We start from the raw sequence: 64,322 nt of genomic DNA, 5'->3' as shown, positions 1-64,322 counted from the left end.
TTCAAGACCAGCCTGACCAACATGGTGAAACCCTGTCTCTACTAAAAATACAAAAATTAGCCGGGCCTGGTGACACTCGCCTGCAATCCCAGCTACTCAGGAGGCTGAGGCAAGAGAATCACGTGAACCAGGGAGGCAGAGGTTGCGGTGAGCTGAAATTGTGCCATTGCACTCTAGGGTGGGTGACAGAGTGAGACTCCATCTCAAAAAAAACAAAAAACAAAAAACAAAAAACAAAAACTGAGTCTCAATTTGTCGCCCAGCCTAGGGTGATGCAGTGGTGAGATCATAGCTTACTACAGCCTTGAACTCTGGGGCTCAAGTGATCCTCCCGCCTCAGCCTCCCAAAGTACTGTGATTAGAGGTGGGAGCCATTGTGCCTGGCAGACTAATTTCAATAAGAACACGTGCCATGGTGGAACTGTGGCACATCCAATAAATGAGTGTTAGAAAGGACTTAGGATCTGAGCTTACATTTGGTGATTTGGGGAAGAGGTCAAGGAAGTGAGGCTTTTCTCAGGATTGGATGCTGGTCAGAAAGTGAGGTATCCAGGAGGCAGAGGCTGCAGTAAGCTGAGATCATGCCACTGCACTGTAGCCTGGGCAACAGAGCGAGACTCCAACTCAAGAAAAAAAAAAAGAAAGGAAAAGAAAGTGGAGTATCAATAAATCTTCTGTCCTGTACAAGGTGGGAGGAATGAAGCAAGGCTAAGTGTGGTAAAGAAGCAGCCTGGGCTCGGCCGGGCGCGGTGGCTCAAGCCTGTAATCCCAGCACTTTGGGAGGCCGAGATGGGCGGATCACGAGGTCAGGAGATCAAGACCATCCTGGCTAACATGGTGAAACCCCGTCTCTACTAAAAATACAAAAACTAGCCGGGCGAGGTGGCGGGCACCTGTAGTCCCAGCTACTCGGGAGGCTGAGGCAGGAGAATGGCGTAAACCCGGGAGGCGGAGCTTGCAGTGAGCTGAGATCTGGCCACTGCACTCCAGTCCGGGCGACAGAGCGAGACTCCGCCTCAAAAAAAAAAAAAAAAAAAAAAAAAAGAAGCAGCCTGGGCTCATGTTAGCTTGGATGCATGGATGGTTGGTTATTCTTGTGGTTTGGACAATGTTCTTGTTTCTGTCTTTGTTCAGATATGATTACTGAGAGATCTTGTTTCTATCTGGATCTCTTGAGGTCGGTCACAGTGTGGCCTTGCCTAATGTTGGTATTCTGTGAAATGCTTAAGAGAAAACCAAAGCATTGCTGAGAGTGCCAGGCAAGTTCCTGACTGGCGGGAGCTGCTTTCTCCTTCTCAGCTCCTCTTCTGCTCCTCTTCCTGGGAGCTGGGCATTGTTACATAAGTGGTGAGAGAGCTAAAGGAAAAACAAAAAGAAAGAGAATTTTCCAGGAAAACTTTCTGGAAAAAGTAGCACTGAGCTATGAGGCAAAGCAAGAATAGAATGCTGAGATTTGGGCCAGAGTACAGGGAATGTTCTAGGAGAATGGGGTGGCTTGGAAGCAGGAGGAGGCCTGGGGAAGAGGACCAGTGCATGTGTGTGTATGCATGTGTGAATAGGAGGAGAAAAAACAAAACAAGCCACCTGAGCTGGACTAAGAATGAGGAGGGAGGCTGGGCACAGTGACTCACACCTGTATTCCCAGCACTTTGCGAGGCCAAGACGGGCAGATCACCTGAGGTCAGAAGTTTAAAACCTGGCCAACACGGAAAAACCCTGTCTCTACTAAAAATACAAAAATTAGCCGGGTGTGGTGTGTGAGCCTGTAATCCCAGCTGCCCCAGAGGATGAGGCAGGACAATCCCTTGAACCCAGGAGGCAGAGGTTGCAGTGAGCTGAGATCGCACCACGGCACTCCAGACTGGGCAACAGAGTGAGACTCTGTTTCAGAAGAAGAAGAAGAAGAAGAGGAAGAAGAAGATGAAGAAGAAGAAGAAGGAGGAGGCGGAGGAGGAGGAGGAGGAGGGAAGACTGGAGCCTTCTCAAACTAAAAAAAAGAGAGAGAGAATCAGGAGGGAGGTACAGAGGTGGCCAAGGATGGGGCCAGAGTGAAAATAGAGGAAGGGGCCAGGTGCAGTGGCTCACGCCTGTAATCCCAACACTTTGGGAGGCCAAGGCAGGAGGGTCACTTGAACCCAGGAGCTGGAAACCAGCCTGATCAACCTAGTAAGACCCGTCTCTACAAAATTAAAAAATGAAAACCTAGCCGAGCATGGTGGTGCATGCACCTGTAGTCCCAGCTACTCAGGAGGCTGAGGTGGGAGGATCACTTGGGCCCAAGAGATCGAGGCTGCAGTGAGCTGTGATAGAACCACTGCACTACAACCTGGGTGACAGAGCAAGACCCTGTCTCAAAAAATAAAATTAAATTAAACAACAACAACAACAAAAAAAAAAAAACAGAAGAAGGCGGTGAAGATAGTGGTGGTGAAGAAGCCTGTATTCTGTCTGGTTCCGGCTGAGTTGGGGGTAGGGAATGGAAGCACAGAGAGGAGCAGAGGGCAGCTGAAGGGAGCTCAGAGTAGCCACACTTGGAGTCAGGAGACCGGAGACCACACATGCAGGCCTTCCTGCCATCTCTTGCCACTACCCCAGGGCTTGGCCAAGACTAAGGTGAACACTTGCTGGGTGAATGAGAGACAGTAATTCCAAGGCATGAAAGGACCTCAGGAGCACAGGAGTGAGTTAGGAAACGATGTGGACCCTGAGCCAGGCCTACTTCCTCTCCAGTTCCCTCCTCCTCATCCTCCCAGGTAGCACCAATTCCCTCAGCCTGTTTTACCCTCTTTTTTTTTTTTTCTTCAGACGGTCTCGCTCTGTCGCCCAGGCTGGAGTGCAGTGGCACAATCTTGGCTCACTGCAACCTCCACCTCCCGGGTTCAAGTGATTCTCCTGTCTCAGCCTCCCCAGTAGCTGGGATTACAGGCAGGCGCCACTACACCCAGCTAATTTTTGTATTTTTAGTAGAGATGGGGTTTCCCCATGTTGGCCAGACTGGTCTTGAACTCCTGACCTCAGGTGATCCACCTGCCTTGGCCTCCCAAAGTGCTGGGATTACAGGTGTGAGCCATCGTGCTCGGCCTGTTTTACCTTCTTTTTTTTTTTTTTTTTTTTTTTAAAGCCAGAGTTTCACTCTTTTTGCCCAGCCTGGAGTGCAATGGCACAATCTCGGCTCACCGCAACCTCCACCTCCCGGGTTCAAGCGATTCTCTTGCCTCAGCCTCCTGAGTAGCTGGGATTACAGGCATGCACCACCACACCGGCTAATTTTGTATTTTTAGTGGAGACAGGGTTTCTCCATGTTGGTCAGGCTGGTCTTGAACTCCCGACCTCAGGTAATCCACCCGCCTTGGCCTCCCAAAGTGCTGGGATTACAGGCGTGAGCCACCACGTCCAGCTTCTGTTTTACTCTCTTTTGATCCTTCTCCTTCTCATCCCCCGTGACAGCCTTCCTGGGGATGTTCTTGCATCTACTCTCCTGGGCCCCTCTGGGAGGTCTTTCTTGATCTGGCAAGGTGGACATAAGTCTAAGCCTCCCCTGCCCATCCCTGGATTTTTTGCCTGCAAAAGTGAGGTAAACCAGTTATGATAGGAAAATGACTATAAGGAGACATAGTTTCTCTATTTCTAAATGGCTAGGTTAAAAACAAACACAAGAGGCTGGGCGCGGTGGCTCATGCCTGTAATCCCAGCTAAACCCCTACTAAAAATAAAAAAATTAGCTGGGCATGGTGGCACGTGCCTGTTATCCCAGCTATTCCGGAGGCTGAGGCAGGAGAATCACTTGTACCTGGGGTGACAGAGCAAGACTCTGTCTCAAACAAACAAACAAACAAACAAAGCACAAGAAACTACATAGATAATGTTCATCCTCTGCTTAGTCTTCCTGTGGTGTCAACTTTTTTTTTTCAGACAGTCTCACTCTGTCACCTAGGCTGCAGTGCAGTGGCTTGATTACGGCTCACTGCAGCCTCCACCTCCTGAGTTCAAGCAATCCTCCCACCTCAGCTTCCCAAGCAGCTGGGACCGCAGACGTGCACCAGCAAACCTGGCTAATTTTTGTATTTTTTGTAGAGATGGGGTCTCACTATGTTGCCCAGGCTAGTCTTGAACTCCTGGGCTCAAGGGATCTCCCACCTTGGCCTCCCAAATTGCTGGGATTACAGGCCTAAACCACTTTGCCTGGCTTTTTTTTTTTTTTGATTGAGACAGGGTCTCACTCTATCATCCAGGCTTGAGTCCAGTGGTGTGATCATGGCTCATTGAAGCCTCAACTTCCTGGGTTCAATCAATCTGCCTACCTCAGCTTCCTGAGTAGCTGGGACTTAAAGGCATGAGCCACCATGACTGGCTCATTTTTTAATGTATTTTTTGTAGAGACAGAGGTCTCCCTATGTTGCCCAGACTGGTCTTGAACTCCTGGGCTCAAGCAATCTGCCCACCTCAGCCACCAAAAATGCTGGGATTACAGGCGTGAGCCACCAAGCCCAGCCATCAAGTCCATTTGAACAAAATCCAGCTTCTTATCCTGGTTCCTAGAGCCCTACATGACCTATGCTTGCCCCTTGGCTGACTTCATCTCCTACAGTTCTTCTCTCTCCAACCACATTGAACTTTTTAAAATTCCTCCAATAATGGCTTTAAAACTTTTCTGTTCACAAGCCACAGTCAGAAATTCATGTTATATCACAAACCAAAACATACACTCATGTTATATTTACAGATATAGATATATCAATATATATCATGCATCATGCTATATGTATCTCTGCATGCATATATATATCTGCATGCATATATATACACACACACATATATATATCTCCTAAAGTTTCCTCAAACATTTACCTTTACAATGCACTCTGATATTTTCTTTTCTACTTTTTTCTTTTTTTCTTTTTTAAGACGGAGTCTTGTTCTATCACCAGGCTGGAGTGCAGTGGCACGATCTTGGCTGACTGCAACCTCTCAAGTAGCTGGGACTCCAGGAGTGCGCCACCACACCCAGCTAAATTTCGTATTTTTGGTAGAGATGGGGTTTTACCATTTTGGCTTGGATGGTCTTGATCTCCTGACCTCGTGATCTGCCTGCCTCAGCCTCCCAAAGTGCTGGGATTACAGGTGTGAGCCACTGCGCCCAGCTACTTCATTTTTTGAATGCTTGTCAGTACTCACTAAATCGATTTCACTATCCACTGTGCTCACACACCAAGCTTATACTCAGGGCCTTTTCACTGGCTGTTCCCTCTATCAACAATGCCCTTCCCCCTGACTACCCCCACTGGCACCTTTTCATCCTTTAGATCTCAGGTTAAGCGTCTCCTGCCCAGAGAAGGCACCCAGCCTGAAGTAGCCACCTGATCCTTCTCTTTCATCTTCTCAGTATGGTCTTTATCACTCTGATATTTTTCTAGTTTATGTTTTTTGTTGACCTATTTTTTTGTTGATTGTCTTTCTCCCTCACTATGATAAGGTGGACTCTGTAGGTGCAGTGACCTTCTCACTTTGGTGTAATAACTAGAACAGTGCCTGGAAACAGCAGGTACTCAGTATTATTAGTAGACTGTGGGAATGGGCCTAGTCAAGACTCTTGCACTATTTGGGCCTCGGCATTCTCCTCTATACAGTGTGAGGTCGGAGCCACTCCCCAAGAGCCCCTCCAGCTCTATCAATCCAGTTTTCCAAGAAACACCAGAGGATGTGCTCCAGAAACCCAGGGTTGGGCCAGTAGGTGGGACAGAGATGGCCAAGCAGTTAACTGAGGCCAGACACTGAGAGGGGGCCTTGCTTCCAGGCTGCTGAAGGCCAAGGATATAAACCCAGGCACAAAACAAAGAATGGAAAGGCAGAACTGGAGCCAGCCAGACATCATGAAGACAACGGTGTTGATGTACTTCCCGTGTGCTCTGCCTGCATCGTCTCATTCAATGCTTGGTCCTCTGAGGGTGGAAGAGGTGGTACCGAACATCATGATGCATTCTGGCTCCGGAGTCAGCCAGATCAGATTCAAACCCTGACTACAACACTTGCACAGGTGGAGAATGCAGGCTTGGGCCACAATGCCTGGGTTTGAATCCTAGCCCTGCCAGTTACTACTTACATGACTTTGAGTAAATCACTCAGCCTCTCACCGTCCTTTTTTTTTTTGAGACTGAGTCTCACCCTGTTGCCCAGGCTGGAGTGCAATGGTGCAATCTCAGCTCACTGCAACCTCCGTCTCCTGGGTTCAAGCTATTTTCCTGCCTCGGCCTGCCGAGTAGCTGGGATTACAGGCTCATGCCACCACGCTCAGCTAATTTTTTGTATGTTTAGTAGAGATGGTGTTTCACCACATTGGCCAGGCTGGTCTTGAATTCCTGACCTCGTGATCCACCCGCCTTGGCCTCCCAAAGTGCTGGGATTACAGGCGTGAGCCCCCGCGCCCGGCCCTGACTATGCTTTCTTATGTCTTTTTTCTTTTTTTCTTTTTTATTTTATTTACTTTTTTTTTTGAGATGGAGTCTCACTCACTCTGTCACCCAGGCTGGAGTGCAGTGGTGCGATCTCAGCTCACTGCAACCTCCACCTTCCAGGTTCAAGCAATTCTCATGCCTCAGCCTCCCAAGTAGCTGGGACTATAGGTGAGCGCTACCACGCCCAGCTAATTTTTGTATTTTTAGTAGAGATGGGGTTTCGCCATGTTGGCCAGACTGGCCTCGAACTCCTGACCTCAAGTGATCTGCCCACCTCAGCCACCCAGAGTGCTGGGATTACAGGCGTGAGCCACAACACCCAGCCTGAGCTTTCTTTTGTCTTAATGGGGGTGCATTCATTGCATTTTGCATTAACTCATTCTCTTTCCGGCACATTTCTGGAAAGCTTTCCTGGGGATTAGTAATGCTAAACAAACTTAGAATCTCCCATTGGCTTCCAACCCGTGGGCTGCTGGCCTCTGAGTACAGTTTGCCGATTGGAAGGCTCAAAGCTGAGGTCTGAGTCCAGAGTTCAGCACTTAACTAACTTGTGACCTTAGATAAGCCACAACTTCTGGGAACCTCAGTTTTCTCACAAGGACTTAGGATTTCCTGAGCCAGGGTTTTATCCATAGCTGGAATGTTCTGACAGCCAGCCTCAGTCTCCCCTACCTCAACATTTTCTCTTCCCTGAAGGAGAGAAAACAGAATTGCCACAAAGAGCCCTAACTCTGTTATCACTAAGAATCTTGGCCAGGAGTGGTGGCTTGGCCAAGATTCTTAATTCCAACACTTTGAGAGGCTGAGGCGGGTGGATGGCTCGAGCCCAGGAGTTTGTGACCAGCCTGGGCAACATATGGAGACTTTGTCTCTACAAAAAATAAAATAATTAGCCGGGCATGATGGTGAGCACCTGTGGTCCCAGTTACTCAGGAGGCTGAGGCAGGGGGATCACTTGAGCCCAGGAGGTTGAGAGTGCAGTGAGCCATGATGGCACCATTGTACTCCAGCCTGGGTGACAGAGTGAGACCCTGTCTTCAAAAAAAAAAAAAATCTGCTGGGCTTGGTGGCTCATCCCTATAATCTCAGCACTTTGGGAGGCAGAGGTGGGTGGATCACCTGAGGGAAGGAGTTCAAAACCAGCTTGGCCAACATGGTGAAACCCCATCTCTACTCTCTACTAAAAAAACAAAAATTAGCCAAGCATGGTGGCAGACGCCTGTAATCCCAGCTACTTGGGAGACTGAGACAGGAGAATCACTTGAACTGGGGAGGTGGAGGTTGCAGAGAGCCAAGATCGTGCCATTGCACTCCAGCCTGGGAGACAAGAGTGCAACTCTGTCTCAAAAAAAAAAAAAATCTTTTTTTTTCCTCTTCCAACTTTCTCCAGGTTGAATAATGAAAACCCTTTCTTTTTTTTCTTTTTCTTTCTTTCTTCTTTTTTTTTTTTTTTTTTTTTGAGACAGAGTTTCACTCTTGTTGCGCAGGCTGAAGTGCAATGGTACAATCTCGGCTCAGGTTCAAGTGATTCTCCTCCCTCAGCCTCCCAAGTAGCTGGAATTACAGGTGTTTGCCACCACGCCTGGCTAATTTTTGTATTTTTAGTAGAGATGGGGTTTCACCATGTTGACCAGGTTGGTCTTGAACTCCTGACTTCAGATGATCCTCCCGCCTTGGCTTCCCAAAGTGCTGGGATTGCAGGCGTGAGCCACTGCGTCCAGCCAAAAAATCCCTCTCTTGCTCTCACAAATCTAATTCTCTCAGTCCCTTCCCACATCTGTCCTTTGCCACCTCCCTGTATCACCTGTGTCTTCTGACACTGACAACACCAAGTCCAGCTTCACCCCTTTGGCTGGGATTTGAACTGAATTGAGCAAGAGGGCTGAGAAATAACCCTGTGTCCCTCAGACCTCTCAGCTCCAGGGAATGAACGGCTCCATTCCTGAGGTCATCGCCACTTGGAAGGCACTGTGCTAAGTGCTGTTGGGGCTCAGAAACCAATATCCCAAAATACAGTGCTTTGTCATGCTGAACTGAAGAATCTTCAAGGTGTCTCTGACCCTTTCCCCACCCACTGTCTCCCAAAGTGAACTTCCTTTATCTGCCTAAGATCCAGAACCACCAAAAGGAACAACTGTTTTTTCTTCCCCTTTCTGTAAGAACAAGAATGTAAGTAACCACACCTGAACAGACCCTTTTGCAAGATAATGTACGGGTTAGTTTCTGTTTCCTGGATGCATTCCTTCTCCCTAGAAATCTCCTCAACAGAATTCCTCTTCTCCTGCCTCCCATCCTCTTTTGCCAGGATGGTATACAAGCTCCTGAATCCCATCAGGGAGTGGGCAATCACCATGATTCTCCTCATGTACATGTGTTAAATACATTTGTATACTTTTCCTCCAATTAATCTGCCTTTTGTGATTTGATTTTTCAGTGAACCCTTAGAGGAAGAAGAGAAAAGTTTCTCGTAGCCCCTACAGTGCCCTCGTTGCATGATCTCATGTAAACCTTTCTGCAACTCTACTAAATATAATACTATTGTATTAATGATGAAACCTAAACATAATTGGTGGGGTACAGGGTTCTGGGTTCATCTGACTCTGTTAGGGAAACAGCATAGGAGAACCAGGGTGACACCATTTTAAAATCAACTCCATATTAAAACTAGCCAGGCATGGACCAGGCGCGGTGGCTCACGCCTGTAATCCCAGTACCTTAGGAAGTCAAGGGTGGCAGATCATTTGAGGTCAGAGGTTAGAGACCAACGTAGCCAACATGGTGAAACCTCGTCTCCACAAAAATACAAAAATGAGCCGGGCGTGGTGGCAGGTGCCTGTAATCCCAGCTACTTGGAAGGCTGAGGCAGGAGAATCGCTTGAACCCAGGAGGCAGAGGCTGCAGTGTGCTAAAATCACGCCATTGCACTCCAGCCTGAATGACAGAACGGACCCTGTCTCAATAAATAAATAAATAAACAAAAATAAAACTATTAAGGCACATTCCTTGCCAGTCACAACCCGTGGTCATAAGATGTTTATGACTAAGGAAGCAGCTTAATAATGCCTGCAAGGACAAACTCCTATCACAACAGAATATCTGGATACCCTGAGACTGCATAACAATTATGCTTGTAAGATAGTCATAGTTATGCTTTTATGTACTTATGCCCTAAAAAGGTAATAATAATAAGGATAGTTTTCTTTAAATCAACAGAATAACACATTTTGCCATGCTATCAGCCCACCCATATGTAGACATAGCTTAGTTTTTACATGGATAAGACCCCTATATAAGAAGAGTCCGCCGGGCGTGGTGCCTCATGCCTGTAATCCCAGCACTTTGGGACGCTGAGGCAGGCGGATCACTTGAGGTAGGGATTCAAGACCAGCCTGGCCAACATGGTGAAACCCTGTCTCTACAAAAAATACGGAAAAAATTAGCTGGGCGTGGTGATGCACACTTGTAATCTCAGCTACTTGTGGGGCTGAGACAGGAGAATCACTTGAACCTGGGAGGTGGAGGTTGCAGTGAGCCGAGATCATACCACTGCACTCCAGCCTGGGTGACAAGAGTGAAACTCGGTCTCAAAAAAAAAAAAAAAGAAGAAGAGTGGGCACATTCCTCCTCCTCTTTGTTTCTTTCTTTCTTTCTTTCTTTCTTTTTTTTTAATTTTTTGTTATTTCTTTGATTGAGAGGGAGTCTCGCTCTGTCGCCCAGGCTGGAGTGCAGTGGCACGATCTCGGCTCGCTGCAAGCTCCGCCTCCCGGGTTCACGCCATTCCCCTGCCTCAGCCTCCTAAGTAACTGGGACTACAGGCGCCCGCCACCACGCCCGGCTAATTTTTTTGTATTTTTAGTAGAGACGGGATTTGACCGTGTTAGCCAGGATGATCTCGATCTCCTGACCTCGTGATCCTCCCACCTCGGCCTCCCAAAGTGCTGGGATTGCCTCCTCCTCTTGCTTTGTAAGGATGCCCTACTCTGTAACTGAGTAGCTTTCAATCAATTATCTCTTCTCACTGCGCCCTGTGGCTTGCCTTGAATTCCTTCCTGCAGGAAATCCAAGAATCCACTCTTGTGGTTTGGATGAGGACCCCTTTTTCCGGCAACAACTTCACAGCTCGTTTGAAACAGGGTGCTACTGCAGTGGGACAAGCCAGAACCGCAGGGATAGAGTTGCCTTTTCTGAAACAGGGGGAAAATGTCACAGTGAAAAAGGAGGAGGAATTTCTAGAAGGGAAACAAGATAAAAAGGATAAGGGGCCGGGCGCGGTGGCTCACGCCTGTAATCCCAGCACTTTGGGAGGCCGAGACGGGCGGATCAGGAGGTCAGGAGATGGAGACCATCCTGGCTAACACACGGTGAAACTCCGTCTCTACTAAAATACAAAAAAAATTAGCCGGGCGAGGTGGCGGGCGCCTGTAGTCCCAGCTACTTGGGAGGCTGAGGCAGGAGAATGGCGTGAACCCGGGAGGCGGAGCTTGCAGTGAGCCGAGATCGCGCCACTGCACTCCAGCCTGGGCGACAGAACAAGACTCCGTCTCAAAAAAAAAAAAAAAAAAAAAAAAAAAAAGGATAAGGAACCCAGAGACTCAGAATTGTGTCATAACCTGCATATATCAGTCCAGCCTAGGTAGGGATATACTCAGTACTGAGGGGACTGGAGAGACAGAGAGATGGGAGGAGGTGGGGTAAGTCCGGGAATTCTCAACAGAAGGTAAGGATGTGTGCTGGAGGGTGGAAGTCTGGGAACAGGAGACAGGGTTGAAGAAAGGTCAGGGGAAGAAGTGGCCCCACCCCCATGCCTGCGGAGAACTGAAAGATCGGGAAGGTGCTAGCATGTGAAATGTGTTTATTTTTTCCAAAGACTAAAAATACAGTGAAAAGGAAACACACACACACAAACTAACCTAACCAGAAATGGGGAAGAGTGGTCACAGCCACAGCTGAGAAATCTGAGACAAGAATTTCAGGAACTGGGATAACTCAGTGACCTGAGCTTGGAAATTCCACCGCATGACCAGTCTCTGGAGAGCGACTGCTTCCCATCAGCGTCTGGAGCTCTTTCCAGCAGCCTGAGGTGGAGCAGAGAGGGAATAAGGGAAGGAGTCAGGAGGAGGTGAATGCACCCGATTGAGAGGGCAGACCTGTCACCTCCAGGGAATATAGGTATAGGATGGATAAGGCGGGGACCCTCTATTTAGCCCACACTCAGGGTAATCATAACTATCTTAACAACAACCTCTTACTAAGATGCCAACAGTCTTGCGAAGTAGTACCATCTCCACTTTATAGATGAGGACACAGAGACACAGAGAGGTTAAGCAATTGGACTGAGGTCTCACAGCCAGCAAATGGCTGGCTATGCCTTTCTGATATCACAGAGCCCTTTCCTGAGGATCTAATGAAAGCTATGGACCCAGTACCTATGAAAAAGCCTTATAATGAACTTACACATATTACATTCAATTTCAGGGAGATCAAAGAGCCCCAAAGCCCATTCCATGGCAAAGAAATTGGACAGTAGGCCAGCTTTGAATGATCTCCCACCCTTATCCCTGACCCCACAGTCCAGTAAACAAAGCAACAGTGCATATGGGGGGCGCTTACAGCAATTGCACACCATCCCTTCCTTGAAACCTCTACTGGCCTGGGACGTGGGTTTTGCCCTAGCTGATTTGAAAGGCCTCCCCAGCCTGCTCTGGCATGAGATGGTGATCGGGGTGGCAGCTGGGAGGGGCTGGGCTGGGAAAGCCATAACAGACTTTGTGGGGAAGCCGGAATTGTGCTATATTGGAGGACAACACCTCTTCCTCACCCCCTCAGGGTATCCTTTTTCGGGTTGAGATTTGGAACTGCCCAGCCTGGAAGGGATGAAGGCCTCCTCCCTTAATTAAATGCCCAGGGGTTGCTATGGAAACCAGAGCTTCCAAATCCTGGCCAGACAATGGGGAGAGGAGCTGTCTCCAGCCTAGAGGAGTGAAGCTTCAGGGGCCTTTCTGGGGACAGGAATGGGACCAGAGGGTGAGAAAAAAGGGGGTGCCAACTGAGGAGCTCAGCTTCCTCTCTCCTGGAGCTGTGGGAAGGGGCCTGTCAGAGCCAAAGGGTCTGAGACAGGGGCAACCTTCCTGGAAAGGAGAGATGATGGGGGCGGGGAGCTGGAGCCAGGCACTGCCCGGAACTGAACACCTCCTTTGTTTCCAGAGGAGAAAGCCAGCCAAGTTGGTAAACAAAGGGAAGAGGCCAGAGGGCAGACAGCTAAGTGATAAGGTCTGGGACCGCAGAGAGCTGAGTAATGGAGCCCCAGAGACGAGGGGAATCTCCGTGGTCCCACTAACAAGCAGGACATGCAGCAGGCCTGCATACATTGCCACACTGACACACAGAGTCACAGTGATCACACAGGACACATAGGTGTTCCTACAGAAACAATGGTCTTTGAAGACACTCAGATCCCCCGCCCCTTTGTTCCCGGCCTCTCCTCTGGAGCCCATTAGTCTCCCTTCTTTGGAATGTTTATGGAAGGCAGAGGACAGTCCTCTCTTTCATGAGCGTGGGCTCCCAGAGCTGCATGCAGGGTTCAGGGACGTCAGGTCATAGATCCTGTTACCTCACTTTGAGAGGAGAGACCCTCGTTTGGAAAACATCACAACACAGATCATTCACTTACATGCCGGGCACTGTGCTGAAGGCAATACAGTCTCTAGCTTAATGCCCCCTACAATTCTGTGAGGTAAAAATGACTGTCCTCTTTTACTAGAGAGAGGAATTGGAGGGGAACTTAGGTAAATCAGGCGCGCACTCACAGCTGGTAAGTGGAAGAGCTGGGATTAAACCCAGGTTTGTCTGACTTTTCCCATTTTTCCTACATTTGCTTCAAAAACTTCTTGGAAACTTTTCTGAGAGAGCCCACTCTGTTCTCTCCCTTCCCTCTCCCACTCGGTGTTACCTAAATACTTCTCTAGAAGCAGTTCCCAATTTGCAAGCTGGTTATTTAAAGGGTCTATATATAACTTGGTTGTTTGGAACCCATACACATTTTTCCCAGAGACAAAATGTTAAATGGGCTGGGCACAGTGGCTCACGCCTGTAATCCCAGCACTTTGGGAGGCCAAGGCAGGCGGATCACCTGAGGTCAGGAGTTTGAGATCCGCCACCAAGAGGTGGGCGGATCACGAGGTCAGGATCTTGAGACCAGCCTGGTCAACATGATGAAACCCCGTCTGTACTAAAAATATAAAAAAGTAGTCAGGAGTGGTGGCACACACTTGTAATATCAGCTACTCAGGAGGCTGAGGCAAGAGAATCACTTGAACCTAGGAGGTGGAGGTTTCGGTGAGCAGAGATCGTACCATTGTATTACAGCCTGGGTTATAGAGCAAGAATCCATCTAAAAAAAAAAAAAAGTTAAATGGGTCCAGAAAGTCCACTTGACCCAGGATGTAGCCAACAATGCTACATCTAGTTCAGGATTAGCCTGGGGACCCAACCGTCAGTACTAATAGTGTTTTCTGGGAAATAAACCTGGTTAGACAGTGAGAAAGAAACAGCCTTCTTTTCTCACTTTCTCCTCCCTTATCCTGCCACATCTGTATTGCAGTTGCTGGAGTGCCTGGGGGAATGAGAATAGATGGCAAATCTGGTGCTGACCAAAGGGAGTTTCTTGAGAAGGGTACAGAAGAAGGGTAAAGGCTGGGCGCGGTGGCTGATGCCTGTAATCCCATCCCTTTGGGAGGCCAAGGCAGGCGGATCACCTGAGGTCAGGAGTTTGAAACCAGCCTGACCAACACAGTGAAACCCTGTCTCTACTAAACATACAAAAATTATCCAGGCTTGGTGGCGGGCACCTGTAGAGGCAGCTACTTGGGAGGCTGAGACAGGAGAATTGCTTAAACCCTATAGGTGGAGGTTGCAGTAATCCGAGATCGTGCCACTCTACTCCAGCCTGGGCAACAGAGCGAGATTCCATCTCAAAATAAATAAATAAATAAATAAAAATAAAATAAAAAAGAAAGACAAGAAAGGTTGAGAAGGGAGTTTCTTGAGAAGGGGAGGAAAGGGTTGAGAATCCAAGCCTTCCTAATCTGAAAGAACTATTGAGATGGCACAGTGAAAGCTGAGGGCGGAGGGAGAGGCCAGCAGGACAGCTGTCTGCATCCATTTCAAGGACACAATTCCAGAGGGCCAGTCTAGGACTGAGGGGTGACAGATGATCAGAGTTTTCTTCAATAAGAAGAACTTTCTAACTATTAAATCTCTCCGAAAGTAAATGGGCCTCTTGGTGAAGTAGTGAGTGCTCTGCTGCTGGGAATATTCAAGGAGAAGGTAAATAGCCTATTGAACATATGGTGAAAGGAAAGAAGCATTGGACGAATACACTTCTAAGATTTCTCTAAATTTATAAGCCCATTTAGCAAAATGTTATATAGTATCTACATGTGCCCAGCACTATGCCAGAAACAAAGCTTATAGCAGGGATTCTTGCCCTCATAGAGCTTATAGTCTAATGGGAGAGTCAAGCATTGAATAAACACAACTGAATATATATATATATATATTTTTTTTTTTTTTTTTTTTTGAGACAGAGTCTTGCTCTGTCGCCCAGGCTGGAGTGCAGTGGCCGGATCTCAGCTCACTGCAAGCTCCGCCTCCCGGGTTTATGCCATTCTCCTGCCTCAGCCTCCCGAGTAGCTGGGACTACAGGGGCCTGCCACCTCGTCCAGCTAGTTTTTTGTATTTTTCAGTAGAGACGGGGTTTCACCGTGTTAGCCAGGATGGTCTCGATCTCCTGACCTCGTGATCCACCCATCTTAGCCTCCCAAAGTGCTGGCATTACAGGCTTGAGCCACCGTGCCGGTCTATATATTTTTATATTTACGTATTTATTTTTTAGTGACAGGGGTCTTGGCTGTGTTCCCCAGTCTAGTTTCAAACTTCTGGCCTCAAGCAATCCTCTTGTCTTGGCCTCCCAAAGTGCTGGGATTATAGGCATGAGCCACCACACCTAGCCCACAACTAAATACATAATTTCAAATTGTGATACAGATTACCATGGAAAATAATAGGGCACTACTGTGAGAGACTAAGAGAAGGGATCTAATCTAGAGGGACTCTTTGAGGAACTGACAGTGAGGCTGAGATCTGGAGGATGAGGGGGGTCAGCCTGGAAAAGGGCAGGTGTATGTGTATGTTTATAGGGAAAGGTTCAGGGTAGAAGCAACGTTAAGGAAGAAGGCCCTAGGTCAGGAAAGAACAGTGTGAGTGGAAAATTGTGAGTGAGGCGAGAGCAGCGAGAGATGACACTGACAAGGGAGGCAGGGCTAAATCTCATAGGCGACAGTAGGAGCTTCCATGCTGCCTAATACCCTGACAATTTTTTTCTCTCTCTTTTTTTTAATATTTGGAAATGTCGGGGGAGGGTCTCACTGTGTTGCCCAGGCTGGAATGCAATGGCTATTCACAGGTGCAATCATAGCATATTGCAGCCTTAAACTCCTGGCTTCAAGCGATCCTCCTGCCTTAGGCCCGGAGTAGCTAGAACTACAGGCATGTGTCACCATGCCCAACTTGACCTTATCTCTTTTTTTCTTTTCTTTTCTTTTTTTTTTTTTTGAGACGGAGTTTCACTCTTGTTGCCCAGGCTGGAGTGCAGTGGCCGGATCTCAGCTCACTGCAAGCTCCGCCTCCCGGGTTTATGCCATTCTCCTGCCTCAGCCTCCCGAGTAGCTGGACTACAGGGGCCTGCCACCTCGTCCAGCTAGTTTTTTGTATTTTTCAGTAGAGACGGGGTTTCACCGTGTTAGCCAGGATGGTCTCGATCTCCTGACCTCGTGATCCACCCATCTTAGCCTCCCAAAGTGCTGGCATTACAGGCTTGAGCCACCGTGCCGGTCTATATATTTTTATATTTACGTATTTATTTTTTAGTGACAGGGGTCTTGGCTGTGTTCCCCAGTCTAGTTTCAAACTTCTGGCCTCAAGCAATCCTCTTGTCTTGGCCTCCCAAAGTGCTGGGATTATAGGCATGAGCCACCACACCTAGCCCACAACTAAATACATAATTTCAAATTGTGATACAGATTACCATGGAAAATAATAGGGCACTACTGTGAGAGACTAAGAGAAGGGATCTAATCTAGAGGGACTCTTTGAGGAACTGACAGTGAGGCTGAGATCTGGAGGATGAGGGGGGTCAGCCTGGAAAAGGGCAGGTGTATGTGTATGTTTATAGGGAAAGGTTCAGGGTAGAAGCAACGTTAAGGAAGAAGGCCCTAGGTCAGGAAAGAACAGTGTGAGTGGAAAATTGTGAGTGAGGCGAGAGCAGCGAGAGATGACACTGACAAGGGAGGCAGGGCTAAATCTCATAGCGACAGTAGGAGCTTCCATGCTGCCTAATACCCTGACAATTTTTTTCTCTCTCTTTTTTTTAATATTTGGAAATGTCGGGGGAGGGTCTCACTGTGTTGCCCAGGCTGGAATGCAATGGCTATTCACAGGTGCAATCATAGCATATTGCAGCCTTAAACTCCTGGCTTCAAGCGATCCTCCTGCCTTAGGCCCGGAGTAGCTAGAACTACAGGCATGTGTCACCATGCCCAACTTGACCTTATCTCTTTTTTTCTTTTCTTTTCTTTTCTTTTTTTTTTTTTTGAGACGGAGTTTCACTCTTGTTGCCCAGGCTGGAGTGCGATGGCGCCATCTTGGCCCACCGCAACCTCCACCTCCCAGGTTCAAGCGATTCTTTTGCCTCAGCCTCCTTCCTGAGTAGCTGGGATTACAGGCATTCACCACCATGCCCAGCTAATTTTTTGTATTTAGTAGAGACGGGGTTTCACCATGTTGGCCAGGCTGGCCTCCAACTCCTGACCTCAGGTGATCCACCTGCCTTGGCCTCCCAAAGTGCTGGCATTACAGGCGTGAGTCACCACGCCGGCCTGACCTTGTCTCTTAACTAGCTGCCCCTCTACAGTCCTAGGCCTCTAGGCCTTGGTCTCCAGTCAGCTCCCTGCAGTTGCTAGGCCTCACCATTCCCCCATGGCTCCTCCCACTTCCCCAGGACCTCTTCATAGTAGCAGGTGCTCCTTGTATCTTATGAGTGTCCCCAGGAGGTGGAGTGGTAGAATTCTCAAGTCTTGTGTGGGACATTCAGGTTCAATTCATTGCCTTTGCAAAGGCCTTCCCTCTCAGTTTAGTAGTGAAAGCAAAAACTCTGGAGCCAGACTGCCTGGGTTCAGATAGTGGCTTTGTCACTTACTTGCTGTTTGACCTTGCCAAGTTACTGAACTGCTTCATGCCTCATATGTAAAATGAGGACCATGCTTATCTCCTAGGAGTGTTATAAGGTAATATTTGCTAAGTGTTTAGGACAGAGCCTGGCATATAAGTACTAGAATAATCCCCCCTTATCTTCAGGGGATACGTTCCAAGACCCCCAGTGGATGCCTGAAACTGCAGATAGTACCGAATTATGTATGGACCATGTTTTTTTTTCATTCTATACCTACATACCTATGATAAAGTTTAATTTTATTTATCAATTTTTTTTGAGATGGAGTCTCACTCTGTTGCCCAGGCTGGAGTGCAGTGGCGCAATCTCGGCTCACTGCAACCTCCACCTCCCAGGTTCAAGTGATTCTCTTGTCTCAGCCTCCCGAGTAGCTGGGACTACAGGCGTGTGCCACCACGCCTGGCTCATTTTTTGTATTTTTAGTAGAGATGGGGTTTCACTATGTTGGCCAGGATGGTCTCGCTCTGACCTTGTGATCTGCCCATCTTGGCCTCCCAAACTGCTGGGATTACAGGCGTGAGTCACCGTGCCCGGCCAAGTTTAATCTTTTTTTTTTTTTTTTGAGATGGAGTCTTGCTCTGTCACCTAGGCTAGAGTGTAGTGGCGTGATCTTGGCTCACTGCAACCTCTGCCTCCAGGGTTCAAGCGATTCTCCTGCCTCTGACTCCTGAGTAGCTGGGATTACAGGCATGTGCCACCATGCCCAGCTAATTTTTGAATTTTTAGTAGAGACAGGATTTCACTATGTTGGCCAGGCTGGTCTCAAATGCCTGACCTCGTGATCCGCCCATCTTGGCCTCCCAAAGTGCTGGGATTACCGGCATGAGCCACCATGTTCGGCTTAGAGTTAATTTTTTTTTTTTTTTTTTTTTTTGAGACGGAGTCTCGCTCTGTCGCCTGGGCTGGAGTGCAGTGGCCGGCTCCTGGCTCACTGCAAGCTCCGTCTCCCGGGTTCACGCCATTCTCCTGCCTCAGCCTCCTGGGTAGCTGGGACTACAGGCACCCGCCACCTCGCCCGGCTAGTTTCTTGTATTTTTTAGTAGAGACGGGGTTTCACCGTGTTTGCCAGGACGGTCTTGATCTCCTGACCTCGTGATCCGCCCATCTCGGCCTCCCAAAGTGCTGGGATTACAGGCTTGAGCCACCGCGCCCGGCCTGAGTTTAATTTTTAAATTAGGCACAGTAAGAGATTACCAACAATAACTAATAATAAACAAGAACAATTATGATGACATGCCAGTATTACTACTCTTGTGCTTTGGAGCCATTATAAAGTAAAATAAGAGTTTTTTTTCTTTTTTTTTTTTTGAGACAGAGTCTCGCTCTTTCACCCAGGCTGGAGTGCAGTTGTGCAATCTTGGCTCACTGCAACCTCCGCCTCCTGGGTTCAAGTGATTCTCGTGCCTCAGCCTCCGGATTAGCTGGGATTACAGGTGTGTGCCACCACGCCAAATAAAGGTTACTTGAACACAAGCACTGCGATACCAAGGCAGTGGATCTGATAACTGAGATGGCTACTAGGTGATAATGGGTGGGTAGCATCTAAAGTGTGGCTACGCTGGACAAAGAGATGATTCACATTCCGGGCAGCAGTGGGATGGTGTGAGATTTCATCACACTACTCAGAATGGTGGCAATTTAAAACTTATGAATTGTTTATTTCTGGAATTTTCCATTTAATGTTTTCTTTTTTCTTTTTTGAGATAGAGTTTCTTTTTTTTTTTTTTTTTTTTTTTGAGACAGAGTCTCGCTCTGTAGCCCAGGCTGGAGTGCAGTGGCCGGATCGCAGCTCACTGCAAGCTCCGCCTGCCGGGTTTACGCCATTCTCCTGCCTCAGCCTCCCGAGTAGCTGGGACTACAGGCGCCCGCCACCTCGCCCGGCTAGTTTTTTGTATTTTTTTAGTAGAGACGGGGTTTCACCATGTTAGCCAGGATGGTCTCGATCTCCTGACCTCGTGATCCGCCCGTCTCGGCCTCCCAAAGTGCTGGGATTACAGGCTTGAGCCACCGCGCCCGGCCAGAGATAGAGTTTCACTCTTCTTGCCCAGGCTGGAGTGCAATGGCATGATCTTAGCTCACCAAAACCTCCACCTCCCGGGTTCAAGTGATTCTCCTGCCTCAGCCTCCCAAATAACTGGGATTACAGGCATGCGCCACCACACCCAGCTAATTTTGTATTTTTAGTAGAGACAGGGTTTCTCCATATTGGTCAGGCTGGTCTCGAACTCCCAACCTCAGGTGATCCACCTGCCTCAGCCTCCCAAAGTGCTGGGATTACAGGCATGTGCCATGGTGGCCAGCCTCATTTAATGTTTTCAAACCGTGATTGACCACAGAAGGTGAGACCACATACATAGACATACAGTAGCCCCTTTTCTTATTTTTTTATTTTTTTATTTTTTGAAGCGGAGTCTCGTTCTGTCGCCCAGGCTGGAGTGCAGTGCCACGATCTCGGCTCACTGCAAGCTCCGCCTCCCGGGTTCACGCCATTCTCCTGACTCAGCCTCCTGAGTAGCTGGGACTACAGGTGCCCACCACCACGCCCGGCATTTTTTTGTATTTTTAGTAGAGACAGGGTTTCACTGTCTTAGCCAGGATGGTCTCGATCTCCTGACCTCGTGATCCGCCCGTCTCGGCCTCCCAAAGTGCTGGGATTACAGGCGTGAGGCACCGCGCCCCGCCCATAGCCCCTTTTCATCCATGTAACTGAAACTATGGAAGAGAAGACCACGGATAAGAAGGGGCTACTGTTTATGAGTGTTTTTTTCTTTTCTTTGTTTTTCTTTTGTTTTTTTTTGGAGGCAGGATCTCACTATTTGCCCAGGCTGGTCTCAAACTCCTGGGCTCAAGTGATCCTCCTGCATTGGCCTCCCAAAGTGCTGGGATTACAGGCGTGAGCCACTGTGCCCGACTCAGAGTGTTTCTTAAACGAAATCACCAGCAATAAATCACTACAACATCTCCTATTTTCCTAGCTCATCCCATGCTCTCCCAGTCCCACCCCTAGGTCTACAGCAGGGAGCAAGAGGCCCAGCTTGCTGTTCTCTCTACTCACCCACTTTTTTGTCCAAGGCTTCCTCTGGTCACAACTCTGGTACTTAAAAAAACAGCCACGTGTGGTGGCATGCACCCATAGTCCCAGCTACTCAAGAGGCTAAGTGGAGAGGATCATTTGAGCCCAGGAGTTTGAGTTTAGCCAGGGCAACATAAAAAAAGGAATAGGTAGAGCTGAGCTCATCCCCACTCAGCCCTCCTCACCACCAGAATAAAAGATGTTCCTAATGGTTGGTTGCAGTCAAATCAAGGTGTATAGGTGACTCCCTTTCCTTCTCTTTCCCTCCTCCTCTCCCCTCACCTCTTCCCTCCAGCTGTTTTCAGGGGCTGAAGAGTATTCTGAATATACTAAATATATCACTAATTCACCTGCATCTAGAGCCCCACTTTCTGAGCCTTGGTCCTGATCCCCATGGCTGAGTTCAGTGCTCATCTACATACTCCCATACCACCCAATGCTCATTCCCAATGTGGAACTTAACACTTCTGCATCATAACCACTGGCTTTCTCGTCAGTGTCCTTGAGGGGAGCAGCTGTCTGCCTGTTCTCTCTTGCATCCCAGGGCCTACATATGGCACTTATGACTCTAGCTTCATTTCTCACCAGTCCTGCTCCTGGCATCTCTGAGCCAGCCACGAGGGCTTGCTGTCAGCTTCTCAGGTCTGCTGTTCCCTCTCAGGGCCTTTCCAGGTGTTTCCCTCCTGCCCAAAGTGCTCCTCCCCAGGTCCTCGCCTGGCCAGCTCCTACTCCTTCTTCAGGTCTCTCAGCTTACCTGTCACTCCAGGAAGCCTTCCATGAAGCCCCTGGGTCTAGGTAAGTGGCCCTCCTTTGGGGTCTTCCAGCACAGGCATTGGCGCTATATTTTAAGCATCTCTTGGTGCCTCCCACTTGCCTACAGAACTCAGGCAGGGCAGGGACTATGCTTATCTAATTTGCTGTTGCATCCCTAGTGCCTAGCCCAGAGCCCAGCTCAAAATAGACCAGGGTTTATGCCCTGGGGCCCATGGATTAGCTGCCTGGGGTTCATGACGCTCCCAAAATCACATGAAAATATTTGTATGCTTATAGTGCATTCTTTTTGGAAGATAATCTATTTTTTATATCATACTCTCAAAGGATATGTGACACCCCTGCCCCCTAAAAAAGGTTAAGAATCAGTGTGTGTAAGCTTTCTGTAAATACTCTTTTTTGACTGGATGCATCCATCGTGACAATAATAGATGATACTCAATAAACATTATTGAATGAATGAATGAGCCTCCTCTTCACAATTAGAGTGTTTTAAATGTTTTCAATGGATTGAGAAAAACCTCAGAAGAAACCTTTGCCAGAAAAAGTTAAAGTGCCCCTTGCCTCAGTCTTTGACTCTGTGGTCCTTAATACGCGGCTTCTCAGCGGGGCCCACAGCTTAAGACCAACGCTTCATAGCCTCACAGCCCCTGCCAGAACCCATCTCCCGCTCTGAAATCCACCTACTGGGCCTTTGCAGCCTGTCAGCTGAAAATAATCCCAGTGAAGGCAGGGGCGAGGTGGAAGCAGAGAAGCAGGCCCACACACGACTTTAATGCGGGGGGCTCTGCCCCCTGCTGGCTGCCCCGCTCCCCTTCGGTGACCGGCCGAGAGCCCAGTGGCTCCGACTGAGGTCAGAGCGGGGAGAGGAGAGGGAGGGAGCGAGGCGGAGGCGCCTCGGGAGGGGGCCATCGCCCACTGGGCAGTCTTCCCACCGACGATTAGGCTTTGTCTTCAAAGTAAGTTAGAGGTGGTGGCTTCTGCTTTGGAGCCCCCTCACTTCTCTTCCCCACTCTCCCGTCTTCGACTTCCAAATTAGGAGCTTAGGGAGGGCAGGGGGCGTGGTGGGGTGGAGGTCCTTCTGGAGCTCAGGGAGGTCCAGTCATCCAGACTTGGCTTTCTCATCGATCCCTTTTCCCAGAGCCTGGTTACTGCCGGCACCTTTGGATCCTCGGCCAATTCTCTGCTTCGCCTACACTTGGCGTGCGGTGTACCAGCCTCCCCGCGTCACCATGGAAACAGGAGCCTCTGCATCCATCCCAGAGCTGATCTGTGAAGCTATGAGAAGAATCTGGAGGGGTGTGTGTGTGTGTGTGTGTGTGTGTGTGTGTGTGGGGGGGACAGAGAGATAAAGGAAGGGCAAAAGGGAAAAGGTTCAGAGAAAATATGGAGAGAGAGAGAGAAAAAAATCTGGGTGAAGGGGCGGGATTGCTTTATAAGGGTTATTGAATAACTGGTACCCTGTGGAGAGGGTCAACTTCCCTGACAGACCATAAATGCAGTCCTCTCATAGTCCGAACCTCCTCACGGACTGTCAGTTAGTAGCCATGTAACCTTGAGTGAGTGACTTAGCCCCTCTAAGCATCACTTTTCTTATCTGTAAAATAAAAATAATAGCAGCACTCTACAGGGTTATTGTAAAAATCAATGAGGGGTGATTCATATAGAGCACTTAATACAGTGCTTAGCGGCTGGGCGCGGTGGCTCATGCCTGTAATCCCCCAGCACTTTGGGAGGCCGAGACGGGCGGATCACGAGGTCAGGAGATCGAGACCATCCTGGCTAACATGGTGAAATCTTGTCTCTACTAAAAATACAAAAAAGTTAGCCGGGCGTGGTGGCGGGCACCTGTGGTCCCAGCTACTTGGGAGGCTGACGCAGGAGAATGGCCTGAACCCGGGAGGTGGAGCTTGCAGTGAGCTGAGATTGCACCACTGAACTCCAGCCTGGGCGACAGAGCAAGACTCCGTCTCAAAAAAAAAAAAAAAATACAGTGCTTAGCACATAGTGAGTGCTCACAAATGTAGTTATGGTTGTACATGCTTGTGTATCTTTAGTAATGATTTCTGTTATTTCTATATTTTTCCTCTGCTGAATCAATCACCAGCTCTTCAATAATAATACGTTAATAATACTTTAGAATTTTTTTTCTCAGCTTACTGCAACCTCTGCCTCCTGAGTTCAAGTGATTCTCCTGCCTCAGCCTCCTGAGTAGCTGGGACTACAGTCGTATGCCACCACACTTAACTAATTGTTTATTTTTAGTAGACACAGGGTTTCACCATGTTGGCCAGGCTGGTCTCAAATTCCTGACCTCAGGTAATCCACCCGCCTCGGCCTCCCAAAGTGCTGGGATTACAGGCTTGAGCCACCGCGCCCGGCATACTTTAGAATTTTTTAAATCATGTCATCCTTGTGCAGGGACCATGCTAGTCTTCTTTGTATCATTCCAGTTTTAGAATATGTGCTGCCCAAGTGAGCACTACTTTACAATTTCCTTCCTTCCTTCCTTCCTTCCTTCCTTTCTCTCTCTTTCTTTTTCTCTTTCTCTTTTTTTCTCTCTGTCTCCTTCCTTCCTTGTTTTTTTGAGACAGTCTTGCCCTGTCACCCAGGCTAGAGTGCAGTGGTGTAATCTCAGCTTACTGCAACCACTTCTGCCTCCCAGGTTCAAGCGATTCTCCTGCCTCAGCCTGCCAAATAACTGGGATTACCAGCATGTGCCACCATGCCCAGCTAATTTTCACATTTTTAGTAGAAACAGCGTTTCACCATGCTGGCCAGGCTGGTCTCGAACTCCTGACCTCAAGTGATCTACCTGCCTTAGCCTCCTGAAGTGCTGGGATTACAGGCATGAGCCACCACACCCAGCCTCTTTTCTTTTTTTGAGACGGAGTATTGCTCTGCCCCCAGGCTGGAGTGCAGTGGCGCGGATCTCGGCTCACTGCAAGCTCCGCCTCCCTGGTTCATGCCATTCTCCTGCCTCAGCCTCCCAAGTAGCTGGGACTACAGGCACCCGCCACCACACCCGGCCAATTTTTTGTGTTTTTAGTAGAGACGGGGTTTCACTGTGTTAGCCAGAATAGTCTCTCAATCTCCTGACCTCGTGATCTGCCCGCCTCGGCCTCCCAAAGTGCTGGGATTACAGGTGTGAACCACCGCACCCAGCCCTGGCCTCTGGCCTCTTTTCTTTTCTTTCTTTCTTTTTTTTTTTTTTTTTTTTTTTTGAGATGACATCTCACTCCATTGCCCAAGCTGGAGCAGTGGCATGATCTTGGCTCACTGCAACCTCCACCTCCAGGGTTCAAGTGATTCTCCTGCCTTAGCCTCCCGAGTTGCTGGGATTACAGGCACATGCCACCATGCCTGGATAATTTTTATATTTTTAGTAGAGATGGGGTTGGGTTTTACTATGTTGGCCAGGCTGCTCTCGAAATCCTGACCTTGTGATCCTCCTGCCTCGGCCTCCCAAAGTGCTGGGGTTACAGGCAGCAGCCACCGCACCTGGCCCCTTTCCTTTTTTAAAGACAGGGTCTCACTCTATCACCCAGGCTGGAGTGCAGTGGCGCTATCATGGTTCACTGCAGCCTTGACCTCCCAGGCTCAGGTGATTCTCCCACCTCAGCCTCCCAAGGGGCTGGGACTACAGAGGCACGCCCCTATGCCTGGCTAATTTTTTGTGCTTTTTGTAGAGACAGGGTTTCCTCCTGTGGCCTAGGCTTACAATTTTCTTTCTTTTTTTTTTTTTTTTTTTTTTGAGACGGAGTCTCGCTCTAGCCGGGCTGGAGTGCAGTGGCCGGACCTCAGCTCACTGCAAGCTCCGCCTCCCGGGTTTACGCCATTCTCCTGCCTCAGCCTCCGGAGTAGCTGGGACTACAGGCGCCCGCCACCTCGCCCGGCTAGTGTTTTTTGTATTTTTTAGTAGAGACGGGGTTTCTTTTTTTTTTTTTTTTTTTTTTTTTTGAGACGGAGTCTCGCTCTGTCACCCGGGCTGGAGTGCAGTGGCCGGATCTCAGCTCACTGCAAGCTCCGCCTCCGGGGTTTACGCCATTCTCCTGCCTCAGCCTCCCGAGTAGCTGGGACTACAGGCGCCCGCTACCTTGCCCGGCTAGTTTTTTGTATTTTTTAGTAGAGACGGTGTTTCACCGTGTTAGCCAGGATGGTCTCGATCTCCTGACCTCGTGATCCGCCCGTCTCGGCCTCCCAAAGTGCTGGGATTACAGGCTTGAGCCACCGCGCCCGGCCGGCTTACAATTTTCAAGGTGCGGCCGCGTGCAGTGGCTGATGCTTGTAATCCCAGCACTTTGGGAGGCTGAGGTGGGTGGATCACCTGAGGTCAAGAGTTTGAGACCAGCCTAGCCAACATGGTAAAACCCCATCTCTACTAAAAAATACAAAAATTAGCCAGGCGTGGTGGTATGGGCCTGTAATCCCAGCTACTAAGGAGGCTGAGGCGGGAGAATCGCTTGAATTAGGGAGGCAGAGGTGGCCGGTTGCCGTAAGCCAAGATCGTGCCACTGCACTCCAGCCTGGGTGACAGAGACTCTGTCTCAAAAAAACTAAAACGAAAACAACAATTTTCAAGGTGCTTTTACACACATTCTCTCATTTGGTCCACTCCAATCCTGAAAAATACAGAAGGGATTACTCACCCCACTTTGCAGATGAAGATAGAAATTCAGAATTTAACCTTGTTCAAAGGCTTGTCTCTGAACTGGTGCTAAATTTTAGGGTTCTATAGAGCCAGGATTCAGTGCCCCATCAACTTATATCCTTTCTCTGTCTCTGTTCCCAGCATGGTACCACAAACAGCACCTCATCATTGTTTGGTGCCAGTCAGCACCTCATTGTTTGGTGGCATTGATTCTGTGGAGCAGACCTCTCAGGGAAGAGCTAATCCTGAAATGTGGGCACTTGGGTTTGACCATAAAGGAAGGAGAAAATGCCTAATTAAATCTATATAAATATATATATATATATATATATATTTTTTTTTTTTTTTTTTGAGATGGAGTCTCGCTCTGTCACCCAGGCTGGAGTGCAGTGGTGCAGTCTTGGCTCACTACAACCTCTGCTTCCCAGGTTCAAGCAATTCTCCTGCCTCAGCCTCCTGAGTAGCTGGGACTATAGGCGCCTGCCACCACCCTCAGCTAATTTTTTGTGTTTTTAGTAAGAGACAGAGTTTCACCATGTTGGCCAGGCTGGTCTCAAACTCCTGACCTCAAGTGATCTGCCCGCCTCAGCCTCTCAAACTTCTGGGATTACAGGCATGAGCCATTGCGCCTAACCAGGAATATTTTTAATATATATATTAATAGTTTAATATTAATATATTTTAATTATAGATTTAATAGCCTTTGTGAAAGAGTGAGACTCCGTCTCAAAAGAAAAAAAAAAATCCCACAGAAGGGGAATGACTGCTAATGGCTAAGTTTTCTTTATGTCCTAAATTTGAAAATGTTCTAAATGTTGTAAATTTGGTTGAGGTGATGGTTGCACAAGTCTGTGAATAACTAAAAATCATTCAATTGTACATTTTTTTCACGCCTCTGAGACAAGTTCAAGAATCGTACATTTTAAATGGGTGATTTTCTTGGCATGTGAATTATGTCTCAATACAGCTGTTATTTTTTAAATTCACACAAATCAAATCCCAGGCCCAGATGTGGGACCAGTGAATTCTACCAAACATTTAAGGAAGAAATAATACCAACTGGACATAAATGCTTGCAAATAATAGAAATAAACAGCTGGACCCAGTGGCTCATGCCTGTAATACCAGCTCTTTGGGAGGCCAAGGCAGGTGGATCACTTGAGCCCAGGAGTTTGAGACTAGCCTGGGCAACATGGTGAAACCTGATCTCTACAAAAAAATACAAAGAACTAGCCATGCAAGGTGGCATCCACCTGTAGTCCCAGCTACTTGGGAGGCTTGCGGTGGGAGGAGTGCCTGAGTAGGGGAGGTTGAGGCTGCAGTGAGCCATGATTGTGCCATTGCACTCCAGCTTGGGTGACACAGTGAGATTGTCTCAAAAAGAAAAACAAAAACAAAAAGAAAGAAGAAGACAGAAAAGAAAAGAAAGGCTACTCTCCCCAATTCATTTTATTAGACAAACATAACCTTGATATTAAATCCAATAAAGACATTATAAGAAGGAGGGGTGGGCACAATGGCTCACACATGTAATCCCAGCACTTTGGGAGGCTTAGGCAGGAGGATTGCTTGAGGTCAAGAGTTCTCAACCTGGGCAACATAGTGAGACCTCATCTCTACAAAATATTTTTTTTTTCTAATTAGCCAATTTAAAAATATTTTTAGGCCAGGCCCAGTGGCTCACTCCTGTAATCCCAGCACTTTGGGAGGCCGAGACAGATGGATCATGAGGTCAGGAGATGGGGACCATCCTGGCTAACACGGTGAAACCCTGTCTCTACTAAAAATACAAAAAAATTAGCCGGGCATGGTGGCAGGCACCTGTAGGCCCAGCTACTCGGGAGGCTGAGGCTGGAGAATGGGGTAAACCTGGGAGGCGGAGCTTGCAGTGAGCTGAGATTGCGCTGACTCCATCTGAGCGAGACTCCATCTCAAAAAAATAAAATAAATAAAATAAAAAATATTTTTAGGTTCAAGTCTATAGTCCTAGCTACTTGGGAGGCTAAAGCGGGAGGATCTCTTGAGCCCAGAAGTTAGATGGTACTGAGCTGTGATCATGCCACTGCACTCCAGCCTGGATGATAGCGAGACCTTATCTCAAAACAGTGAAATAAATAAATAAAAATTTCTGCAAAAACACATTCAGATAGGCAGATTTACTCGCTGGCTTCAATTTCATTTCATTTTATATTTATTTTATTTATTTTATTTTTGAGACAGAGACAGAGTCTCTGTCACCCAGGCCGGACTGCAATGGCGCCATCTCAGCTCACTGCAACCTCTGTCTCCGGGATTCAAGTGATTCTCCTGTCTTAGGCTCCCTAGTAGCTGGGATTACAGGCACTCGCCACCACACCTGGCTAATGTTTGTATTTTTAGTAGAGACTGGGTTTCACCATGTTGGTCAGGCTGGTCTCAAACTTCTGACCTCAGGTGACCTGCCTGCCTCAGCCTCCAAAAGTGCTGGGAATACAGGTGTGAGCCACTGCACCTGGCCAATTTTATTCCCATATGTCAGCAACAAACAGAACTTTGTAAAGATACCATTTACATTCGTATAAAACTATTAAGTACCTTAGAATAATTCTAACAAAATATGTTTAAGATATCTAGCAGAAAAACTTTACCGGGCAACACCAGCCTGACCAACATGGAGAAACCTCATCTCTACTAAAAATACAAAATTAGCTGGGCGTGGTGGCACATGCCTATAATCTCAGCTACTCGGGAGGCTGAGGCAGGAGAATTGCTTGAACCCGGGAGGCAGAGGTTGCGGTGAGCTGAGATCATGCCATTGCACTCCGGCCTGGGCAACAAGAGTGAAACTCCGTCTCATAAAAAAGAAAGGAAGAAAAAAATAAAGAAAAAACTTTACCATGCTTGGCAGTGACTGACGCCTGTAATCCCAGCAGTTTGGGAGGCCAAGGCGGGCAGATTAGCTGAGGTCAGGAGTTCGAGACCAACCTGGCCAACATGGTGAAACCCCGTCTCTACTAAAAATGCAAAAATTACCCTGGGCGTGGTGGCAGACACCTGTAATCTCAGCTACTTGGGAGGCTGAGGCAGGAGAATCGCCTAAACCCAGGAGGTGGAGGTTGCAGTGAACCGAGATTGCACCATTGCACTCCAGTCTGGGTGACAAGAGCAAGACTCTGTCTCAAAAAACAAAAAAACCAAAAAACCAAAAAATTAAAAAGAAAAAGAAAAAGAAAAACTCTAACAGGCTGGGTGCAGTGGCTCATGCTTGTAATACCAGCCCTTTGGGAGGCCAAGGTGGGTGGATCACTTGAGATCTGGGGTTTGAGACCAGCCTGGGCAACATGGTGAAACCCCATGTCTACTAAGAATACAAAAATTAGCTGGGCGTGGTAGTGCACGCCTGTAATCCCAGGTACTCGGGAGGCTGAGGCAGGAGAATCGCTTGAACCCAGGAGGTGGAGGTTGCAGTTACCCAAGATCCTGCCACTGCGCTCCAGCCTGGGCAAGAGTGATACTCTGTCTCAAAAAAAAAAAAAAAAAAAAAAAAAAGCCAGGCGCAGTGACTCATGCCTGTAATCCCAGCACTTTGGGAGGCTCAGGCGGGCGGATCATGAGGTCAGGAGATCGAGACCAGCCTGACCAACATGGTGAAACCCCATTGCTACTAAAAATACAAAATTACCTGGGCATGGTGGCGTGTGCCTATAGTCCCAGTTACTTAGGAGGCTGAGGCAGGAGAATCTCTTGAACCCAGGAGGCAAAGGTTGCAGTGGGCCAAGATCACACCATTGCATTCTATCCAGAGCAACAGAGCAAGACTCTGTCTCAAAAAAAAAAAAGAAAGAAAAAAGAAAAAAAGTAGGTCAATGGGATAGAATAAAAAATCCAAACACAAACCCACACATAGATGTACACTTGATTTATGACAAAAGAGACGACAGTGCAGAGCAGTGAGGAGGTATCTCTAAGGCATATATAAAATCACAATAACAAAAATCAACCCAGGTGAACTGTATATACAAATGTAAAAGGCAGAACAATAAAGCCTCTAGAAATAAGGTAGAAATCTATCTTCATGACCTTAGGATAGAAAAAAGACATCTGTTTTTTTTTTTTTTTTTTTTTTTTTTTTTGAGACGGAGTCTTGCTCTGCCACCCAGGCTGGAGTGCAGTGGCCGGATCTCAGCTCACTGCAAGCTCCGCCTCCTGGGTTTACGCCATTCTCCTGCCTCAGCCTCCCGAGTAGCTGGGACTACAGGCGCCCGCCTCGTCGCCCGGCTAGTTTTTTGTATTTTTAAGTAGAGACAGGGTTTCACCGTATTAGCCAGGATGGTCTCGATCTCCTGACCTCGTGATCCGCCCGTCTCGGCCTCCCAAAGTGCTGGGATTACAGGCTTGAGCCACCGCGCCCGGCCGACATCTGTTTTTTTGAAAGATTTCTTAAACAGTATACAAAAACCAAATAGTAAGCCTAAAGAAAAAGACTGATATACTTGACTACATTTTAAAATTATTATTATTTTAAATTTTTGTGGGTACATAGTGGGTGTATATATTTATGGGGTACATGACATCTTCTGATACAGTCATGTAATTTACTACATTAAAAGTTTTAAATATTCTATTGGCCCAAACCAAACAAAACATTATTAAAAAGGTGAAAAAAGGGTTGAATATTATGGTATGTGAATTAAATTTTTGAAAAAGAAAATAAAGTGAAAAGGTAAGCCATAGACTGGGAAGAGAAATTTGAAACACATATACTGATAAAAGACTTACATCCAGCATACTATATAAAATGAATTCCTATAAATCAGTAAAAGATATACAATCTAACATAAAAATTGGCAAGAAACTTGATTAGATACACTACACAAGAGGATGTTCAAATGGCAAATAAACATGAGAACGAGCAAATCTGGATTTGTCTTCTCTATACACAATGCTTCTGCCAAAACTACCATCCACGGATTTACAGGATGTTTCATTCACCTTCATGGTGTTCCACACAGCATTGCTTCTGATCAAGGAATTCATTTTACAGCAAATGAAGTGTGGCAATGGGCCCATGCTTATAAATTCACTAGTCTTACCATGTTCCCCACCAACTTGAAGCTGGTTTGACAGAATGATGGAATGGCTTTTTTTTTTTTTTTTTTTTTTGGAGACAGAATTTCACTGTTGTTGCCCAGGCTGGAGTGCAATGGCACCATCTCAGCTTACTGCAACCTCTGCATCCCGGGTTCAAATGATTCTCCTGCCTCAGCCTCGAGAGTAGCTGGGGTTACAGGCATGCACCACCACACCCAGCTAATTTTGTATTTTTAGTAGCGACGGGTTTTCTCCATGTTGGTCAGGCTGTTGTCGAACTCCTGACCTCCGGTGATCCACTCACCTCAGCCTCCCAAAGTGCTAGGATTACAGATGTGAGCCACCGCGCCCAGCCTGGAATGACCTTTTGAAGACACATTTATGCTATCAGCTAGGTCACAACACCTTGCAAGGTTGGAGCATGGATCTCTAGAAGACTATCTATGTTCTGAATCAGTGTTCAATACATAGGGCTGTTTCTTCCACAGCCAGGATTCATAGGTCCAGGAATTAAAGGATGGAAATGGAAATGGCACAATGCACAATTACCACTAGAGGCCCACTAGCAACATTTTTGTTTCTTGTTCTTCCAGTCTCATGCTCTGCTGGCCTAGAGGTCTTAGCTCCAAAGGGAAGAATGCTTCCACCAGGAGACACAATGATTCCATTGAAGTGGAATAGACTGAAGTCAGGCCACTTTGGGATTCTCATGGCTCTGAGTCAGCAGGAGAAGAAAGAAGTTACTGTGCTGGCTGGGGTGATTGATCCTAACTAGCAATGAAAAATTGGAGGCTGGGCGTGGTGGCTTATGCCTGTAATCCCAGAACTTTGGAAGGCCGAGGTGGGCAGATCACCTGAGATCAGAAGTTCACGACCAGCCTGGCCAACATGGTGAAACCCCATCTCTACTAAATACAAAAATTAGCTGGGCGTGGTGGTGCACAGCTGTAATCCCAGCTACTCGGGAGGCTGAGGCAGGAGAATCGCTTGAACTGGGAAGGTGGAGGTTGCAGTGAGCCAAGATCACACCACTGCACTCCAGCCTGGGCGACAGAGCAAGACTTCGTCTCAAAAAAGAAACAAACAACAACAACAAAAATAAATAAATAAATAAATATACAAAAATTAGCCAGGCATGGTGGTGCACGCCTGTATTTCCAGTGACTCGGGAAGCTGAAGCAGGAGACCAAGGTTGCAGTGAGCTGAGATTGCACCATTGCACTTCAGCCTGGGTGATAGAGTGAGACTCCGTCAAAAAAAAAAAGAAAAAGAAAAAAGAAAAAGAAAAATTGGAATATTACTTCACAGTGGAGGTAAGTATGAATATATCAAGAATACAGGAGATTCCTTAGGTCATCTCAGTATTACTGTGACCTGTGATTAAGGTCAATTGAAAACTAGAACAAACCAATCCAGGACTACTAATGGCCCAGAGCCTTCAGAAATGAAGCTTTGAGTCAGTCCATCAGGTAAAGAAACAGGTAAATACCTGTTAAGGTGCTTGCTGAAGGCAAAGGGAATACAGGATAGTAGTAGAAAAAGGTAGCTATTAATACCAGCTTTGACCATGTGACCAGTTACGGAACCTAGGACTATGATTGTCATGAGTATTACAGGCATGTGCCACCACATCCAGCTAATTTTGTATTTTTAGTAGCGACGGGGTTTCTCCATGTTGGTCAGGTTGGTCTCGAACTCCCGACCTTAGGTGATCTGCCCACCTCAGCCTCCCAAAGCGCTGGGATTACAGGCGTGAGCCACTGCACCTGGCCAGTTCACTTTTTTAAAGTATATAATTTGATGACTTTTTTTTTTTTTTTTTTTGAGACTAGGTTGTTCTGTCACCTAGGCTGGAGTGCAGTGGCATGATCATAGCTCATGGCAACCTCCACCTCCTGGGTTCAGGCGATCCTCATACCTCAGCCACCCAAGTAGCTGGGACTACAGATGTGCGCCACCACACCTGGGGTAATTTTTGTGTTTTTAGTAGAGACAGGGTTTCACCATGTTGGCCAGGTTGGTCTTGAACTCCTGACCTCAAGTGATCCACCCACCTCAGCCTCCCAAAGTACTGGGATTACAGGCATGAGCCACCACACCCAACCAGACTTTTTATTTTTATTTTAAATTGTATTTTATTATTATTATTTTTCCGAGACAGAGTTTCACTCTTGTTGCCCAGGCTGGAGTGCAATGGCACGATATCAGCTCGTTGCAACCTCTGCCTTCCAGGTTCAAGTGATTCTCCTGCCTCAGGTTCCCGAGTAGCTGAGATTACAGGCATGTGACACCATGCCCAGCTAATTTTGTATTTTTAGTAGAGATAGGGTTTCTCCATGTTGGTCAGGCTGGTCTTGAACTCCTGACCTCAGGTGATCCACCCACCTTGGCCTCTCAAAGTGCTGGGATTACAGGTGTGAGCCACCATGCCCACGCCTGGCTACAGGGTTTCACCATGTTGGCCAAACTGGTGATCCACCCACCTTAACCTCCCAAAGAGCTTAGATTACAGGCGTGAGCCACCATGCCCAGACTATTTTTATTTTTTACAAACAAGTTCTCGCTATGTTTCCCAGGCTGATCTTGAACTTCTGGGCTCAAGTGATCCTCCTTCCTTGGCCTCCCAAATTGCCAGGACTACAGGGGTGAGCCATGGCATCTGGCTCAATGACTTTTCAAACCAAATTCATCAACTTGTTTAATATAAATACATTTTCGAGCATTTTCAACATCGCCGTATGATCTCTCAAGCACATTTACTATATATATTTATACACATTTACTATTATACTATCTTCCTCTCCCCTCCCACAGATAATAGAAAATTGTCTTAGTTCAGGCTGCCATAACATAATACCATATACTAGGTGGCTTAAACAACAACTGTTTATTTCTCACAGCTCTGGAGCCTGGGTAGTCCAAGATCAAGGTGCTGGCAGATCTGGTGTCTGGTGAGGGCACTCTTCCTGGTTTGCACGTGGCTGTCTTTCCCCAATATCCTCACAAAGCCGAGAGACAATGCTAGTCTCTTTCTCTTCTTCTAAGGACACTAATCCCATAATGGGAGCTCCACTCTCATGACCTGTCTAAACCTAAATACCTCCCAAAGGCCCCACCTAATATCATTCCATTGGGGGTTAGGATTTTCCACTGGGGGTTAGGGGGTTAGAAAGAAGGTAATCTGGCTGGGTGCGGTGGCTCACACCTGTAACCCTAGCACTTTGGGAGGCCAAGGTATATCACTTGAGGCCAGGAGTTTGAGACTAGCCTGGCCAACATGGTGAAACCCCATCTCTACTAAAAATACAAAAAATTAGCCGGGCGTGGTAGCGGGTGCCTGTAATCCCAGCTACTCGGGAAGCTGAGCTGAGGCAGCTTCACTTGAACCTGGGAGGTGCAGGTTGCAGTGAGCAGAGACTGTGTCATTGCACTCCAGCCTGGGCAACTGAGCAAGACTCAGCCAAAAAAAGAAAGAGAGAGAGAAAGAAAGAAGGAGAGAAAATTAAAAAAAAGAAAGAAGATAATCTACTTTCTGTCTTTATAGCTTGGCCTTTTCCAGATATTTCATGTAAATGGAACCATACAATATGTAATCACTTGTGTCTGGCTTGTTTCACTGAGCATAGGGTTTTTTTGGCTGGGCATGGTGGCTCACAACTGTAATCCCAGCACTTTGGGAGGCCGAGGTGGGTGGATCATGTGAGATCAGGAGTTTGAGACCAACCTGGCCAACATGGTGAAACCCCATCTCTACTAAAAATACAAAAATTAGGCAGCCTTGGTGGTGCACACCTGTAGTCCCAGCTACTCGGGAGGCTGAGGCAGGATAATTTATTGAACCCGGGAGGTGGAGGTTGCAGTGAGCTGAGATCATGCACTGCTCCAGCCTAGGTGACAGAGTGAGACTCCAGTCTAAAAAAAAAAAAAAAAAAAAAAAAGGGTTGTTTGTTTTGTTTTTATTGTTTCTTTTTTGAGACAGGGCTGCTCTGTCACCCAGTTGGAGTGCAATGGCTTGATTATGGCTTGACCTCTGGGGCTCAGGTGATCCTCTCACCTCAGCCTCCTGGGGTAGCTGGGACAACAGGTATGCACCACCATGCCCGGCTAACTTCTTTTGTATTTTTTGTAGAGAAGGGATTTCGCCACATTGCTCAAGCTGGTCTCCATCTCCTAGGCTAACGCAGTCCTCCCGCCTCGGCCCCCAAAAGTGCTGGGATTACAGGTGTGAGCCACAGTGCCCAACCTGCATATTCTTTTTGAGGTTCACCTACATTGTAGCTGGTATCCATAGTTTGTTCTGAATAATATTCCATTGTATGGACATAGCATATTTTGTCTACTCATTCACATGTTAATGGACATTTAGGTTGTCTCTAATTTTTCCAATTGGACTATTATGAGTGAGACAGAGAAGAAAATTCTTGTGCAAGTTTTTGTGTGTATGCATGCTTTCATTTCTCTTAGGCAGATCCCTAAGAGTGAAATTATTGGGTCACATGGTAAATTTATGTTTAACATTTTAAAAAATTGCCAAACTGTTTTCCAAAGTGGCTACACCATTTTACATTTCCACCGCCGATATATGAGGATTCCCGTTTCTCCACATTCTCTCCAACACTTACCTTTTTTAAAAAGGTTTTCGGCCGGGCGCGGTGGCTCAAGCCTGTAATCCCAGCACTTTGGGAGGCCGAGACGGGCGGATCACAAGGTCAGGAGATCGAGACCATCCTGGCTAACACGGTGAAACCCCGTCTCTACTAAAAGATACAAAAAACCTAGCCGGGCGAGGTGGCGGGCGCCTGTAGTCCCAGCTACTCCGGAGGCTGAGGCAGGAGAATGGCGTAAACCCGGGAGGCGGAGCTTGCAGTGAGCTGAGATCCGGCCACTGCACTCCAGTCCGGGCGACAGAGCGAGACTCCGTCTCAAAAAAAAAAAAAAAAAAAAAAGTTTTTTGTTGTTGTTGTTGTTGTTGTTTGCAGTTTTTACAGTTTTATTTAAACACAAAACATGCACATGAGCTGTCTACTCATTTTCTTTGCTGCGCAGCCTGGGATTGGGGTTGGTGACTCTGAAGGCCAGCTGGGCAGCTCTTTTCCACGATGGCTTTGCGGTTCTTGGAGGAAACATTGTGAGCGATCTCAGCACAGTAAGATTTATTGCACAACAGCAGCACTTCCAGCTCCTTGACGTTGTGGACCAGGAACTTCCGGAAGCCACTGGGCAGCATGTGCTTTGTTTTTTTGTTGCTCCCATAACCAATGTTGGGCATCAAGATCTAGCCCTTGAACCTTCTACGAACTCTGTTGTCAACACCTCTGGGTTTCCGCCAGTTACACTTAATTTTGCCATATCGGTCAGACTTCTTGATTCTGTTTTTGACGATCTTGGGCTTCCCACGGGGTCTGAGGAAGGTTTATAAAAGTGCACTGAGGGGAGGTTGAGACAGGAGAATTGCTTGAACAGGGGAGGCGGAGGTTGAGTGAGCCGAAATCATGCCCAGCCTAGGCGACAGAGCGAGACTAGGTCTCAAAAAAAAAAAAAAAAAAAAAAAAAGCACTGAGGAGACAGGTTTTTGAGAGGTAAAAGGACCCTCTCAAAAACCGACCGCGGTCCTCCATTGGAGAGGGGGCGCTCCAAGACAGGGACTCTTCTAGCCGTTGCCTCTCCATATTAGCGAGATCCTCGTTGCTAGGAGACTAGACGCGTCTTACCGTGGGAGAGCTCAGCATCGCTGATAGCCCGGGGTCTCTCTTGTGCGAGGGCTGAGATCTCAGGTCCCACAACTGCCCACAACCAGGGGCAGTTCTGGTAGGCCCCTTTCTAGGGACATTTTTCTTCTACGCTCTGTAATGCGGGTCGAGACAGGCCGAAGCTTCTTTCCCGGATCCAATCCCCTGCCCCGCCATGCCTAAGAAAGAAAAAAAGGCCAAGACGCCCCTGTCCGATGAGGAGCAGCTGCTTCTGTTTCAGCAGAAGTTGCTGGCAGAGGAGGAGATGGCCAAAAAGAAAGAGAGGCTCCTCAGCCAGTTCTTGAAGGTGATGGCCTTTTGCATTATGTCCTGCTCAACCCCATCCACCCGCTGCGCTGGCCTGTCACTGAGGAAACCTCATTTTCATCCTGACCTCCCCTCCTCCGGAAATCGTGAGACCCAGATATATTTAGATTTCAGGCAACATTGTTTGGGAGGCGGGGGTGTTCTCCGCGAAGCATGGAGGGGGTGCGTGGTATACAGCTTAGCAGTCTCTATTGAATCACAGAACTGGGACCTTAGGTCCTGTCCGCTGTCCCAGCTGTCTGGAATGCTGATAATCTCCCTGGAGATGGGTCATTACAAACAACATCCTACTCTGATGCTCCCACCCTGAAGGAAATTCACCCTTGCCCTCCCTAAATGCCATCAGGCCGTTCCCATCGAAAAGGGGTAAGGTGTCAGCTGATAAATTAAGAGTGATGTTGTTTGTTGTACTGAACGGCCCTGACTTCCTGGAGGTATATTTATTCCTTCACACAGGACAAGCTGGCCAAGGAGGAACACAGCAGTGCTTTGAACCTTAATAAGATTAACACACAGTGGAGAACTGTCCTTAGGGAAGTCAAGACCAGAGAGCTTCATAAGGACATTGAGATCCTCAGCCAAACATTTGAACGAGTGGTGGACTGTAAGGACAACGTCATCAAGGTAGGCACTCTTTCCAAGGAAACCTTGAGTATGGCTTCCTGACCTCTTAATAGAATGAGCCTAGTGAATTAATCCATCTTTAAGCCCTCACAAGACACAGGCTGTGAGAAAGCCAGGCTATTGGTAACAACGGTTTTCACAGAAACCAAAAATAGAATATGGGACTATCTTTCTTTTTTTTTTTTTTTTTTTTTTGAGGCGGAGTCTCGCTCTGTCGCCCGGGCTGGACTGCAGTGGCCAGATCTCAGCTCACTGCAAGCTCCGCCTCCCGGGTTTACGCCATTCTCCTGCCTCAGCCTCCCGAGTAGCTGGGACTACAGGCGCCCGCCACATCGCCCGGCTAGTTTTTTTGTATTTTTTTAGTGGAGACCGGGTTTCACCGTGTTAGCCAGGATGGTCTCGATCTCCTGACCTCGTGATCCACCCGTCTCGGCCTCCCAAAGTGCTGGGATTACAGGCTTGAGCCACCGCGCCCGGCCGGGACTATCTTTCATCCCTCTCTCCCTTAGAGGAGCCACTCTCCTTGTAATCTACTGCCCCAAACCAGCACTATCCAATAGTAGAGTTGTAAGGCACAGTAGACATCACCCAGTGCCTTGAAATGAGTCCCACACCTTCATTTCAATGTCCGAAGGCTCAGTTCCAGAGGGGAACTGACTTGCCCAAGGTCACATACCTAGTCAGTGAGAGAGCCAGGACGCCAGCCTGTGTTTATTGATTCCCACTACAGTGCTCCATTCAACCAAATTGGCCTCTTGATTCAACTTCAGTGGCCCTGGATAAGGTTGAGAAGATCTCCATGGGTAAGAGCAGTTCTGGATTTCTAAGCAATTCAATCAGCCATCCTTATGCTCCTGGGAGGTTCTTGAGTTCTTGATTCCATCTTATCTTTTCTTCTAAGGATTTTCTGTACCCCTTCTTTTTTTCTTACTTTTAATAGTCTATCTCCATTTACTGCCTTCTCCTTAGTCTTTTTATGATTGATTGATTGATTGATTGAGACGGAGTCTTGCTCTGTCGCCAGGCTGGAGTGCAGTGCTGTGATCTCGGCTCAGTGCAGCCTCCACCTCCCGGGTTCAAGTGATTCTCCTGCCTCAGCCTCCCGAGTAGCTGCAACTACAGGCATGTGCCACCATGCTTGGCTAATTTTTGTATTTTTAGTAGAGATGGGGTTTCACCGTGTTGGCCAGGATGGTCTCGATATCCTGACCTCGTGATCCCCCGTCTCGGCCTCCCAAAGTGCTGGGATTACAGGCTTGAGCCACCGCGCCCGGCCGGGACTATCTTTCATCCCTCTCTCCCTTAGAGGAGCCACTCTCCTTGTAATCTACTGCCCCAAACCAGCACTATCCAATAGTAGAGTTGTAAGGCACAGTAGACATCACCCAGTGCCTTGAAATGAGTCCCACACCTTCATTTCAATGTCCGAAGGCTCAGTTCCAGAGGGGAACTGACTTGCCCAAGGTCACATACCTAGTCAGTGAGAGAGCCAGGACGCCAGCCTGTGTTTATTGATTCCCACTACAGTGCTCCATTCAACCAAATTGGCCTCTTGATTCAACTTCAGTGGCCCTGGATAAGGTTGAGAAGATCTCCATGGGTAAGAGCAGTTCTGGATTTCTAAGCAATTCAATCAGCCATCCTTATGCTCCTGGGAGGTTCTTGAGTTCTTGATTCCATCTTATCTTTTCTTCTAAGGGATTTTCTGTACCCCTTCTTTTTTTCTTACTTTTAATAGTCTATCTCCATTTACTGCCTTCTCCTTAGTCTTTTTATTGATTGATTGATTGATTGATTGAGACGGAGTCTTGCTCTGTCGCCAGGCTGGAGTGCAGTGCTGTGATCTCGGCTCAGTGCAGCCTCCACCTCCCGGGTTCAAGTGATTCTCCTGCCTCAGCCTCCCGAGTAGCTGCAACTACAGGCATGTGCCACCATGCTTGGCTAATTTTTGTATTTTTAGTAGAGATGGGGTTTCACCGTGTTGGCCAGGATGGTCTCGATATCCTGACCTCGTGATCCACCCGCCTTGGCCTCCCAATGTGCTGGGATTACAGGTGTGAGCCACTGCGCCCAGTCAGAGTCTTTTCAATTGTAAACAAAACAAAGCCCACAGTAACAGCAAAATATACATTGCCAACATGGTATTCCCCCTCTAGAAAACACACATTTCTCTTTCATAGCCTAACCCCTGGGGAAAAAGCTCAGCAGACCTTGGGCAGCTTCCAGAGATATATATTAAGAGTCCTCAAATTTGCAATAACCATTATTCATTAGAAGTTCACACCCCACCAGTTATACCTTATGGATTTTTTTCTTTTTTCGAGATAGAGTTTCACTCTTGTTGCCCAGGCTGCAGTGCAAAGGCCTGGTCTCAGCTCACTGCAACCTCTGCCTCCTGGGTTCAAGCGATTCTCCTGACTCACTCTCCTGAATAGCTGGGATTACAGGCGCCCGCCACCAAGCCCAGCTAATTTTTATATTTTTAGTAGAGACAGGGGTTCACCATGTTGGCCAGGCTGGTCTGGAACTCCTGACCTTAGGTGATCCACCCATCTCAGCCTCCCAAAGTGCTGGGATTACAGATGTTAGCCACCGCGCCCAGCCCATACCTTATGGATTTTAAAGAGGCTCTTTCAGACACTGATTGGAAGTTATCAAACACTTGATAAGAACAGCAGTGTTCATTGCCTAGTGTTCCATTATTGGAATGCTAAGTTTTGGGGAGTTATGTATCTTGTACTGCTCAAGGTCATCACCAAGATCTGATTTTTCACAAAAAATATTTGCAACCTCAGGCATGAATGGGTTAAGGGAAGCTGAGTAGTTGACCAAGTTCACCCCGACACAATTAACTTCTTCCTACACAGCAGCCTCTCAGCTTATGATAACAGTTCTTGCTTAGGTAAATCACACACTGTTAATATTAACCACCTTCAGGGTCATTCCTGAGTAAGACTACACATATTAAATGTGGAAATGTTAGTGATCCTCACTATCTCTACTTCTTTACTTCCCTTTTACCCTGTATCCCACAACATCTGATTTCTACCCTTCTCTAGGAAACTGCTCAGGTAAAGGCCACGGGTTCAGAATTGTGGCTACTTTTCATCATTTAGTCTTTATCTAACCTAACCTCTCTATGGCACTGACATTCTTGGTCATGCCCTGGGTCTTGAAACTCTCCTTTGGCTTGCAAGACACCATTCTGTCATTTTTTCTACCTCTGGGACATAAACCATTCACTCCAGTGAGTTTATCTTCCTCTCTCCATCCTCTGAACTTCAGCATTCCCCAGATTTCTGAGTCTGGCCATCTCACCCTTTAACCAGTTTTCTAGGGCCAGACAATCTTACATATTACCCTGACTTTATTTTATTTTATTTTATTTTATTTTTTGAGACAGTCTCACTTTGTTGTCCAGGCTGAAGTGCAACAGCACAATCATAGCTCACTACACTCAAGCTCCTGGGCTCAAGTGATCCTCCCACCTGAGCAGTTGGGACTACAGGCTCTCACTAGGATTGGCTAAATTTTTTTTTTTTTTTTTTTTTTTGAGACGGAGTCTCACCCTGTCGCCCAGGCTGGAATGCAGTGGTGCCATCTTTGCTCACTGCAACCTCTGCCTCCCGGGTTCAAGCGATTCTCCTGCCCCAGCCTCCCAAGTAGCTGGGATTACAGGCGCATGCCACTACGCCCAGCTAACTTTTGTATTTTTAGTAGAGACAGGGTTTCACTATATTGGTCAGGGTGGTCTCGAACTCTTGATCTTGTGATCTGCCCGCCTCGGCCTCCCAAAGTGCTGGGATTACAGGCGTGAGGCACCGTGCCCAGCTTACGATTGGCTAAATTTTAGAATTATTTTTTAATTTTTAGTAGAGACAAGGTCTCACTGTGTTGCCCAGGCTGATCCTCCCACCTCACCCTCTGGAGTAGCTGGGACCACAGGTGCACACCACCTCACCTAACAAATTTTTACATTTTTTGTAGAGATGCAGCCTCGTTACGTTGCCCATGCTGGTCTTGAACTCCTGGCCTCAAGCAGTCCTCCCACTTCGGCCTCCCAAAGTGCTAGTATTACAGGCATGAGCCACTGGGCCCAGTCCATCCTAGATTTTGCATCTATCCCTGACCTCTGTTACTAAGTGTTGTATAAGTCGTCTACTTTAAAGTAGTTTTCAAAGCTATACCCTGCTGTCCTTTTCCACTGTCCTCCTGTAGTTGAGACCTGGGCATCATCTCTAACCTAAACTATTAGTTTCCTGTTTTCCACCCTTCACATTCAACTGCCTCTAGATTCTCTGCAGAACTACCACGATTATTATTATTATTATTTGTTTTATTTTATTTTTAGACAGAGTCACCCAGGCAGGAGTACAGTGGCACAATCTTGGCTCGCTGCAACCTCTGCCCCCTGAGTTCAAGTGATTCTCCTGCCTCAGCCTCCTGAGTAGCTGGGATTACAGGTGCATGCCACCATGTCCAGCCAATTTCTGCATTTTTAGTAGAGACGGGGTCTCGCCACATTGGTCAGGCTGGTCTCTAACTCCTGGCCTCAGGTGATCCACCTACCTCGGCCTCCCAAAGTGCTGGGATTATAGGCATGAGTACTAGGGTTATCTTTCTAAAGCAGAAATCTAATCCTGTCACTCCACTGCTTAAATCTTAGTGGTTCCCCCATTTATAGGAAAAAATCCAAACTCCTTAGTAAGAATATCAAAGCCTTTCATGATCTGGTTCCTACCTGTACTTTTTTTTTTTTTTTTTTGAGATGGAGTTTCGCTCTTGTTGCCCAGGCTGAGTATTACAGGCGTGAGCCACCACACCTGGCCTCTGCCCACCTGTACTTTTCATACAGCCAGCCTTGTTTCTTACCTGTGCCTTTGCATATGCTATTCCCTGTGTCTGGAATTCTCATCTCCATTTCTTCTCCAGTCGTCCTGACACACTTTCTTATCATTTTTATTTTTATTTATCTATTTTTTTTGAGACAGAGTCTCATTCTGTCTCCCAGGCTGGAGTGCAGTGGAGCGATCTCGGCTCACTGAGACCTTCGCCTCCCGGGTTCAAGCGATTCTCCTGCCTCAGCCTCCCAAGTAGCTGGGATTACAGGCACACGCCACCACGCCCAGCTAATTTTTGTATTTTTAGTAGATACAGGGTTTCATCATGTTGGCCAGCTGGTCTTGAACTCCTGACCTCAAGTGATCTGCACACTTCAGCCTCCCAAAATGCGAGGATTACACACCACACTGCACTCTGCCCTTTTTTTTTTTTCTGAGATGGAGTCTCATTCTGTTGCCCAGGGTGGAGTGCAGTGGTGCAATCTCTGCTCACTGCAATCTCCACCTCCCAGGTTCAAGTGATCCTCCTGCCTCAGCCTCCTGAGTGGCTGGGACTACAGGTGTGTGCCACCATGCTGGCTAATTTTTGTATTTTTAGTAGAGATGGGGCTTCACCATGTTGGTCAGGTTGGTCTGGAACTCCTGACCTCAGGTGATCCACCTGCCTCAGCCTCCCAAAGTGCTGGGATTACAGGAGTGAGCCCGACCATCCTGGTAAACTTTCATTCCTCCTTCAAGAGTTGATACAAATGACATCTCTTTGGTGAAGCCTTTCCCAGTGCTTAGTCATATGTAGGCACTCAATCCTTTATATTCATTGTCACTCAATAAATCATCAACCTTATAGCAATTTCTATGTTATGTTGTGATTTTCTATTTATGTAACTCTTCCTACTAGACTGTAAGCTCCTTTGGGAGCAATAGGCATATCTTTTTATCTCTGAATCCTCAACATCCTGCACAGTGCTGGTACATAGCAGGGATTAGGTAAACATTTGCTGAGTGAGTGAATAGTCTTCCATTATCAGAACCTATTTCATAGGATCCTTTTATCATTGTAAACATATAAGGTAAAAGCTATCTCTGTGTAGAGGTCATGGTAGTTTACAGTGAGTGGACTCAAGGTGCCTGGATCATGTGGGCAATTCCATAAATGCTTTTCTGTTTAATCTTGTTTTACTTTTTTGAAGGTAGTACATTCACATTATTCAAAATCCAAAAGAAAAAAAGGTTATATAGAGAAGTTCCTCCCCACCAGTGCCTTCCAGGTACCCAGTGTTCCTTCCAATAATTCTAGTTTCAAAAGGAAACCTTTTTTCTTTTTTCTTTTTTTTTTTACATAAATGATCATATTATATACTATTCTACCCCTTGGTTTTTTCACTTAATAATATATCTTGGCCGGGCGCGGTGGCTCAAGCCTGTAATCCCAGCACTTTGGGAGGCCGAGACGGGCGAATCACGAGGTCAGGAGATCGAGACCATCCTGGCTAACATGGTGAAACCCCGTCTCTACTAAAAAAATACAAAAAACTAGCCGGGCGAGGTGGCAGGCGCCTGCAGTCCCAGCTACTCGGGAGGCTGAGGCAGGAGAATGGCGTAAACCCGGGAGGCGGAGCTTGCAGTGAGCTGAGATCCGGCCACTGCACTCCAGCCCGGGCCACAGAGCGAGACTCTGTCTCAAAAAAAAAAAAAATAAATAAATAATAATAATAATATATCTTGGAGGCTGGGCACGGTGGCTCATGCCTGAAATCCCAGCACTTTGGGAGGCCAATGCAGGTGGATTGCTTGAGCTTAGGAGTTTGAGATTGGCCTGGGCAACATGGTAAAACCCTGTCTCTACTAAGAATATAAAAATTAGCTGGGTGTGGTGGCATGTGCCTATAGTCCCAGCTACCGGGGAGGCTGAGGTAGGAGGATCACCTGAGCCTGGGAGGCAGAGGTTGCAGTGAGCTGAGATTGTGCTCATATATATATGAGATTGTTCCATATTTTCCCATAAAGAGTTTCTTATTTTACAACTGCATAGTATTCTGTATTGCAGTTTACCACATTACTTTTTCCTCTGTATTTTTATTTGGGTAATTGGATTTAGATGCTTAGCAATGTTGTATCAAGAGGCACATATTGTCTAGCTCTCTTTTTGTGATGTTAGCAGCTGTTGATCCATTAAATCACTGGGAGATGCAAAAATGCTTATTTTTATTTTTTTATTTTTTTATTTTTTTTATTTTTATTTTTTATTTTTTTTGAGACGGAGTCTCGCGCTGTCACCCAGGCTGGAGTGCTGTGGCCGGATCTCAGCTCACTGCAAGCTCCGCCTCCCGGGTTCACGCCATTCTCCTGCCTCAGCCTCCCGAGTAGCTGGGACTACAGGCGCCGCCACCTCGCCGGCTAGTTTTTTGTAGTTTTTAGTAGAGACGGGGTTTCACCGTGTTAGTCAGGATGGTCTCGATCTCCTGACCTCGTGATCCGCCCGTCTCGGCCTCCCAAAGTGCTAGGATTACAGGCTTGAGCCACCGCGCCCGGCCTAAAAATGCTTATTTTTAAAATGTTTAAATTGTATTTTAGAAATGGGGATGGGGCCAGGCACAGTGGTTCATACTTGTAATCCCAACACTTTGGGAGGCTGAGGCAGGCAGATCCTTTGAGCCCAGGAGTTCGAGACCAGCCTGGGCAACATGTTGAAACCCTGTTTACAAAAAAACTTAAAAATTAGCTGGGCATGGTAGTGTGAGCCTGTAGTCTCAGCTACTCAGGGGGCTGATGTGGAGGATCAATTGAGCCTGGGAGATTGAGGCTGCAGTAAGCTGTGATCATGACACCTGAACCAGCCTGGATGACAGAACAAGACCCTGACTCAAAACAAAAAGAAATAGAGATGGGAGGCCGGGCACGGTGGTTCAAGCCTGTAATCCCAGCACTTTGGGAGGCCGAGACAGGCGGATCACAAGGTCAGGAGATCAAGACCATCCTGGCTAACACGGTGAAACCCCGTCTCTACTAAAAAAATACAAAAAACTAGCCGGGGCGAGGTGGCAGGCGTCTGTAGTCCCAGCTACTCGGGAGGCTGAGGCAAGAGAATGGCGTGAACCTGGGAGGCGGAGCTTGCAGTGAGCTGAGATCCGGCCACTGCACTCCAGTCTGGGCGACAGAGCAAGACTCTGTCTCAAAAAAAAAAAAAAAATAGAGACGGGGTCTAGATGTAGTGATCCAGTAAGGAAAAAAAAAAAAAAAAGAGAGAGAGAGAGAAAGAAATAGGGATCGGGGCCTCACTCTTGCCCAGGTTAGTCTCAAACTCTCGGCCTCAAACCCTTGCTTCAAATGATCTTCCTGCCTCAGCCTCCCAAAGATCTGGGATTACAGGTGTGAGCCACTGTGCCTGGCCTGATTTTCTAATAGTATAGTTCATTTTTTGTTCATTAGCTTGAGTATTTCTGAAAAGAGATACTTCCCCTCATTTTCTATTCAATTACTCAGAGCTATAGTTTATATAGGAAAAGCAAGATAAATGCTTGATTCTTTCTCTTGCCTTTATTTAACAGTTTTTTAAAAAATTGGTTGTCTGGTATCCTCCAGTGATAACTGATTAAAAAACAAAACAAAACAAAACAAAAAACAAACTTCTGGCTGGGCGCAGTGGTTCACACTTGTAATCCCAGCACTTTAGGAGGCCGAGGCGGGTGGATCACAAGGTCAGGAGTTCAAGACCAGCCTGACTAACATGGTGAAACCCCATCTCTACTAAAAAATACAAAAAATTAGCTGAGTGTGGTGTGTAATTCCAGCTACTCTGGGAGGCTGAGGCAGGAGAATCACTTGAACCTGGGGGGCGGAGGTTGCAATAAGCCGAGATCGCGCCACTGCACTCCAGCCTGGGTGACAGAGTGAGACTCCATCTCAAAAAAATAAATAAATAAAAAATAAAAAATAAAAATAAATAAATAAATAAAAATTCATGTGCACTTGGCTTCTCACAGAATGACTGTTAGGCTCCTGGAGGGATCATCCTAAGAACAAGGATTCTAAGGGGCGGGAAGCAGAAACTGCCAGGCCAGCCAAGGGTTACCTTGGCCAGCCTGGGACTGGCACAGTGTCACTTCCACCGTATTCTGTTGACCCATGTAGTCATAGGGTCTGCCCAAATTCAAGGAGCTGGAAGAAGAGACACCACCTTTTGATAGGGGAATGGCAAGGTCACATAGCAGAGAATTGTAGGACGGGAGATATTGCTGTGATTTTCTTTGGAAAATCTGCCTCAGTGAGGCACTTCATGTTGGTTCCTGGGTCCTTCTGGCATGACCCTTTTGGTCTTTGATAGTTCCTTTGCTATCTTTTATGATAAGATACTCCAGGTTCTGCCAGGAGCGATGGTTCATGCCTGTAATCCCAGCACTTTGGGAGGCTGAGTCAGGCGGATCACAAGGTCAGAGATCAAGACCATCCTGGCCAACATGGTGAAACCCTGTCTCTACTAAAAATGTAAAAAATTAGCTGGGCGTGGTGGCAGGTGCCTGTAGTCCCAGCTACTTGGGATGCTGAGGCAGGAATCGTTTGAACCCAGGAGGCTGAGGTTATAGTGAGCCAAGATCACACCACCACATTCCAGACTGGTGACAGAGCGAGACTCCATCTCAAAAAAAAAAAAAAAGATACCCCAGGGTCAACTCATTTTCTGCATCAGACCTCAAAGCACTCATTTCTCCAAGAATCCCTGATTCCTTTCAGTGGTAGCTACATCACTGTAAATGTTAGTCATCCACAGGACACTGGCTGGCTTCATGGGGCTCCTTGCTATCACTTTTTTTTTTTCTTTTTCTTCTTTCAGACGGAGTCTCGCTCTCTTGCCCAGGCTGGAGTGCAGTGGCATGATCTCAGCTCACTGCAACCTCGGCCTTCTGGGTTCAAGGAATTTTCCTGCCTCAGCCTCCCGAGTAGCTGGGATTACAGGCATGCGCCACCACACCCAACTAATATTTGTATTTTTATTATTTATTTATTTATTTTGAGACAGAGTCTCGCACTGTCACCCAGGCTGGAGTGCAGTGGCACAATCTCAGCTCACTGCAACCTCTGCCTCCCAGGTTTAAGCAATTCTCCTTGCCTCACACTCCCGAGTAGCTGGGATTACAGGCGCCCACCACCATGGCCGGATTTTTTTTTTTTTTTTTTGTATTTTTAGTAGAGACGGGGTTTCACTATGTTGGCCAGGCTAGTCTTGAACTCTTGACCTCATGATCCACCCACCTTGGCCTCCCAAAGTGCTGGGATTACAGGCTTGTGCCACCGCGCCCGGCATTTTTGTATTTTTACTAGAGACAGGGCTTCGCCATGTTGGTCAGACTGGTCTTGAACTCCAGACCTCGTGATCTGCCTGCCTTGGCCTCCCAAAGTGCTGGGATTACAGGTGTGAGCCACTGTGCCTGGCCTTTTTTTTTTTTTTTTGAGACAGGGTCTTGTTCTGTCACCTAGGCTGGAGTGCAGTGGCATGATCACAGCTTACTGCAACTTTGAACTCTTGGGCTTAAGCAATCCTCCTGCCCAAGCCTTGTGAGTAGCTGGGACTATAGCCTGGGTAATTTTTACGTTTTTTGGTTTTTTTTGTGTAGAGACTGGGGGGTCTCACTGTGTTGCCCAGGCTAGTCTTGAGCTCCCAGGCTCATGTAATCCTCCCACCTTGGCTACCCAAAATGCTGGGATTACAGATGCAAGCCACCTTGCTCAGCCCTTGCCATCACTCTTGCTTTACACGAGTGAGGAGGACAACCAGCATTCTTAAAGCCAAATTGGCAGTAGGAACAAATAAAAAACTGCAAGCTGAATATATTTTTATTTTCTCACACAGATGCCATTCAGCTGGAATGGTAACTCTCTCTTTCTGGCCTAGTCTTTAGCTAAAGACCTGTCCGAAGCTGAGGAGCAGTACGCCCGTGCCCTGCGCAGCCACTTGCACAATGTTGACCAGCTTTTGGCCCTGCAGAGGCACCGGCTCAGTCTCCTGGAGGAAAGTTACAACATGGAGCTGGAAGCCCTAACCAAGGAGTTTGAGACAGAAAGGTATGGGGGCCTAAGAGAAGATGGGGAATTGAATCCAGGGGAGTGTCTAGAGTCTGTGTCAAGGAGTTGCCTGTAAGCAAGTGGCTAGTATCTTGGAGCATCCCACATTGATTATCACAGGACCCCCAGCAGAGAATATCTTGGTTCCTTTTAAACAAACTCTGGCTTAAGTTTGCAGCTCTAGCTTCCCTTTACTCACGTCAGGCCCCCTGTCTGTGTGCCTTCACCGCCCACTTTCTTCTTTTTTCTTTCACTATTTTTTTCTTTCTTTATTTATTTTTTATTGTGTTTTGTTTTTTCAAGACAGAGTCGCGCTCTGTCGTCCAGGCTGGAGTGCAGTGGCGCGATCTCAGCTCACTGCAACCTCTGCCTCCCGGGTTCAAGCAATTTTCCTGCCTCAGTGTCCCCAGTAGCTGGGACTACAGGTGCGTGCCACCTCACCTGGCTAAGTTATCGTTTACTTCTTTTAATAACTCTTTTTTTTCCTTCTTTTTAAATTTAACTCCTCAAATTCCTTTTACCAACTACCCACTATCAACTATCAAAATCCTACCCATTTGGCAGGGAACAGGGATGGGAGGGAGACTTCTCACTGTAACCTTTTGTACTTTTTTGGCATCACATGAATGTATTACCCATTCAGAAATCAAAATAAAATAACCGTATTCATTCGTTCTAGCCCTAAAAAGAATAGAGCCTTCCCTCTCTCTGTTCTCTATCAGTACCTGAGAGTTTGTACCATTCACATAGATTTATTACATACTGCTTTGAATTATCATTATTGGTCAATATCCTGTATCCCTCAGAGCAGGGAAAGTGTCTTGTCTCCTACAGGAAGACAATTATTGACCAACATGAGAAAGAGATTCACTATCTACAAGATATCTTCATGGCCATGGAGCAGAACTATATAGATTCTGAGTATGAAAGCAAGCTGGAGTTCCAGAGCATGTGGAATGATCTCAAAAACATGGTACGGAGGGAGAGTAGACAGACAAGAAGTGGAAGGAGGTGATAGAAAAATGCTCAAGGAGGCTGGGAACAGTGGCTCACACCTGTAATCCCAGCACGTTGGTAGGCCAAGGCAGGAGGATCACTTGAGACTGGGAGTTCAAGACCAGCCTGGGCAATACAGGGAGACTGCCATCTCTACCTCCCCACCAAAAAAAAAAAAAAGAAAAGAGCCAGGCGTGGTAGTGTGCGCCTATGGTCCAAGCTACTTAGGAGGCTGAGGTAGGATGATCACTTGAGCCCAGAAGATGGAGGCTGTAGTGAACTGTGATAGCAACACTGCCCTCCAGCCTGGGTGACAGAGCGAGACCCTCTCTCAAAAAAATTAAAAAATTAAAATGCTCAAGGCTACTAGAGGTAGAAGAGACCCCTTTAGCCAACACAGTGAATAAAATATCTATTGCCACTGTAGGTATCCCCAAACTTGTAATTTTGTGAAAATTGGTCGGGAGGGAAGACCATTCTAAAATGTCAAGGGAATGCATTTTAGAGCTAAAAAGCACGAAGGAGATCATCTGGCTTCACCCCTGTGATTTTCAGATGAATAAAGTAAGGCCCAATAAGTAAAATGACCTGCCAAAGTCATGCTGCTGGTCTGTGGTAGAACCAGGAGAATCTAGGTCTCCTGCCCCTTGATCCAAAGTGCTTTCCATTGTCCTCGAGGTTGCAAACTTAGCCAGCCCACAGACCTAGGTTTGGGTATGGAGTTCTTTGTTTTTATTTATCCCACAGTGTTTTATAAAATTTTTTGAATAAGCATCTTACACTTTAAAATTGGAGATTTCATAAAAACATCCAAATTTTCAGCTTCCCCTGAAAAATTTAAAGATCTGGCAACACTGGGCCACATTTCCAAATGGCAAGGCTCACGTGGAGCTCAGTGGCTGCCCCTCCTCCTCCCAAATGCAGCATTTCCTCTCCAGTTCACCACAGGCCCCACCCGGCCCACAAAACTTATTTATATCATCTGCCTGGTCTTCTGTAGGCATTTTCATTGGAGACCTCTGTACTAAACTATGCTACAAACAGTTCAAGAGGGTGAGGTTGCTGGTGGAAGTGAAAGGGCACTAATAAGGTAATTCCAAACATTTGCTATTCTGGGGTCACTTGCTAGAATTTAGAAGAGAAGCACTTTCTAAGGCTGCACCTGGAGAACATAGTAGAAGATCTGTGGAGAAAGTTCCAGGATGTACTCAAGAATTACACTGATGCCACAGAGGATCGAAAGGCTGCCTTTGAGACCCTGCAGGTGAAGGATGAGAAGAGCTCCAAAGAGATTGAAGTACATATGAAAAAAATACAGAAACTACAGGTTAGTGTATACTCACTAACCTGTGAGTTACTCACAGTGAAATACTCACTGCTTTAACTGCTCTATTATCCCCTCTTCTGCTTCCCCTTGTTTCCCCTGGGCCTCATCACTGATTGGTTGGGAAAAGATGATATGCTCTGATTTCAGTCCCCAGGCAGCCCTTTTACCTATCTCACAGAAGACCCTCATTTGGCCAAGTGTTTCCCCTAATCTGTTCCTCTAGGATGCCATAACTATTTCAAAAGGCAAGATCATGATACACAGACGTGAGAGTGAAGATGAGAACCGGTATATCCGTAATGACAAGGAATTGGTCCTTGTACAACTGCGAAAACTTAAGGCCCAAAGGACTCAGGCCCGGGCAGCATCCCAGAAGAACTTAGTCAAACTCACCTTGGAAAGTAATGCCACCCTCAAGGCCCTGAGAAAGATTGTTGATAAGGTAACACAAGGGAGAGGAGTCAGAACAAAGTCAAGGAACTTGGCTCCCTGCAAGGTTAAAGGGATTTGGAAAGGATAGGAGGCTTCTTCCTGCTTCCTGGCTGAGTGGACACTTGGAATACCTTTTTTATTCCATGTTTCCTCCCCTAATACATAATTAATTAGTTTATTAATTAATAAAAATAATTATTTTATTCCATGTTTCCTCCCCTAATACATAAATTAATTAATTTATTTATGTATTTCTACAGATGGGGTCTCACTGTGTTGCCCAGGATGGTTATGAACTCCTGGCCTCAAGCAGTCCTCTTGCCTTGGCCTCCCAAAGTGCTGGGATTAGAGGCGTGAGCCACCCTGGTGAGCCCCTTCCTACTTTTTTTTTTTTTTTTCTTTCTGGTGAAGACAGGGTCTCACTCTGTCTCCCAGGCTAGAGTGCAGCGGCACCATCTTGGCTCACTGCAACCTCTGCCTCCTGGGCTCAAGCGTTCCTCCTGCCTCAGCCTCCCCAATGCATGGCTAACTTTCGTATTTTTTGTAGAGAGGGGGTTTCGCCATGTTGCCCAGGCTGGCTCAAACTCCTGGCCTCAGACGATCTTCCCACCCTGGCTTTCTTTTTTTTGTTTGTTTGTTTTTGAGACAGAGTCTCACTCTGTCACCCAGGCTGGAGTGCAGTGGCCGGATCTCAGCTCACTGCAAGCTCCGCCTCCCAGGTTTATGCCATTCTCCTGCCTCAGCCTCCCGAGTAGCTGGCAGTACAGGCGCCCGCCACCTCGCCGGGCTAGTGTTTTGTATTTTTTTGTAAAGACGGGGTTTCACCGTGTTAGCCAGGATGGTCTCGATCTCCTGACCTCGTGATCTGCCCGTCTCAGTCTCCCAAAGTGCTGGGATTACAGGCTTGAGCCACCGCGCCCGGCCCACCCTGGCTTTCTAAAACACTAGGATTACAGGCATGAGCCACTGCATCGAGCCACCTCTTACATTTTAATTAATTAATTATTATTATTATTATTTTTGAGATGAAGTCTTACTCTGTTGCCCTGGCTGGAGTGAAGTGGCATGATCTTGGCTCGCTGCAACCTTCACCTCCCCGGTTCAAGCAATTCTCCTGCCTCAGCCTCCTGAGTAGCTGGGATAACAGGTGTGCACCACCACACCCGGCTAATTTTTGTATTTTCAGTGGAGACAGGGTTTCACCATGTTGGCCAGGATGTTCTCCAACTCCTGACCTCAGCGATCCACCCACCTTGGCTTCCCAAGTGCTGGGATTACAGATGTAAGCCACCACGTCTGGTCTACATTTTAAATTGAAATGAATTGGCCAGACGTGGTGGCTCATGCCTGTAATCCCAGCACTTTGGGAGGCCAAGGTGGGAGGATTGCTTGAGCCCAAGAGTTTGAGACCACCCTGGGCAACATAGGGAGAGCCCATCTCTACAAACAAACAAAAAAAAAAAAAAAAAAAAAAAAGCTGGGCATAGTGGCACACGCCTGTGAGCCCAGATACTTGGAAGCTGAGATGGGAGGATCACTTGAGCCTGGGACATCGAGGCTGCAGTGAGCCATGACTGCACCACTGCACCCCAGCCTGGGTGACAGAGTAAGACCCTGTCTCAAAAAAAAAAAAAAAAAAAGACAGAAAAGAAAAAGAAATGAATTAATAATGAAAGAGTTTTTGGCTGGGCACGGTGGCTGACACCTGTAATCCCAACACTTTGGGAGGCCAAGGCAGGCAGATCACCTGAGGTTGGGAGTTTGAGACCAGCCTGACCAACATGGAGAAATTCCATCTCTACTAAAAATACAAAATTAGCTCGGCATGGTGGCGCATGCCTGTAATCCCAGCTACTCGGGAAGCTGAGGAAGAAGAATCGTTTGAACCCTGGAGACAGAAGTTGCAGTGTGCCAAGACTGCACCACTGCACTCCAGCCTGGGCAACAATAGTGAAACTCTGTCAAAAAAAAAAAAAAAAGTAAGTTTTTTTTTTTTTTTTTGAGACGGAGTCTCACTCTGTCGCCGGGGCTGGAGTGCAGTGGCCGGATCTCAGCTCACTGCAAGCTCCGCCTCCCGGGTTCACGCCATTCTCCTGCCTCAGCCTCCCGAGTAGCTGGGACTACAGGCGCCCGCCACCTCACCCAGCTAGTTTTTTGTATTTCCTAGTAGAGATGGGGTTTCACTGTGTTAGCCAGGATGGTCTCGATCTCCTGACCTCATGATCCGCCCGTCTCGGCCTCCCAAAGTGCTGGGATTACAGGCTTGAGCCACCGCGCCCGGCCTTTTTTTTTTTTTTTTTTAAAGAAATGAATTAATAATGAATGAATGATTTTTTTTTTTTTTTTTTTTTTGAGACAGGGTCTCACTCAGTTGCCCAGGCTGGAGTGTGGTGGCACCATCTCGTCTCACTGCAGCCTCTACCTCCTGGGCTCAAGTGATTCTTCCACCTCAGCCTCCCCAGTCGCTGAGACTGTAGGCATGTGCCACCACGCCTGGCTTTTACAAATTTTTTTGTAGAGATAGGATCTTCCTATGTTTCCCAGGCTATGAATTAATTTTACAATAAGAATAGAAAATACTTGGAATAGTGTGTGTTACATGATAACCTCTATTTGCTATATGTATTTATTGCTATTGTTTCCCACTTGGATGAGTAGCTTCCCTGGGTTCAAACAGGGGAATCAACTCCACTAGCTTCCCTCTCCACTCCCTTTCCTAATATAAACTCTCTTCCTGCTTCAAATAGGGTGAAAAGATCCTTAAACTTGCTGAAATATGTAGGAAATTTGAAACTGAGGAAGAAAAAGTGCTGCCTTTTTATTCATCAGTATTGACTCCTAAGGAGCAGGAGGGGATTGAGGAGAATAATCTAGAAGAGCTTACTGAGGAGCTCGCCAAGGTAAAGGCTGGGGGATGGTGGGGCATTGGGCACCATTTGCTAGTGGGTCTCGCTGCACACCTTCTCCCTGCAACTCCACTCCCAGGTGATGGTGGACTACACAGGAATGGAGAATTTCTGGAAAAGGTACAACAAAGTGAAACTGGAGCAACTGAGCCTCCAACACAGACGAGCCCAGCTGCTAGATATCAATGGAAAGCTGCGGGAGATGCTGAAGCAGTACTTGGATGGCATCTCAGTGAGTGACGAAGTGCTGAGCCAGCTCAACCCACTCTTTATAGTCAACTATCAAAGCAATTTACCCCAGCCCTTGTCCATACCTACAGCCCATCCAGGTGATAAACAACATCCAACCACTTAAAATATAATTGAAGCAGCCCACGTGATCTTCCACAACCTGTGATCTAAGGAAAAAAATCTTTCAACTCCTAGAGATTTTTTTTTTTTTTGAGAGATGTAGGGATGTTACTATTAAAAATTTCCATGGAGTTTATGAGCTCCTTGTATCTTTTCCATATTGAACAGAGCAGTCCTCTTTGAGGACACTAGGAACATTGTGGTCCCAGGGAATAGAGAGAACAGCTAGGCAACTACCAGGAGGCTCACTGCTCAATTAAGCATCCCTCCTCAGAATCAGGGCGCCATGAGAGTCAAAACCCATACCTTAAGGACTTAGAGATCCTATGGGAAGACTCAAGACCAGATCCTTAAAGTCAGTTAGGACAGCAAGAAGAGGCCAGGGGAACAGGTGATCCAGGGCCTACAACCACCCCCATGCCAGGCAAGATGCAACTAAGAATGCTTTTTTCCTCAGCCCTTTACCTCATTCCCACTTTCAAAGGCAGTCTCAGAAAGTATCAGATGAAGAATGCAAAGAAGTTTTTTAGAATTTATTATTTATTATTTCTTTTTGCTCTTGTTTCGTTTCTCTTCCTTGAGCTTCTTTTTGGAGACTTTGGGTCTGTTGGCCTTTCTGTATAGGTGATACCCAATGAGGCCCAGGAGGGCTGGCACCATGGCCATCCCTACCAGAGGCAAAATGCCCTTCACCAGCTTTAGCCAGTAGTTGGCTCGGATTAGTGCAATCAGCTCCACGTCATACTGCACCACTGCATCCGCTGGAGAGGCAGAGGGGTGGAGAGGGTTAGACTCTCAGTGCATTTTATCCAGGGCTCAGAATCTGAATGAAAATAGGGAGGGTAGGCCACAGCAAAGCTAACAACTATGAAGCTGACAAGATTTAAATGTGGGGTTGAATTCCTTTAGACAAGAGTAGAGGAGGATTATGAGCAGAGTTCAGTGATAGTCATGTTGACACATGTGGCTTGGGTCCAGTGACAAGTCTTTGAATGCAGGAAAACTTTCTGTGAATATGAAATGTAAGACTCTTCTCCATTTGTAAGTGGGAGAACCCTCTATACTAACTACTAACTTACCGTATTTCCAAATAACCACATGGATAGAGTCTTTGTAGGGCTGAAATTAAATGGATTTAAACTAGACTTTAAAAAATCAACCAACCAATGAGCACATTCAACGTGATTATGAGATAACAGGAGTTTCAGCATAAGAACTGAAGAGGAAGAAGGATGAGGATGCTGCTTAAGAAGTAAAGGGGCAGGTGGAACAGAAATGAGTGGGCGGAAGAGGTGCAAATAAGCAGCACTGGGAATGGGGAGGTATAGGGCTTTGGGTAAAAGAGTTTCTCCTTGGTTGCCCTACCCTCCTTCCAGGCCTTTCTCTAAGCTGGAACTAGAATAAAAATTATGAGCCCAGCCAGGTGAGGTGGCTCATGCCTGTAATCCCAGCACTTTGGGAAGCCAAGGCAGGCAGATCACCTGAGGTTGAGAGTTTGAGACCAGCCTGACCAACATGGAGAAGCCCCATCTCTACTAAAAATACAAAATTAGCTGGGCGTGGTGGCACATGCCTGTAATCCCAGCTACTCGTGAGGCTGAGGCAGGAGAATCGCTTGAACCTAGGAGACAGAGGTTGTGGTGAGTGAAGATTGCGCCACTGCACTCCAGCCTGAGCAACAAGAATGAAACTCCGTCTAGGCCGGGCGCGGTGGCTCAAGCCTGTAATCCCAGCACTTTGGGAGGCCGAGACGGGCGGATCACGAGGTCAGGAGATCGAGACCATCCTGGCGAACACAGTGAAACCCCGTCTCTACTAAAAATACAAAAAACTAGCCGGGCGAGGTGGCGGGCGCCTGTAGTCCCAGCTACTCGGGAGGCTGAGGCAGGAGAATGGCGTAAACCCGGGAGGCGGAGCTTGCAGTGAGCTGAGATCCGGCCACTGCACTCCAGCCTGGGCGACAGAGCAAGACTCCGTCTCAACAAAAAAAAAAAAAAAAAAAAAAAAAAAAACTCCGTCTCAAAAAAAAAAAAAAGAAGAAGAAGAATTACGAGCCCAATACTCTGTGGAGTACAACACATTTTAGCTAATAGAACATTTGTTAGAACTGAAAGCAAAAGATATGCATTTTGGGAAATCTGTCCATCTCAACCCTTCAAAAATAGACATCGGCAGTGACCTATGATGGCTTTTAAAGTTATGGGGTAGACTTGGCTTTAACAGTTGCTTTTTGTTTTGTTTTGAATTACTTGACTGTGATTATTTTTACTATCTCTTCCCTGATGGAGGCTGAAAGGAAGGAGGTGGGGGCGGCTGTACAGCTGACACAGCGTAGAGTTGTAGAAAAGGGCAGGAAAGAAGCCCAGTGTTCTGGGAAAGGTGGTGGCACAGGCAGCAGACCCATGTGGCCCAAGCAGTTCTCTTCCCTAACAAGTTACTGGCTGCTAGAGGTCACGCCAGGTGGCCTCATCAGGTTATTTGTCTTTAGTCCCTGTTGGTGATATGAGGAAGAAAAAAGTAGCCCTGGAGATAGAGGCCCCAGGCACTCCTGTCTGTCTAAACAAACTTGGTCTGGACCTTCTCAAGCATGAGACAAAGTATATAGCTCCTTACAGCTCTTAGGGACTGGGTATTTTGATGGCCTGAGAGATAGGCCTAGTCAGATTACCTGGGACAGATGGTGGAAATCCTCGTTTTCCATAGGCCAAGTGAGAAGGAATGATTGCCCTTCGCTTCTCTCTGAGGGAAGGAATGTCAGTCACAGCCAGAGGCAGGAGAGGTAGGCCAGCAGCCTCAGTCCAGCTGACGCTCCTCCAGCAAAACCCTCTGGATCTTCACACCCAAAACACGAACTTTTCCACCTGAACACCAAACAGGCTGGCCAGCAAAGGTGTCCATCTCCCCATGTGCCTCAACTCCCCAACAAAAGCAACAGCACAAGAGGCACAGAGGCTTTGGATGCCCTCAGGGTTCCCACTGACCTGGACCTGTCCAGTGGGAAGCAGGGTCCTTTATTCCACATTCTCTTGCTTTTTTTTTTTTTTTTTTTTTTTTGAGACAAAGTCTCGCTCTATTGCCCAGGCTGGAGTGCAGTGGCCGGATCTTAGCTCACTGCAAGCTCAGCCTCCCAGGTTCACGCCATTCTTCTGCCTCAGCCTCCCAAGTAGCTGGGACTACAGGCGCCCGCCACCTCGCCCGGCTAGTTTTTTGTATTTTTTTTTTTGAGACAGAGTCTTGCTCTGTCGCCCGGGCTGGAGTGCAGTGGCCGGATCTCAGCTCACTGCAAGCTCCGCCTCCTGGGTTTATGCCATTCTCCTGCCTCAGCCTCCAGAGTAGCTGGGCCTACAGGTGCCCATCACCTCGCCCGGCTAGTTTTTTGTATTTTTAGTAGAGACGGGGTTTCACCGTGTTAGCCAGGATGGTCTCGATCTCCTGACCTCGTGATCCACCCGTCTCGGCCTCCCAAAGTGCTGGGATTACAGGCTTGAGCCACCGCGCCCGACCTCCTGCTTCTTAAGGAGCGAGGACGGCAGAGAAAACCTCTTCCCATGCAAAGAGGGTACCCAGGCCCACCCCTGCCCAGATACTCACCCCACACACATGTCTAGAAGACTCTGCTCCAGACCTTGAGGAAGAAGACACAACTGAACTGGAAGCTATCCACCTTCCCCAAATCCCATGACATGAACAACAAAGTCTTCCTCCTCCATCCTCAATAGTTCTTGCCCCCAGTTCTTAAATCTCTGGCTTCCAATAGGGTATGGGACAAGTGGAGTATTAGAAGTGAGGTTTGAACCTCAGAAGGTAACTGGTAGAGCCCTAGGGTCTTACTGATTTCAGGGGGAATTTCCAGGGCAGCTTTGGAGCTGAAGAGGCTAAGAAAGGGCTTAGGTTGTGAAGAGGTAGAATGGGAGGCACAGGTCACATACCTGGAATCACCTGCTTTTGGCCAAGTTCTATAACCAGAGGGTCTCTGGTCAGGGAGGTGTCAATAATACGTCCATCTACCAAGCTTCCCTGGGGGGAGAGAGCATCAAGAGCATACACCTAGCGCCCTCTCCCTCCCAGCAGGCGCGCAACACACACCTGGACCGCTGGGAGGCGGCAGCCCCCTTACAGCGGCAGCCTAGCCTTCCCCTTACCGCTGTAAGGAACAGGAAGCCCCAGAGGGCTGACGCTTCTCGGAGATCTCTCCACCCTGCACTTCTCCGTGCCAGGTAGGAACTGGCAGAAAAGCAAGGAGGAAAAAGGCACGGAAGAGCAACACCTCTCCCCTCGCCACATGCTCTATGATCCCAGAGCCCCGAGTTTCTTCTCCCGAACCGCTTGCCACGTGTCCAAGCCAAAGCTGACGTGTTTCAGCAGGGCGCCACCCCCTCCCAGGCCCCGCCCCGGCCCCCCAGACCCCTCACCGTGTAGTGTATGTGGAGCGTGTCTCCAAAAGCAGCTGGCTCGGCACATGGTTCGAGGGGCTCCACCTACGATCGGACTACAGGGGTCACGGATGCTCTGCCAAAGATCCCGTTCTCGCTCCTAGACCCGGCACCACCCCCAACTCAGTTCCCGCACTTCCTCCCATCCCGGCTCCCAGATTCGTTGAGATCCCTGTGTTACCCCACAAGGCTCGGCCCACGGGTGCTGAGGTTCGGGACTATCTCCTCACCAGGGTCTCCACTTGGAGGGTCCGGACGGGACTTTCAGTTTCGAACCCAGCCTCAGCCTGGCACACCGCCGCACTGAGCAGCAGCAGCAGCAGATAGAGAGGGAGGAGTGAGGGGCGCAGGGCCATGACTGGGCGCGGGGCAGGGAGCCGGGGCACTAGGACAGGCTGTTCGGATGGTGGCAGCTAGGACAGCGTTCCCGCAGCGCCCAGGCCAGACTGGACGGGACGGGGCGGGTCGCGATGCTAGAGCTCCTCCTCCTGCAGCCCTTCCTCCACCTTGTCCCCACCTCCGAAAGGAAGGAGGCCGAGGGGCGCCCTCTGTACCCGCCAAGATCCAGAGGGCGCAGGTTCTGACCCGTCCGTTAGACGTTCTGTCCTATAATGTGGTTGGGCCAAATAATAGCACCCATTTACGATTACCTACTGTGTGTCAGGAGCTATTCTCTAATCCTCAAAACCAACCTAAAAGGTCGGCATAATTGTTTCCATTTTACAGATAAGGCACAGGGTGCTCAGGATGTGCCCAAGGTCATCAGGCTAGGTGGTGACACAGACAGGATTCAAACCCAGGACTGCCTGAGTCCAATGTGGTTGCTGTCTGCTCTTTCCTCTAAGTTATGTCTCCTTGTGGCTATCCTGGCAGTGTCTGGCTGGCCGACCCCACCCAGACAGTTGTCTCATTCCTCTCCCACCTCCAACTACTTCAGCCTGAATTTCTGGAGGTTATAGATCCAAATATCCGAAAGAGGGCAGGGAGCTGTCCTATCCCTATCCTTTGAAAAGCTAGCTGAAAAGAGCAAGGAGCTGTTTTCCTGTAAGAACAGGGTAAACCCCTGGTCTTTTCCTCTGGTGCTACTACTTCCTTTCTCCTTTCATCAACAAACTTCTCAAAGGGCAGCACACATAACCCCTTTATGTTTGTGTAAAGACTTCACTTTTTTTTTTTTTTGAGATGGAGTCTCGCTCTGTCCCCCAGGCTGGAGTGCAGTGGCGTGATCTCGGCTCACTACAAGCTTCGCCTCCCGGGTTCATGCCATTCTCCTGCCTCAGCCTCCCGAGTAGCTGGGACTATAGGCGCCCACCACCACGCCCGGCTAATCTTTTGTATTTTTATAGAGAGGGGGTTTCACCATGTTAGCCAGGATGGTCTCGATCTCCTGACCTCGTGATCCGCCCACCTTGGCCTCCCAAAGTGCTGAGATTACAGGCTTGAGCCACTGCGCCCGGCCGACTTCACTTTTTTTTTTTTTTTTTTGAGACGGAGTCTCACTGTGTGGCCCAGGCTGGAGTGCAGTGGAGCAATTTCCACTCACTGCAACCACCGCCTCCCAGGTTCAAGAGATTCTCCTGCCTTAGCCTCCCAAGTAGCTGGGATTACAGGCGCCCGCCACCATGCCTGGCTAATTTTTGTATTTTTAGTAGATAAGGGTTTCACCATGTTGGCCAGGCTGGTCTCAAAATCCTGATCTTGGTGATCCGCCTGCCTCGGTCTCTCAAAGGGCTGGGATTACAGGCTTGACCCACCACGCCTGGCCAGACTTCACTTTTTTTTTTTTTTTTTTTTTTTTTGAGGAGGAGGAGTTTTGCTCTTGTTGCCCAGGCTGGAGTGCAATGGTGCAATCTCGGCTCACCACAACCTCTAACTCCCGGGTTCAAGCAATTCTCCTGCCTCAGCCTCCCGAGTAGCTGGGATTACAGGCATGCACCACCACACCTGGCTAATTTTGTATTTTTAGTAAAGACAGGGTTTCTCCACGTCGGTCAGGCTGGTCTCAAATTCCCAACCTCAGGTGATCCACCCGCCTCGGCCTTCCAAAGTGCTGGGATTGCAGGTGTAAGCCACCATGCCCAGTCCACTTTTTAAAACAGTTTGTTGTTGTTGTTGTTGTTGTTGTTTTGAGACAGAGTTTCACTCCTGTCGCCCAGGCTGGAGTGCAATGGCATGATCTTGGCTCACTGCAACCTCCACCTCCCGGGTTCAAGCGATTCTCCTTTCTCAGCCTCCCAAGTAGCTGGGATTATAAGCACCCACCACCACGCCTGGCTAATTTTTGTATTTTTAGTACATGGGGTTTCGCCATGTTGGCCAGACTGCTCTCAAACTCCTGACCTCATGATGCGGCTGCCTAAGCCTTCCCAAAGTGCTAGGATTACAGGCGTTGAGCCAATGCGCCCGGCCAATAGTCTTAACTGCACTCATTCTTCCAACCCATCTGTAACAACCCAGACTTCCTCCCTATCTCTTGTTTCTGTGAGTGGCTCTGCTACCAGCATTCACTCTTCTTTCATCTCCCACATCCAACGGGTCTACTCTGGATTCTCCTTCCACAGTCTCTCCAGCTCCTCCCTTCTATTCCCATAGCTACAACCCTCCCACCTCAGGATACGAAGCCTTCATTATCTCTCATTTGTATTGTTTAAAAAAAAAAAAAAGTCCCCTCAGCAGGAGGGAATTTCTAGGGGTGATGAAATACTCTATATTTTCAGAGGGATGTGGGTTACATGGGTGTATGCATTTGTCAGAACTTATCAAACTGTATACTTATGATCTGTGCATTTCACTGTTTGCAAATTACATATCAAAATATTTTTTAAGTTAAAAAAACCACAAAACTGCATCTCCAAGTCTCCCTTAAAGCTGGATATGGCTAAGTTCTGGCCAAGAGAACATAAACGAAGTGTTGGAAGTATTGTCTTGGGACTTCCAAGAAGGCCCTTTAAAGAGTTAACTAAGAAGCATCCTTCTGTGCTCCTCTCCCTCCCCCAATCATCTTTCATTCCTTCTGTCTGCTATCTGAAATGCAGATGAGATTAATTAAGCTCTAGAAGCCATATTAGACAATGAGATGACCATTAGGATGGAAGCTGCATGCTAGGATGGTGAAGCAAAAAGAAGCATAAGTCCTTGTTAACTGCAGAGCCACCATGCCAGTTCTGGATTGCCTACCACCAGATACTTTTATTTTTCAGTTGTATCTGAAGCCCCATTCTTTGTGGGGGGAAAAAAAGACTAGTCAAGTGCAGTAGTGAGAAGGGGGAAAGAGGAGTTCGATCTGTAACTGGCTGTGAACAATTGAGATGCCTATCTTCAGACTAGCTGCCAGATACCTTTTTTTTTTTTGAGATGGGGATCTCTGTCATTCAGGCTGTAGTATAGTGGTGCAATCTTGGCTCACTGCAACCTCCGCCTCCTGGGGTCAAGTGATCCTCCTGCCTCAGCCTCCCAAGTAGCTGGGACCACAGGGGCATGCCACCACACTCAGCTAATTTTTATATTTTTTGTAGAGATGCGGTTTCGCCATATTGCCCAGGCTGGCCTCGAACACCTGGACTCAAGTGATCTGCCTGCTTCGGCTTCCTAAAGTGCTGGGATTACAGGCGTCAGTCACCATGCCCAGCTCACCATTTTTTTTTTTTTTTCTTTTTTGACAGTCTCACTCTGTTGCCCAGGGTGGAGTACAGTGGTGTGATCTTGGCTCACTGCAACCTCCGCCTCCTGGGTTCAAGCAAGTATATCTGGCTAATTTTTATTTATTTATTTTTATTTATTTGGATGAAGTCTCACTCTGTCTTGCCCAGGCTGGAGTGTAGTGCTGCGATTGTGGCTCACTGCAGCCTCTGCCTCCCAGGTTCAAGCAATTCTCCTGTTTCAGCCTCCGGAGTAGCTGGGACTACAGGTGTGTGCCACCACACCAGGCTAATTTTGTATTTTCAGTAAAGACGTGGTTTCACCATGTCGGCCAGGCCAGTGTCGAACTCCTGACCTCAGGTGATCCACCTGCCTCGGCCTCCCAAAGTGCTGGGATCACAGGTATGAGCCACCATGCATGACCCCAGACACCTTTTAACTGAGGCAGAAAGACACTTTTTTTTGTTTTTGAGACAGAGTCTCGCTCTGTCACCCAGGCTGGAGTGCAGTGGTGCGATATCGGCTCACTGCAAGCTCCGCCCCCTGGGTTCATGCCATTCTCCTGCCTCAGCCTCCTAAGTAGCTGGGACTATAGGCACCCGCCACCTCGCCTGGCTAATTTTTTGTATTTTTATTTTTAGTGAAGATGGGGTTTCACCGTGTTAGCCAGGATGGCCTCGATCTCCTGACCTCATGATCTGCCTGCCTAGGCCTCCCAAAGTGCTGGGATTACAGGCGTGAGCCACCGTGTCCAGCCTTTAAACTTCTATCTTGTTTAAGAAAACTTTAAACTTCTATCTTGTTTAAGAAAACCTCTAAACTTCTATCTTGTTTAAGAAAAGTCTTGGGCCGGGCGCGGTGGCTCAAGCCTGTAATCCCAGCACTTTGGGAGGCCGAGATGGGCGGATCACGAGGTCAGGAGATCGAGACCATCCTGGCTAATATGGTGAAACCCCGTCTCTACTAAAAAATACAAAAAACTAGCCGGGCGACGAGGCGGGCGCCTGTAGTCCCAGCTACTCGGGAGGCTGAGACAGGAGAATGGCGTGAACCCGGGAGGCGGAGCTTGCAGTGAGCTGAGAGCCGGCCACTGCACTCCAGCCTGGGCGGCAGAGCAAGACTCCGTCTCAAAAAAAAAAAAAAAAAAAAAGAAAAGTCTTGGCATGGTGGCTCATACCTGTAATCCCAACACTTTTGGGAGGCTGAGGCAGGGGGATTGCTTGAGGCCAGGAGCTCAAGACCAGCCTGGGCAACATGGCAAGACCCTCTCTCTACAAATAATTTAACAATTAACTAGGTATGGTGGTGTGCTCCTGTGGTCTTAGCTACTCAGGAGGCTAAGGTGGGAGGATC

General features: G+C 47.7%; 2 protein-coding genes, 1 non-coding gene and 1 pseudogene across 4 annotated transcripts; 1 reads left to right on the top strand and 3 right to left on the bottom strand.

The window, feature by feature from the left end:
- Nucleotides 1-23,964: 23,964 nt before the first annotated feature.
- LOC117091164 lies at nucleotides 23,965-24,066 on the bottom strand. Its single transcript, XR_004440283.1, has one exon. It is a non-coding gene; the product is annotated as a U6 spliceosomal RNA (small nuclear RNA).
- Nucleotides 24,067-36,245: 12,179 nt separating this feature from the next.
- Nucleotides 36,246-36,973, bottom strand: LOC117090876 (annotated as a pseudogene).
- A 6-nt stretch (nucleotides 36,974-36,979) lies between these two features.
- On the top strand, nucleotides 36,980-55,033 carry CCDC65 (coiled-coil domain containing 65). Its single transcript, XM_033222235.1, has 8 exons — nucleotides 36,980-37,340; nucleotides 37,817-37,984; nucleotides 48,716-48,885; nucleotides 49,720-49,858; nucleotides 51,011-51,208; nucleotides 51,432-51,650; nucleotides 54,388-54,540; nucleotides 54,626-55,033. The coding sequence occupies exons 1-8, from the start codon at nucleotides 37,209-37,211 to the stop codon at nucleotides 54,899-54,901; spliced, it is 1,455 nt and encodes a 484-aa protein (XP_033078126.1). The 5' UTR covers nucleotides 36,980-37,208; the 3' UTR covers nucleotides 54,902-55,033.
- Nucleotides 55,034-55,404: 371 nt separating this feature from the next.
- Nucleotides 55,405-60,504, bottom strand: FKBP11 (FKBP prolyl isomerase 11). 2 transcript variants are annotated; one of them, XM_033222236.1, is made up of 6 exons: nucleotides 59,561-60,504; nucleotides 59,310-59,375; nucleotides 58,827-58,914; nucleotides 58,489-58,522; nucleotides 57,566-57,636; nucleotides 55,416-55,658 (listed from the first exon to the last, which is right to left on the bottom strand). In XM_033222236.1, exons 1-6 carry the CDS (start codon nucleotides 59,684-59,686, stop codon nucleotides 55,441-55,443), a joined length of 603 nt encoding a protein of 200 aa, XP_033078127.1. In that variant the 5' UTR covers nucleotides 59,687-60,504; the 3' UTR covers nucleotides 55,416-55,440. The 2 variants fall into 2 exon arrangements, with proteins under 2 accessions (XP_033078128.1, XP_033078127.1); XM_033222237.1 differs by lacking the exons at nucleotides 59,310-59,375; nucleotides 59,561-60,504 and adding an exon at nucleotides 59,040-59,260 and having other exon boundaries at nucleotides 55,405-55,658.
- Nucleotides 60,505-64,322: the final 3,818 nt, after the last annotated feature.

The sequence above is a fragment of the Trachypithecus francoisi genome, unplaced genomic scaffold (genome assembly GCF_009764315.1).
Source record: "Trachypithecus francoisi isolate TF-2019V2 unplaced genomic scaffold, Tfra_2.0 Lachesis_group11, whole genome shotgun sequence".
NCBI lineage: Eukaryota > Metazoa > Chordata > Mammalia > Primates > Cercopithecidae > Trachypithecus > Trachypithecus francoisi.
The sequence above is the reverse complement of the archived record's forward strand: the minus strand, read 5'-3'. Positions and strand labels throughout refer to the sequence as shown.

Coding starts and splice junctions, on each gene's coding strand:
- FKBP11 (XM_033222236.1), bottom strand. CDS start 59,686: ATGGCCCTGCGCCCCTCACTCCTCCCTCTCTATCTGCTGCTGCTGCTG. Junction 58,915..59,309: donor CGCTCCACATACACTACACG/GTGAGGGGTCTG, acceptor CTCTCCCCCCAG/GGAAGCTTGGTAGATGGACG. Junction 57,637..58,488: donor CTTCTAGACATGTGTGTGGG/GTGAGTATCTGG, acceptor TCCTTCCCTCAG/AGAGAAGCGAAGGGCAATCA.
- CCDC65 (XM_033222235.1), top strand. CDS start 37,209: ATGCCTAAGAAAGAAAAAAAGGCCAAGACGCCCCTGTCCGATGAGGAG. Junction 48,886..49,719: donor AAGGAGTTTGAGACAGAAAG/GTATGGGGGCCT, acceptor TGTCTCCTACAG/GAAGACAATTATTGACCAAC. Junction 51,209..51,431: donor AAAAAATACAGAAACTACAG/GTTAGTGTATAC, acceptor CTGTTCCTCTAG/GATGCCATAACTATTTCAAA.